This window comes from Mercenaria mercenaria, unplaced genomic scaffold (assembly GCF_021730395.1).
Source record: "Mercenaria mercenaria strain notata unplaced genomic scaffold, MADL_Memer_1 contig_3760, whole genome shotgun sequence".
NCBI classification, from domain to species: domain Eukaryota; kingdom Metazoa; phylum Mollusca; class Bivalvia; order Venerida; family Veneridae; genus Mercenaria; species Mercenaria mercenaria.
The window spans coordinates 1-60,941 of record NW_026461931.1 but is presented as its reverse complement, the minus strand read 5'-3'; the positions used below and the strand labels follow the sequence as shown (position 1 = coordinate 60,941).

Sequence of the window (60,941 nt, the reverse complement as noted above, 5' to 3'; positions counted from 1 at the left end):
CATTCGGTTTAACAAACTTTCAAGATGTGCGTATCCAGGTGACATTATTTTAGTTGCTAGCCCAATGAAAATGATGGGTACAGATAATGTTTTTACGCTCTTTGGACAGTAAAGATGAACTAATCTAATGGAACTTAGCATTGTGCCCTCACTGCCTAGCTGCAGGGCAAACCAGGAATATCTTCATCCACTTTTAATCAAGAATCTGATAGCGCCATTAGCGGCTATTTTGATATGAGCGGAGGTTCCACAGCCTGAGGCAAAACCTGGTGACCACCAACTCTCAGTCTCTTGCAAATTATGAAACGTCTACGTTCCCACAAGGGGTTTGACGTCAACGGAAGATAAAGAAGAACTTATCATGGTGCAGTGCAACCTAGCAGAATCAGCCTGTCATGTGAATGGATGAAAAAAAAAGTAAGTTTCCCATTTATACTAGATATGTGAGCTCTATTGTGATGAAAACTTAAAACTTATTTGAAAAACTCTCGTGTCCACTTCATGGAAAAAACCACTACTGGTCGCAGTGTTGTCGTATGAGAAGGCATGGTCGTGACCCTACAGTCAGGTGCTCAAACTCACGACCCCTGGATTGAAGTTATGAGGTCTTAAACTTGTGGGTGGTTTTTATAAAGAAAATGGTCTTAGACTCTTTATATTGTTATTTAGTAACCTTCCATATTTTCAAACTTATTAATAGGATATCTTTTCTGCCATCAGTACATGTATGTACTATGCATGTACCCATTTCTTTTCTATTGATCTTTACACACAAATGATATTATGCACGCTTTGTCAACATGAAAAAAATATATTGTAGAATAAAAACCAGATTATATTCAAATGTTTACAGTGTATACAGCGATGATTCATTTTCTTTTTGACGTTTGAATACTGAATAGTAAGAAAACACAAACAGTCTCATTAAATTTTTAATTATGTTTTATATTTTTCACTCTAAATTTTTAATTTTGTTACTATTTCTTGACCCTCATTTAAACATGTATGGACAACAAAATGATTAATTAATCACACAAACATATTTTTCAGAGACACTGGAGCCTGAAGGGGTGCTTCAAATGGTCCTGTTACCAGAATATTTGGTCACAGTTAAAGCAACTGAATAAGAATAGTATATAAACTTTGAAGTCTAAGTGCATGCTTGACATATTTTTTGGGCAAGTGGAAAAAGCTGACAATTATGAGCTACATTTACAATACAGAGTGTTCTAAATTCTACATAGGTCAGGAACAAAGTCTGCAAAGATTTAATTGTTACAATAGTGCAGAATGAGATACTGATAATTAACTGGATTAGCATTCATGTCAGCAGTCAATCAAAACTTCGGTGTCAGAAATGCTTGATATCTATGGAAATCAGATGTATCGTATCTGGCTTAATACGAAATAAAGAATTAAATTATTTTGATTTTGGGCAAAGACTAAAAAATCTTTTGTTTCCGGTAACATGCTAAAAAATTAGGGTAGGTAGGACGGAAAAAAAATTATTTATTAAGGGAAACTTTTCGGAAATCATTTTTGTGTCAAAAAATGAATACAAATAAGGGGGTTATGCCTTTAGAGCGTCAATAAGTTGATTTCTAACATTACTGGCCATGTTTAAAGCATAATAAATTCAGCTTAGCAACTTTTTATTAAAAAGTTGAAAAAACATTTCTCCAAGGCTGTAAAAACTTAAAGGTCGGGCTAAAAATTTAAGATAGGTTGGGATGTTGGAAACAAACAATTTTTTACACCCATTGAGCCCATTATACCAAAGGTCAAGGTCACAAAGTTGTTATACTTGGAATTATTTTCATGTTAAATTTTTTCGAAAGCTTCGTTTATAGACATATCTTTGGTACTTTAAAAGATGACTTGAAATTAAAAGCTGTAATTTATAATCATCATCATCTGCATGTGTGGTAACAATCCCTGTAACTCTTGATTTGTATTTTTGACCAAATTATGCCCCTTTCATACTTAAATTTTTATCTGTACCTCTCTGATTATTTGATATTTTTTAAAACAGACTCATGCTATTGTGCAATATTCATCCACAGTTCTAGTTGGTCTTGTCAGTAACTTTACTATATTCAAGTAACTTGCCACAGTCACCATAACAAATTAATTTGTTGCATGTAAGATTCAGACCTCTAACTCAAGGTTAAGGTCACCTTTAGAGATGAAACATTTTTATGCATTGGTGTATATCTAAATAACTTTGCCTATATAATAACCATTACAAGACATTGTGTCATGTACAAAGGTCACAGACACTTAAGTTACCATTTTTTGTGTACATGAAATTTCTTCTCTTTTATATGATAAAATACAATACATGTGCTTTATGTCAGTTTTCCCACTAATTTAAAAATGAAATTATGTTTATAATTATTAAATAAGGTGATTGTAATGATACATGTAGGTATAAAAAGCTATTGGTAATTGTAGAAATCCAGAATGCAAAACCCAAACACAGGATATAACTTTATGGTATATATAGGTAAATAGAGAATTACTTTAGTTGCAATACCTTTATAATAGGTTGATATGTAGTGCAGTTCTGCATTGAAAAATAGTAGAATTAACTTTTTTTCTGGTGTGTTATTTAAAAACAAAGTTTTGTAGTAGCATGTAAATGTCATGCATTTCATTTATTAGCTCACCTGAGCCAAAGGGTCAGAGTGAGCTATTGTGATTGCTCACTGTCCGGTGTCAGTCCACACTTTCCATTAAACAACATCTCCTAAACCACCATGCTAATATTGATGAAACTTCACAGGGATGATCTTCTTCAAAAAATTGTTCAAAGAATTGAACTCCGTATAGAACTCCGGTTGCCATGGCAACTGAAAGGAAAAAAAACTTTAAAAATCTTCTTGTCTAACCCACAAGGCCTAAGGCTTTGATATTTGGTATGTAGCATCATCTTGTGGGCCTCTACCAAGATTGTTCAAATTACCCCCGTAAGGTCAAATATGGCCCCGCCCCGGGGGTCACATGGTTTATATAGACTTATATAGGGAAAACTTTGAAAATCATCTTGTCCAAAACTATAAGACCTAGGGCTTTGATATTTAGTATGTAGCATCATCTTATTCTAGTGGTTGTTCAAATTATCACCCTAGGATATAATATGGCCCCGCCTTAGGGGTGGGGGTGGGGGTCACATTATTTCTGTAGACTTATATAGTGAAAAAACAAAAAACTTCTCGTCAAAAACAAAAGGGCCTAGGCCTTTGATATTTGGTATGTAGCATCATATAGTTGGCCTTTAAAAAGATTGTTTAAATAATTCCCCTAGGATGAAATATGGCCCCGCCCAGGGGGTCACATGGTTTTGTATAGACTTGTATAGGAAAAAAACTTTTTGTCTGAAACCACAACACCTAGGCTTTAGATATTTTTAGTATGAAGGATTGCCTTGTGGTCCTCTACCAAGATTGTTCAAATTATTCCCCTGGGGTGAAGAAAGACCCTGCCACGGCATTCCCTAGCTTTACATAGACATATATAGAATTTTTTTTTTTAAATCTTCTTGTCTGAAAGTTAAAGGCCTATGCCTTTGATATTTTGTTTGTATCATTACCTAGTTGATCTCTAACAAGATTGTTTGAAATATGCCCCATGGGTGAAAAGAGGCCCCGCCCCAGGGGTCTATTGATTTATGAGTTATATAGGAAACTTCACAGGGATGTTCCTTGGATGGTCTTCTTTAAAATCTGTTCAAAGAATTGAATTCCAAGCAGAACTCTGGTTGCCATGGCAACCGAAAGGAAAAACTTTAAAAACCTTCTTCTCAAAAACTAGAAGCCCTAGAGCTTAGATATTTGGTGTGAAGCATTGCCTAGAGGACCTCTACCAAGTTTATTCAAATTATGACCCCGCCCCAGGGGTCACTTGATTTTACATAGGAAAATCTTAAAAAATCTTCTTCTCAAAAACCATAAGGTCTAGAGCTTAGATATTTGACATGTAGCATTGCCTAGTAGACCTCTACTAAAGTTGTTCAAATCATGACCCTGGGGTTAAAATTGACCCCGCCCCAGGGGTCACTTGATTTTACATAAATTTTTTTATAATTTTTTTTCTAAAAATAAACCAGAAGGCCTAGAGCTTAGATATTTCACGTGTAGCATTGCCTAGTGGACCTCTACAAAATTTATTCAAATCATGATCCCCGGGGTCAAAATTGACCCCGCCCCAGGGGTCACTTGATTTTACATAGGAAAATCTTCAAAAATTTTCTAAAAATAAACCAGAAGGCCTAGATCTTAGATATTTGACAAGTAGCATTGCCTAGTAGACTTCTACAAAATTTGTTCAAATCATGACATTTGGGATCAAATTGACCTCACCCATGGGGTTACATGATTGTACATAGTAAAATCTTCAAAATTTTCTAAAAAATAAACCAGAAGGCCTAGAACTTAGATATTTGACTTGTAGCATTGCCTAGTGAACCTCTACAAAATTTGTTCAAATCATGACCTCCAGGATCAAAATTGTCCCCGCCCCAGGGGTCATTTGATTTTATATAGGAAAATCTTTAAAAAAAATTCTAAAAATAAACCAGAAGGCCTAGAGCATAGATATTTCACTTGTATCATTGTCTAGTGGACCTCAATAAACTTTGTTCAAATCTTGATCTCCGGGGTCAAAATTGACCCCATCTCATGGGTTACTTGATTGTACATAGGAAAATCTTCAATTTTTTTCTAAAAATAAACCAGAAGGTCTAGATCTTAGATATTTGACGTGTGGCATTGCCTAGTAGACTTCTACAAAATTTGTTCAAATCATGACCCCAGGATCAAATTGACTCCGTCCCATGGGGTTACTTGATTGTACATAGAAAAAATCTTCAAAATTTTCTAAAAATAAACCAGAAGGGCTAGAGCTTAGATATTTGACATATAGCATTGCCTAGTGGACCTCTACAAAAGTTGTTCAAATCTTGACCCCTTAGGGTCAAATTGACCCAGCCCCAGGGGTTACTTGATTGTACATAGGGAAATCTTCATAAATTTGCTAAAAATAAACCAGAAGGCTTAGATACTTGATATGTAACATTGCCTAGTAGACTTCTACAAACTTTGTTCAAATCATGACCCCCGGGGTAAAGTTGGTCCTGCCCCAGGGGTTACTTGATTGTACATCGGAAAATCTTCCAAAAATATTCTAAAAATCATCAGTTTGACATTTGAAACATGTAGCTCATATTACTCAGGTGAGCGATCCAGGGTCATCATGACCCTCTTGTTAAAGATACAGACTTAAAATTTGGATGACATGTATAATTTTGCACACTTATCTTAAAACTGACTTTCAGTGAACATGAATATAACCTACTGACCTACTTTTTTTGTTTTTGATGCTTTAGCAAAGAAATTTGTTCAAGGAAGCAACTTAACTTAGGTGAGCGCGATATAGGGCCATCATGGTCCTCTTGTTTATTAATTACCTCCCTTTAATATGATAAACTATTTTATTATATTTGTATTTATTTTTCCATGCCAGTTTAAGAATAAAATCACATTAAATCTTACTTAATGTAATTATAATAAATAAATTGTACCTAAATGTAATTGTTAAGCATACTCATTATTGAATGTAAACAAATCACAATGGTTTCGTTTGTAAAGAAAAATAAAAATAAAGATGGAAATATCAATATTCCTTTGTATTTGTTTTTCTTTTTAAAGATGATTTTGTTCCAGCCTGCTCTAGCAGTCTTTTTCGAGAAAGAGATGCCACTTTTCAACCAACAACAGAGATGGACCATAAAATGTTTTTACGAAAAAGGCTTGCATATGACCAGCATAAAAAAGTACTACATGAGTAGCATATGAAAGAGATAACATATGAAAAGCATATAAAAGTAGAATCATATGAGTTGCATATGAAAGGAGCTAACATATGAAAAGCATATAAAAGGAGAAGCATATGAATAGCATATGAAAGGAGGTAACATATGAATTTGATATCGGTATCATGCCCATATCATATGCTAGGCCTTTCAATTTGCATATGAAATTCATATGCTAATCATTCCATATGAAACTGATATAATTTTCATATGAGAATCATAAACCGATATCATATGCTTATCATATGCGGCTCTTTTTTATGATTAGCATATGAAAGGTCTAATATGAAAATCATATGATTATCATATCGGTTTGTGGCGACATTGCCTGTGTATATGTGAAAATCTTTGTCATAGTAAATGTAAAATGAGCTGTATTGTCTGGTTTCAGAGTCCAGCCACGGTACAGGTCTCTGTAGATTCGCACACAGAAGGCGGTGAGCCTGAAAACAATGCATCCGCTTCCATAATTGAGAAAGACCTGAGGAGCCCTTTGGTAATGAGATGGTTAAGGAACTCTTCAGCGGTGAAAGCAACAAGAAACCCTCCAGCCTTAAAAGCACCAATAAGCCAGGTAACTAATTTTTGAAATGATTTGACATGGTAGTATTAAAGGTGCCAAATAAAGACAATTCTAACACAACCAGCAAATAACCTAGTTATAACTAGAGGCCTGTATTGGTTCTTCTCAGGAAAGACGCGACTTCGCGTGTATCGGTGCTATACACCGGGCACGTTAAAGAACCAGACTGTCTATTCGCAAAGAGACAGGCCTATGTCTAAAATGATTTCTCTGTATATGTAATAGGGGCTTTATCTCACTCTGTCCCTCTGGTCTGATTGTCTTTACTGGTAGAGGATGAATTTCGCGCCCTGTGTGGCTGCGTTTGCTATATGTAAAGCGCCTTTGAACGTGTTTATCATGAAAAGGGCGCTATATAAATCTGGAATAATAATAATAATAATAATAATAATGATAATATATAAAAGCAAGAAAAAATTCTTAGTATTTACTATAAAAATTGACATTACAAAGGGATGACTTATCACTAATTTTTTAACCATACATTTACTTCACTATGTCTATTAACTTGGTAAATGCAGGTGTACAGGTAAATACAAGATAAGATTAATATGTGTGTCATTTATTGATCTATAGTACTATATCTACGTCATAATGGTCTCTTACCGGTCCGCGCTCCAACCATTGTTTATCGCAGAATATAGAGTTTGATTTCCTTCTTTGTTTAACTGCAAGTCAACCCGAGTCATGTTAGAATAACTATTAAACAGATGTTTATGAATTTTAAACTGCTGGTAGTGTATTCCCTCAGCCAACGTTTATACTGGTAAAGCCACCAACACAGTATTTACTATGTTACTTATGTTTTGGTGGTGTGTAACGCCAACAGCGGGATTACAATGCTAATGAAGCTTCTATGGCTACATTGTGACTTTTGTGTATTTATAAACATACTCTTCGTGATAAATCACTGACAGTGTTTATTCAAATTAAAAGCATAGAGGTGGTGTGTTTCGTTAAAGTTACATGTAGAAATACAGCAATGATAAAACTCATTGATAGTATAGACGTATCACATAGACATAATCTATCTCTATATCACTGGCGGCGTGTACCGCACTTAAGATGCTACACACAGGGTTTACGATGTTGCTTATGTTTGTGCGGATTGTGCCGCCAACATCGTGTTTACGATGTTGCTGACGATCGGTTGGGTCGAGTCGCCAACGCAGTATTTACGAAGCAGGATAATGCTTATTTCAGTTGAGCCCCCCCACACCGTGTTTACAATGATGCATGCTTCTGGCTTGAGCTTCCGGCACCGTGTTTACGATACTGCTAATTCTTCTGAGCGGACAATTACGTTTTTACAATGTAATTATGTTTGCTTATGTTCAGCCGCTGCTGAAGCTTATTTGGGTTGAGCTTCTAACATAGTATTTATGATGCTTTTGAAGCCTGTATGGGTGGAGCTGCAGAGACTGTATTTAGGGTGTTGTTGATTCAACAGCCGGCAGTGTGTTTACAATGATGTTGAAAGTTGTGTGGTTTGAGCTGCCGGCACCGTGTTTAAAATGTTATTAATGTCTGTATGTGTTGAGCCGTCGACGCCGTATGCTGCTGATACTTGTGTGTCATGCACAAAATACACTGTATTTACAATTTGAAGCCGGTACCGTATAAACCATGCTGGTGGTAATTGTATCGGTAAAGCCTCCGGCACAGTAATTACTATGCTACTCTCAAGTGTAGGACTCGAACCATTAACGCTCTATTACAAATGGTCAACATCTATAAACATAACATGCAGATAATACTGAGGGGGAAATACTTACCCAGAAACAATTAAACCCAAAGTGACAAGACAGTGTCCTTTGAAATCATGTTCCGAAGCGCAAAGCTTAAGAAGTGTTCTAAAATCACTGATCAACATCAGTTAGATCGAGGAAGACTTATTAATTAGCTGTTAGCTTCTCAGGTATAATAATACAAAATGTCATAGTGTTGCATAAAAATCAGAATAAAATATGTTTTTTAATTAAAGATTCGTGAAACAATATAAAGTTCTCTAAACTAAGTTATTTTATATTTAAAATTGCTAAAAAAGTTGGTTGTATCTTTTTTTTTTTTTTAAATCGGCAAAGTATCATATTTACGTGTTTTTTTTAACGTGAAATCAAAAAGTTATGAAATTATTCATTTTAACAGCATACTCCACTTTTAAGTCACAAAAATACATTTAAAAGTGTTTTCAGCGGATGATGAATTATAACTCATGGAGCTCTGCGAACGCATTAGCTATTGCGTGCACATGGTTTTCTTATTTCTTGCATACGCATTACTGATTACGTCTACGCGTATATATATATAAGTAAGTACGTGTGTACGTATTAGCTATTACGTACTCACTCAATCTTATACGTTCGAACGCAATAGTATACGCCATATCTGTGCCACACCTAAGTTTTGAATTTATTCTTGAAGATTCGTAAAAAAACCATCAGCAACTAAACTCTAAAACGAAAGTATAAAACATTTAAAATCCAAACCAGGGTGAAATTTCAACCTATCGAAGTCGTTTTTAACGATAAATTTAGACCTTATAAAGCTTTTGTTTTTAAATTCAGAAATAAAAAATCATAAAAGAACGCAGGAAGTTCTATAGCTTAATATATACGTGTTTATATATCAAGGGGTAAAACCGTAATGGAAAAGCGGGATCAAATACACTATTACACAGTGATAAAATTAATTTCGATTTTCCGCCGAAAAAAAGTAACAAAGTAACTGTTATTCTTTGATATCAACATGATTAGTGCAGAGATATTTTAAGGTAATCAACTCTATTGCGCAAAAGACTTAAAACGGCTAATAACACCAAAATAGTTATTTCCCTTTTGTCTTACACGGTCTATTACATGACTTCCCGGTACAACTAAAATCCCAAGTATTTGCACAAATTATTTTGTCCGCAAAGAAGAAGAATTCTATAAGATTATGTGTCTTTCATTCTTATCCTTTCCTACTTACCTTGTTCAAACTATGACGTATGTATTGAATTAGTATATGTATTACTGGGAATAAAATAGGTTTAGACTAAGCTGACAAACGACCAAAAGTATATTGAAATAAGATAATAAATTCTACACATACAATCTCAACTTCTCTAGTTAACCTCATATTTTAAACCAATTTTGACACACTTTAATATGAAAAAGTGACATGTCTTGACGTTCTCATATCAAAGGTAATTAAGGTTTAACAGACTCAATCAAGCCAAATCTAGTATTTCTATGTTCCCCGATGGTAGGGATGCGGGTGGGTGAGGTGGGGGCGGCGGTAACTTTGCCTCCTTGTCCGACTGTCCATCAGTCCATCTCTCAGTAGAAAAATACAATGTGCAGATATATATATACAGATCATGAGGTCCTCGTTACTAAAGGAACCATGACGTGTAATATCAATTATATGGTTTTGCCGGAATTACATGGTATGTGATGCATAAAGTTGTGAAATATAATAATCCAAAATTTTGTATCAGTATAAGAAACAATCTTTAGAATTCGGGGGTAAAGTCTAAGTCAAATAAAAAAGAGTCGTTTTAATACATGTATATGTTTTACTTTAAATATTTCATAATCCGTGCATGAACTAATAAAATGGTAGATTATACATCATAAATGATGCGAAACAATCAGGAGATAGCATATATAACTGTTCTGTTAAATTTACAGCTACCGAAATCAAAATACATAAAGCACTAGGTTGAATCTCAGGTCAATTTCAACAACATTCGCGACTCTGTAAGTATGTAGTTCTATGTTTCAGATGAGTTTATTCTTTAAAGTCATTTGTTTGGCTTAACGTAAAGCAATGAAATACATCACATACTAACAGGGTTTTTCATTAGGCCTATTGTAAAATATTTTGTTTCCGCTTCCGCTACCAATTCATATAGATAACCCCTACCCAAAATAGCTTATCACAAATACGTAAAAAGCAATATTGTTTGTTATGATGTATGGTTCTTGTCGACGAAATCTTAATCACTTCAATTGAATCTGATGATAGTTTTCCAGAGTTGTTTATGATAAAAAGTGGTGTTATTATTAATATGCAGGAGCACAGTTACACACTAAACATGTTGAATGTTTGTTAATTGAAAATGTATGAAATAAAAAAGATAGAACTGTATAAACATATTTCTCTACCTACTTGCCCATCAAGCCTCTAATGACCTCGGTAATAAAAGGAGAAACAAAGATAATTGTAAGGTTACTCTTACAGTAGGTCGATGCTGGACGTATTCGGGTTTCATGCTTGCGCACCTCGCATTATCAAGACCATAAAGAAACTGTTAGATAATGTATCAGTCAGATATTGAAACCATCAACGTAAATTATAGCCAAACTATTCAAAAGCAGTATGAACTGGTACATGTATCAAATCAACGTATCGAAACTATCTATGGTAATCTATACACTATCATATTGTGATGTAGTGTCTGGAATACTGATAAAAATGTAAAATAATCTGATCTGGTCGTCGTTCTCTTTTCCCTACTCTTTCAATAAGTCATTGACACATAATTACTATTCTGTCACTAGAGAACTGTTGCATGCATTCAAAATTGTCTCAAAATATAAGAGAATTCAATTTAACTTATAGTGTGTATCTGTTTCATTATATATCTATAAGCCATGTATTGTTTAGATCTTTTGGAAATATTTCAACTGTAACAAATGATCAAAAGCACTCAAAGTCTATAACATTGTTAACATTTCATGTTAGGGGTTATTAAACGGTTCACGCGAAATTGATATTGAATTTCTTTTGTCACGATTTAAAACAAAAGTTGAACTGGATGATTAAATTTATAATAGCTGATGGCTATCACATTACGTATTTTTCACAGTGTGCGTGCAACTGGATACATAGTTGTTGAATAGTATAACGTCATATCCGCCCAGCTTTGGTAGCCTGGTGACTGTGACATTAAAATGTGAAATATTTATTCGTTCTACGGACAAATATTTTATAGTTTGGATTTTGAACATGAACATTCATACCTTGTACAGGATTAAATATGTTAACGATATAGCATAAATTTTCCCTAGATAGTGATTTCTAAATACAGACAAACTTGTTGCCGATAGAAACGACAGAAAGGTACGTTAACACATTAGGCCTACATATTATGCAAATCATCCATGCTAAATGATACGTACGATATGTTTGCTTTCTCACTGTCTAACATGTCCGAAATGAGCTATTCGATTATCACAGAGCTCTAGTTTATTTTTCACCTTAAATTAAAGCAAACGTGTACACTATAATTTCAAACTTAAACTTTGAAGTTTACTCTTCTCTAGATCAAGGGTATTTTATTACCTTCTGTAGTCAGTCATTATCTTTTGTAAAAAAAATGCCTTTTTAACCAAAGTGAAAAAAATCAGGTACTTGAAAATGCAGCTTTCTAAAAGATCAGTTAGAATTCTCGATGTCATTTATCAGACTTACCTTGTAAATAAATGATATTATTGCAAAATTAATACTGCTATTTCTTTTTGTTGCACTTTGGGGACTTATGATAAAGTTATATATATATATTTATCTGAACAGTACAATCCCTGTAAATGAGCACTACGTAAGCGCTCAGGCCCTTCTCGCACACCATACCTATAGTTAGGACTTCTTTAATGTGTAAAGGCATGTGTAGAAAAATGACAAATTTTGCCAACCCCTGGTAAATTGTAAAGTGTTTTTTTAGAAAAGTAATAAACGGAAATAGAAAAATAAGCTTATTTACACGGATAGTTCAGCTTTATTATGTATGTTATAGTTTTTCGCAGTTATGCTTGATGACATAGAATACTGTCACCGAAAATTGTGACGCGAACATACTGATTCCTTTTCCAACTTTACTTTTTTAATTAAAGTAAGAGTTCAGCACTTCATGGTTTTAATGTATTGTCACATTGGAATAAAGTTTGTTTTACAGTAACTTCGAAATTCCTCAGAAATGTCATGTACCCCACCCATCTAATTCATAATTTCAAAAATGCATAGGCCTTAACTTTTAGCCTGCCGGCGGCAGGTAATTCTGCCTTTGCGACCAGTGCAGATCAAGATCAGCAGGCTGATCATGATCTGCACTGTTCGCTATTCATTCAGCATATTTTTCAGTGAACACCCCTTTTAAATATAAATGGTATTGCCCAAATTGAATAATGGACCAGTCCATTATAGAAATTTAGCAGGGTAAATGTCAAATCGTTGTATACACAGCACGTATTTTAATACTTTAGTTTTATTAAATTACCAATCATCATTGTTTATTTTAAAATAGCTATCAGATTAGCTACATATCATATTTAAGGTAATTAACCATATCACAAGCTATTTGATCCCGAAACTATTTTGTATGGATTATTGACCTTTATCATGTGAATGCAGTGATGGTTACTATATATAGCCAGTGAATAGCGTAACGTCATATCCGCTTAGTGATACGCTATTCATTCTACTTGCAAAATATTGCATAGATGATCTGACTAAAAAATATCTGTGAATGTATTAAAAGAGTCAAGTATTCCAGCGTTGATACCTAAAAAAGGATTTACGGACATTATTTTCCGTAGAAACTTTATTATTAAATTACAATGGCAAATGTGCTGGCGATGGACACAATAGAAAGGTTTGTCATCAAATTAGCCTATTTTTGTTTCATGCCGTAGCTTTAAAGCTCATCTGAACATTTAATTTGTCTTTTCTGATGATATGTAAATATGACTTTAACCGTCATCAGGTGTGGGTTTATTATCGTAACACAAAAAGCCTCAAATCCATTGCAAGGGGCTCTGTGAGCGGAATATGGGGGATGTCGCGGACTTGGAATCACTCGCCCCTTGAAAGAAGTGGCTGGGGGTATGGAGTTGAAATTGTGTACATATGTAAAACAATATTTTAGCGTCCATACACATCTGAAACAACAAAAGTACTAAAAATTATGCGTAAACAATTTAAACAGAGTTGTCATCAATAACATTCATAAGCGCTTTTAATGTTCATTTGACCTTAGATCGACGAGACCGACTACTTTAAAGATGAGCCTTTGTAGAACAAAAATAAATAAGAAGGATCTCAATATATAAAAGTCGAGTGAATGTTCAAGACGCAGAAGGCACGAATAGAATCGCACCGTATGTGTCATCTGGTCAAGTGTGTATTTTCGGTTTTAGCGTCTTTTTCAACCTTTTTTCAGTCAAATAAACGACGATATCTATTTGCAGCAGTGAGGTCAATGTCCAGTTATAAAAGTGCTGTCTTACCAAAATATCATGCTGTAGACACGTGGCATGATACCCCACCCAGTTTATATTATACTGATACCGCGCTGACCTGTCCTAGCGCCGAGCACCGAGCGAGGAAGCTACTAGTACCGTAATTCGTGTCCTTTAGTAGCATCCAAGAAAACATTGTGATGATGTAACATTTCTTAATTATGAATTATGAACTATAGGAAGAAAATAGTGAACAAAAACACAATTGCTAAATAGTACATCTTGATTGTTCATTAAAATTAGGATTTTCAAGAAAAATAGGCATGGCCATTTTGATATGTATGCCAAAATAAATATGTTTGAATGCGATGGGTTTTTTTCTTGAGCTTAGTCTATTCGCTACAAATGTACAAATGTGTTCTTTTCTAAAACAAATATAAAGCTTATTATTTGATACATGTACATGATTCTAAACATATAAAAGAATCATAAAGTGAAAATGATCCATGTTTCCAATATAAATACATTTCAACGAAAGGGTAAATTGAGTTGCATTATGCATGTTTCATTATGGGAAACCTTTGTACCGAATCATAAGAAAATCCGGTTAAGAGGTTAAAAGATATGGAGCGGTCATGGAATACCACTTTTATAACATTTGATCTCATCGTACAATCGTGAAGTTTAACAGACGTGACTGAAAGTTGCGTTCAGCACATGGTCTCATTATGGCAAACATTTGTCGCTAGTTGTTTTACAATCCTTCAAGAGAGATCAAAGGATACCGAGCGGATAAGATTTTGAAACGGACGGACATACAGATTGACAAATAGACAGACAGCCGGAACAAAAAAAAAGACATGGCTCCCCAAAACATTGTCAGATACATTCATTGCCTATATAGAACAAAAAACAGAGCATCACATTATAGGATTTATGGATGTATGTACGCACTAGTGTATTGCTTTAAAAGAAGGCAATTTTGATGTACATACGGACAGATGTACAGGCAGATACATGTTGAATATGACATGCATCACCTGGCCCTAGGAGTAAATATTAATCCTAAATAAACATGCATCAAGAATGGAACAAAAACTAAGCTTCAATAAAATAGCTATTTTTCAAATGGCCACCATTTTGAATGTTCTAAAAATAGAAATCCACAGAGCAGTGACTAGGCCTTTACAGACAAATGTCTTATATTGTCCCAAACTACCACTGAACAAAATATATTTCTTTTGTCCTTTCGAAATAGGTCCTCTTTGTTACTTGTTACACATAAACGGTGTGTAAGTTGAACACCTTAGCAATGCATTATTTAGATCTTTTGGAAGCACGCCAGAAATATTCCTACCTCAAACCTGATATCTTTTAAAATGACAATATTTATTACATTGGCAACAGACCAACGACATGTTTAAAGCGACTCACTCGCACTTTGATAATTATGAATTATGAAACTACTCTGTCGTTAATACATTATTGTTGACTCTAAAGCTAAGGACAATATTTAGTTGTTTTTGCACTGTGACTCCGTATATTATTGTAACGTTAGCAACAATGAAAATCCATTATTGCGACGAATGGGTACAATACCACGAATAGGAGCAATTAATCATTAGGTAGCCTGTGTAATTTCTCAATGACAGACATACAATTTATTCAAAACTTATTGTACCCCCCGAACAACAAAGTTTTAAGTGGGTATACAGGTTTCAGGTTTTCTGTCTGTCTGTCTGTCCGTCTGTCTGTCTGTCCGTAGACACAATCTTTTGCGATCCATCTCTCCTCATCCCCTTGACACAATTTAATGAAACTTCACACAAGTGATCAGTAACAACAGTAGTTGTGCATAAGGCATGTTAGGTTCTTTCAGAAAAAAAATTGCAGAGTTACGGGACTTTGTTTTTTGTTACTATACTATATACATAGACACAATCTTGTGCAAACCATCTCTCCTCATCCCCTTGACACAATTTAATGAAACTTCACACAAGTGATCAGTAACAACAGTAATTGTTCATGGGGCATATAAGGTTCTTTTAGAAAAAAAATGCAGAGTTACGGGACTTTAATTTTTGGTACTATACTATATATATAAAGTCTGCATATGCAATCTTGAGCGCGCCTAATCTCCTGAACCCATGCACACAATTTAATGAAACTTCACACAAGTGATCAGTAGTAACAGTTGTTGTGCATGGTGCATGTTAGCTTCTTTCAGAAAAAAAATGCAGAGTTACGGGACATTGATTTTTGTTACTATATGCTATATACATAGAGTCTGCATATGCAATCTTGTGCGTACCTAATCTTCTGAACCCGTGCACACAATTTAATGAAACTTAACACAAGTGATAAGTAGTAACTCAAATTGTGCAAGGTTCATGTTACGTTCTTTTAGATAAATATTCTGCAGAGTTATGAGACTTTGTTTTTTGTTACTATACTGTATACATACAGTCCACATAATTGCAATGTACTGTGTCAGTGCATGCGGGGGTGGGTACATTCATCACATTAGTGATAACTCTAGTTTTTCTTACAAAATGGGAACGAGTAGCTTTAAAGGCAATTATTTGTTTAAGTATTGATCCAAAACTCGTTTGAAGCAATTATAATAAGTTTGGTTGGATAGTGACTATCATATTACACGCTATTCACGGTGTGCAGCTATGTATAAGTATTGAATAGGATAACGTCATATCCGCCTCACAGTAGTTATGAAAAGGTTATATACATTCGTGTTGGAGATATGGTTAAAATTCCAAGTGATAATAACTCGCACAGGATTTCAAACGAAGTATTGTGGACATAAGATCAATATGTCGTGACAGTGATTGGCAAATACTTTGCTTTAAACCAAAGAAAGGTATGATAATACACTTCATATTATTTTTTCTTTCATTTACCATGTCATTTTGTATTGTAGGTAGCGGATGAATGTTATTGTCTCTGATGGTTTGCTCTGATATTGATAAAAATCGAAGACCTCGAATCCCATATGGATCCGGACAAGGATTCTTTCATGTATCTTTTCTATAGTTGTAGGTTTTACTCTACTAAAATGGCCGATTGATGTTAGTCTTAAAGATATATTTGTGTTCGGTACAACAAAATTGCATCATTACTACATAAAAATCTGTAAAACGAGCGAGCGTAGCAAGCGAGGTTTAAAAATCTATTCATTGGTCTATAAACACCATGCAGACTTATTCCGAGATTTATAACTGACTTATATTTTGAATAGTCCAGATTGGTTTCTGGTTTGTAAAACGTCCGCTGTATACGAGTCTAGGACAAAATCCCCCCTGGACAAAATCCCCCCTGCTATTTTTAATCTGCCTGGACAAAATCCCCCTTGTGAAATTACCAAGGTGGACAAAATCCCCCCTGTGAAAATAACAAGTAGGACAAAATCCCCCCTATGATAATTTTTTGAGGTGGACAAAATCCCCCTTGTATCTTGGTATTGTTTCAGTGAAGAAACTACCCTCAGAATTGGGATTGGTGAAAACTGCAGATCGGAACCAGGATTGAGATCAAGTCCCAATGATTAAAAACGAAAACATTTTTATCTTTTTATTTCAGAATGGAAACATATATACACAAACAAATAATGATGTTGTTTTATGTGCTGTATAGTCTCAAATAATTCTTATAGAATAGCTATATACATGTATATTTGTTTATAATGTATATGGATGAGACTGGAATAAATAAATATTTACAGTCAAAAACAATTACCGCACATGTTTAAAGCACTTTCTTATATTATTACAATATCAAAAGGAAATGCATTCTATTGTGTAACAACTTAATTACATAAATAGCAAGCACTGTAATAAACACATAATTAAAAACATTGAAAACATGGATCAGATAATTATCACCTTTAATGACTGTCAGTTTGGCAATCTACTTTTATTCATCTTATATGGAATGTCTTTTATGTATCACTTAAGCAATTCTAATGCAATTGTGGTCTTTGAAGATTTCTTTTTGGTATAAAAATAACCATCAATACTTATAGTTTCACTGAACCTTTGTTACTTTTTATTACTTCCATGGTTATGAGTTTAGTTATGATGAGGAATATAGTTATCCCATTGTATATACCTTACCAAAATAATATTTGAGTGAATCCTGATATACATGTACCAAACTTTGAAAAACATCAAGTGGTAAATGGATAATGAATTATACTTCTTAAAGGCAAACCAGTAGTACATCAATTGTTTTAGTATAATGACTTTAAAAGTTGTCAAATTAAATATTCTGTAGTTTAAGACAAACTTTTCCAACACAGATATGCAAATGAAATATTTCAACGTGAACCATCCATTACTAGAAATTATTATCTAAGTACAATAAATTTAGAAGTAGTAATAACATACAAAGCTAAATGGTAAAATTAACTAATAATGAAGAACTTGCAATGATAAAAATTAGTGTAAATAAATCCGTGAAAGAAACAACATCTTTGAATTTGGAACACCTCAAAATATTTCAAATCTTGAACCCCAGTTGTCTTGAGGGTCAAGGGCGTTTTACAGCTGAACTATTAATACAATATTTTGGTTAAAGGGGGGTTATGTCCACTTCAAAAAATTATCATAGGGGGGATTTTGTCCTTCTTGATAATTTCACAGGGGGGATTTTGTCCACCTTGATAATTTCACAGGGGGGATTTTGTCCGGGTAGTTTAAAAATAGCAGGGGGGATTTTGTCCAGGGGGGATTTTGTCCGTTTCCCGTTGTATACATATATATATATATTAAGGAATGAATAAAGGAAGGAACACTATGACGTACTAATCTTTTTCGGGTACTGTGTAATATAACAAAATGCCCAACTTGCTACGTTCCTTTTTCTATATATGTCTGTCGACAATAAGTACAACATTTTTGGAAAACCCGTAATCATTATAGTAAACATTGAAATGATTAATAGTCTCTTTTTGGGATCAGTAATTTATGTCAAACAAATCATTTTATAGTATCAGTTCGTCAGGATTTGCCACGGGTGGTGTTATACCCGTATCACAGCGTTTTGATATCTTTGAAGAAACTGCAAATTTCTTCATCATGTTCTTAGTTTGCTACTAAATATACATTACTGTATGCAGTAAGCTCCGCTTATAGCAAACTCCTGAAGATAAGCGAAATGTGTTCGTAATAAGCATTATTTGTGTAGCAAACTGATTTGCATAAAATTGGTGGATTTAACGAGCATTGAAGTTCACTAGTAGGCCTTATATATACTCTTTATTTCCCTCACGTGTACAAGGATTTTAACATATTTACACAATATACAAATGTAGTAATCTAATCAAAACACACAAACAATAACACATATACAAGAAAAGCATTGGTTAAGTACAAATGACAAATATATAACAAAATATATAAGTAAGGCACACAAAAATCTGCAAAGTATCGGCTGAAACTAAACAGTTCTGTTGTCAGAATGGGAATAGTCAGAGATATATTATCAACTGAACTAATGCCAGGTTTGTTTCAGTACATCGTTTACAAAGAAATATGTAGTACAAAATTAGTTTGTACAATTTAGGCTAATCTGATCCTTAGTAATTAGGTAATCTTTATGGTATATTTAAAGCTTGTGCGCAGGTATAAAGGTGATCAGTACCATAATTGATCAGAAATCGTTTAACTCTAGTAGGTGAGTGATATTAAACATTTTGCAACATTGCGAATAGCTATTCGCAGAAAGTGATTATGTTCTCTTTTATGAGTAATTGAATTCAATTTTCTACCGATTAGTTTCTGCAGCTTTGTCTCATTTGAACAGTTTATAAGTTCAAATATCACATCTTGGCCAAACTTTGTTTCAATGCACCTATAGAATACGTGCCGTTTGGATTCAGTTCTAGAGCTGTCAAACAGTATGTGGTAAAGAGAGTCAGTGAATAACATTCCACAAAAGTGACATAAGATCATATATTCCCTTTCGGTTATTTTCATTATCCAGAGCTTGCTTACTATATGTGCATAAGCTAAACTATTACTATCGGTTGCGCATGACCATATTAAAGCGTGTTCAATATTAGTATGTAAAAATCTAAATCTGTTAAAATCATTATCATTTTCAATGCGGGAACGCCAGGATTCCGTTTCGTAATATTGAATACAAGTTCTGCATATACTATTCCAATTATTTTTCTCTGGAAAATTACCTGTTTGGATATAGTCAATGAGAAAATGGGATATTCTATATTTGACAAGGAGATTTACAACATCAGGAATAAATCCTTTTTGTTTCTCGTCTGTCCTACATATGTACACTTTAACTAACAATTTATTTGGTATATTGCAAAGACTACCCAGAAAACATAACTTTCCTTTATCTACTTCGGAATGGAGGGATTTCCAGCCAAGCATGCTAAGGCACATGTCAATTCGAGTTCGGATTTCAAAGTTTTGAATCTTTTTAGCAGCAAACCTAAGGAACCTTTCCAGTAAAATGTAATCTTGAGTTCTTAGATTATTCCATAGTTCAGCCCCGAATAACCGTTGAATCTCGGTAGGCATATTTTAGATACTGGCGATGCTGATATTTTCTTGAAATTGTTATTTAGATGTGAAATAAACTTTAAATCGAACTAGTCTTATAATTTCGCTGTCCAAAAATCCAATAGTGTAGAGCCGAGTTTACTTAGCGTGAAATATACCAGTTAGCAGGTTTATCGATATTTTAGTGTAAAGGGAAACAACTACAACGGCGCATAAGGTAAAAAATCAATACCGACAAGAGTTGCGGTTCTCGTATATTTTACGCTCAAAGTTGGGGATGAGTCTCGGTAGGCATATTTTAGATACTGGCGATGCTGATTTCAGGGGGTTTATGTAATCCGGATCAAGATTGATCGATAAGAGGGAGAATAATGAAGACTTTGCTTTTTGGCATGCATTGTCAACTTTGTCGTGGTCATTTAATTTACTGTTCAAATGTACACCTACATGTTTTACTTTTTGGGTTTGCTTGATTGTATTTCCTCCAAGATTTACGATAACTGGGTTTAAAGTACGTGACTGTCTACCAAATTCGATAACGAAGCTTTTGCTGGCATTCATTATATATCTAAATCTACATGTATAGCGGTAAGTTATGTGTAACATTTTCTGCAGATTACCTGGACTGGTCGCCGAGAGCGCTATATCATCGGCAAGGGTCGTGTTACCTGTTTGATGGCCAAGGACAGTTGTACCAAGATCACTTTGTTCTAAAATGTTTAAGAGCTCGTCTATAAATAGGTTATTCATCCAAGTGGAGATAACTCCGCCTTGGCGAATTCCTTGTTTTACCGGGAAAAATCAGGATTGAGTACTATTTACAAAAATACAGCTTGCCGTATCAGAATGGATGTCGACGAGTATTGACCACATTTTGCCTCGAATGCCTTTAGAAATGATGTAACTTATAGAAAATAGCGTCTAACCAAACTGTGTCGAACGCCTGCCTTGTGTCAAGCATTGCAACATAAACTCTACTGTTAACCGATATTGTGATAAATTGTTTCTTGTAAGTTAAAAGAAGCTGTTATGGCCCCAATATGTTTCTGGTAGACATTTTGTTGTTTATTTGGAAAAGAAATGTTGGTACTCGAAGTCCAATCATTTAACTTGTCATGTTAAATCGTCTCAAACAATTTGTAGATTACAGGGAGTAATGTTATAGGCCTGTAATTGCTTTGGTCGGATCGTGATTTACCATTATCTTTATAAATTGGGATTATCGTGCCTTTTTTAGACATTTTTGGTAGAACACCGTCTGCTATTATCTTATTAAAAAGCTCGGTGATTATAATAACTAAGTCCTGACCGCCATATTTAAGGTGTTCATTTACAAATGTATCAAAGGACGCTGCCTTATTTTTCTTAAGTGAGCTGATACATTTACCAACATAATCAGTGGTAATATTTGGTTCTATATCCGGTATACTTGCATGGTACATGCCAGAAGTTTTCAATTCAAAAATTATTTGTTCGACTGTAGATTTAAATTCCGCGTCAAAATTTTGGCTGTCTAAAGGTGAATACAGATTCTGAAAATATCTTAAAAAATCATTAGTAATGCCTTCAGGATCGCGCGTCAGGCCGTTTTCAGTCTGAAGTTGTGTACATGTTAAACGGGATTTTCGTTTTCTTGATTTAACAAGTCCCCAAAATAGTCGATTATCGCATTCGGCCGCTTCATTTAATTGTGAAACAAAATTATTTTCTACTTGCTCAATAGCGCGTTTCTGGGTTTGGGCAAATTTCCGTTTAAATAATTTATATGTGGCATAGGATTCGTGAATCATGCCTCTCGGACGGCCGTCTGCTAACCATTTCCTGCGCGCAAGTCTTTGTGCATCATGGGATTCTTTTACTTCCGGCGGCCAGTAAGGTTTTGCATGACTATTATATTTCGATTTGGGCAGGGTGTTGTTTGCAGCGAGACATATTGCTCTGATAATATCGTTATACATGGAATTTACATCTTCCTTACAAACATCTTGTAACAGAGAGCTTAAGTTTAATTGATATTGCTTAATGTTATCTTCGGTAATTCTATGCCAGGCAAAGTTGGCGACTGAGTTGGTAATATGTGTCTGTGTAACAGATGTCTTTATTGTTGCCATTACTGGCAGATGATCAGAAACAAGATAATTATCATTATACAATAATTCAACAAAGGTAACTAGATCTATATCATAGTTATACATGATGATATGATCCAGAGTTTTTTCCATAGTAACGATAGTATAATTGGGTCCCTTGCACGAAGTTATTTTGTAATAATCCTGAACATGTGAAATATTAAAATCACACGCCGCCTATGCTAACGGTTTAAAAAGGCAATTTCTATCGGAAATAAAATCCAATATAAATCAGATAATTACACCAATTTAAAATCAGATATGACACCGGTATAAAGATATACAATAACAAGTATTTGAAAACCAATTCACCGTGAGATAATTATGTTATTTCTTTAGGATTGGTGATTATATATTTGTCAATGGCATTACAGGTAGCTACATTACGTGATTGTATTATATTTCAGAAGATTTTAAACAACATTCTTTAAGATTTTTAAATCAAGATTTCAGTATTATACTTTGTTTTGAATGTCACTGAGACATAACATCAATCATGCTATGCGTTTGATTTTTTTTTTTCGTATTAACGCTTAAAATGTTAGTTATCCACTTCTGATTTACGTGGTGAAGTTGTCAGTTACTTGTGGAGATAAAGCTATTACTAGAATAGAGTCCAGGAAACTGACTGTTTTGCATAAATGAAAAATTGTTAGATAAACGTCATAAAACCGAGCAAACCAAACTACAAAACATTGTACAGTGAAATAAATGTGATAATGTATAAAAACATACAGATATTAATATTAATTTGATATGAACTAACGATATTCGGCAAAATCACGGAGATCGTTTTTTTTTTTTGAGAAAACAACGAACGTACCTTGCAGAAGTCCCCACCAATCTCCATTACTTACGAGCTTGTTGTCTGTAAAAGTGTTGAAACAGTAGACTCAACTTTTTCCAGACAAGCCTGGAAACGTTATAAAAATATATCCTGAATAGTAAAATGGGCTTTTCCCTAAAATACATACATGTCTTTGTTTATATATCTTTGACAAACATCAGATCATTAGGTTTTGCCGCAGCCAAGTATATAAGTCACCTTCCAGAAGGGGACTCTGTTTTGCGCGGCAATACTTCATCCGATTGTTTTCAAGTGGCAACACATTGATAGTGTATGTTTTAACTTCTATTGGCATTGCAGTTGTTCTATATGTTTTATTTTCTCGATATCTATCTTACAGGCTCATTTTTTTCAATATAAGGAACATACAGAAAAATCTCAATTTGTCATACTCTTAGAATTGTCCTGTTCAAATACTATTCTGAAATGGTTTAAAGATTGGTTTGAATAATTGTTAATCATAATGTGTTTCAAGGCTTTTCAACATATATTTTACAACTTGAAAAATCGCTAAGATCATTATTTAAGGCCATGTGAAAAACCGAATTTAAACCTATATAATTTAGAATATGAGATCATAATATGTGCATAGATAGGTGTTTAGTATTTCATGTTCATCAATATGTTGTACATTTCTGTCTAATTTCTTCTGTTATAGGACTTCTTAGTAATGAAATCAGGCACAGCATTTTGACGTATTCCCGAGACATGGCTGCTTTAGTGCAAACAACCGATACCGAGAGTTTTCAAAACTGGTTGCGAGGTGCCCTGGCAGTGTTCTTTGCCAAGCAAGGTCTACAAAGCTTTGTTGTTGATGAACTGACACAGTTTCAACGGGACCTTTTGACATCAATATTTAAAAACAAGAATTTACCTATTGGTACAACCTGTACAAATTGTACAACTGAAAATGTTCTTTACTGTCCCACACAAAATTTCTGCACAAAGGGACAGAAGTGCAACATGCACGATCCATCAATACCAGACAAGACACCAAAGCCTTGTCCAAATAATATTTGTCATGATGTCAAGGATGCGATCCGCCGTGAACATAGATACAACGGACCGTCCTGGAAGAACACAAACGCCAAAGGATGGTGTACCAATGTCATTGAAATTGCCAAATGTTACATGCCTCCAGATGGTTACACTAATGTAACCACAATTACAGATACAGACTTTAATGGTATATTGACAGTCATCCTGAACAACAAACGCTTCGAAAGTAAAATGACTGCTCCGCTTAACAGCCGGGTTAATGTTTGTACAGAGGTGAGTTTGAAATTCATATGATAAAATATATGCGACCTGTTAGTATAGCAAATCCATACATGCAGACAATGAATTTCATAGAATTATATGTAAATATTTACCTGAAACTTGGCTGTAAATGCTATATTCTGCTACCTGTTAGTCACTGATGCTGCTCTCAACGTTTTTCAGAATTTCACATTCTTCTTAGCTCTGAGTCACAATTCTCATACATTTAGTCCTTCATCCATTGTTATGAATCTCAAAACACTTCATTGGATATATAGGCTAATAGCCACATTTACTTAAAATTAGATCCTTTTTCTTTTACTTCAATATATTATATGAAATTCGTAAGCATCCAGCACGTCAAGTATTCTAAAACACTTTCACTTTATTAAACGATTTATACGCACAAAATTTTAACGTGAACAAGCAATTTACATATAACTCCAATATCATATTTTTATATTCCATTTAAAATATAATTATTAAGCGATAGAAATTTCCAACTTTAAATTCCAAAATAATCAATTAAAACTATTGGCCTTTGGCCTAGCTCGCGACAAAAACAAACGTCACACGACACCTATTTTTCCACGATTTTTGCGTGATCTGTCTATACACACTGACCGAGTTATCGCTGACACATGTACACATAGTCTCGCCTGTCAAATTCAGATGACACTTCTTAAAATAGGAATTCGTGTCAATATCAGACATTTTTCTTCCTAAACTTGTCTATAATAATATTTACAGTAACTGTGAGCTATTTAAGGAAAATAAAAACTATTCAAAACTTGAACATAAATAAACCCCACCCAAAACTTTAACGATTGGATTCTTCCCTCTATGTTACCAACGTATGACTTTAATCAATATGTACTCCTTCCATTCTTCTTTTTCTCCTTCTTCTTTTTCTTCCTTCTCCCTCTCCTCTTTTTCTCCCATCTTTGGTCTTGTTCCGACTGAAGCAACCTCACTCGATCGCATATATCACCCAAGTATTACTTAATCATGAGTATTGACATAGCTACCTATCGAGTGAGAGTGGGTTTATTTGGCCCCTATCAACTTCGCTCCTCTGGATGTAAACCGCTTTCATCTTTTGATCTCGTTGTATGGTTGTCTATGCTTCTGACACTAGCTGGGGATATACATGAAAATCCAGGCCCAACTCCTGACAATAACCCACAATCTGATATATTTTTTTCTTTCCAATCCCATCTTTCAATAGTACATTATAAGTTCAGAGATCTCAAACAAATCTGATATCCTCTAACAGAATTAAATCCCTTTGAATCCTTGCTTTCACTGAAACATGGCTTGCTGCTTCGACTTCCTCTAATGATCTATTCTTTGAGAACTTCCAAACGCCGTTCAGAAAAGATCGACCAACAGATAGACATGGTGGAATCTTAGTGTACGTTAAAGACACCCTTACTGCTATACGTCGAAATGACTTAGAACCACTAGGTATTGAGTGTATCTGGCTAGAGATTCGAATTAAACACAAGCCTCTTCTAGTCGGTGTTTTCTATCGCCCACCTAACTCTAGCTTGACTGTTCTTCCAAAAATTCACGATTCTATCGGTCTGGCCTTCGATACTGGAATCAAGGACATTGTAATCACTGGTGACTTCAATCTAGATTACAACAAACAACAGACAAAGCAAAAAATTGACAACATTGCAATTCAATATGGTCTCACACAAGTTATCAGGGACCCCACAAATTTCACCGAACACTCCCAAACTCTCATTGATCTTGTTCTTCTATCGTCTTCAGGCCTTGTGTCCGCAAGTGGCGTTGGTGAACCCTTTCTCGATCAAAACATTCGTTATCACTGTCCTATTTACTGTTGTCTTCGATATGACAAAGGAGTTTCTCATTCTTACACCCGGAGGGTTTGGAAATATTCTGCTGGTGATTTTGACACACTTCGTAGAAAAGTTTCTGTCATTAATAATCACACGCAAAAGAAACAAACCAGTACATCCACCAATCATTTTCAACAATACACACATAGCAAACGTTACTGTTCACAAACACCTGGGTGTTACTTTCTCAGACAACGGTACCTGGACAAACCACACTCACGAAATCAAAAACAAAGTCTGGCAACGTATACACATACTCAGATCCCTTAAATTCACTCTAGATAGAAAATCCCTTGAAACTTTATACATTTCTTTCATCCGACCTGTTCTTGAGTACGCTGACATTGTATGGGATAATATCCCTCAAGGCGAACAAGACGACCTTGAACGCATACAACTGGAAGCTGCTCGAATCATATCTGGTGCTACTCAACTTGTTTCCTTCGCAAATCTCTATCGAGAAACTGGACTCGAACCTCTAAAGGATCGTAGAAGAAAACATAAGCTTATTCTTTTCTACAAAATGGTAAATTCACTTACGCCCTCATATCTCACAGACATGATTCCAACTACTGTAGGACACATCACCCCGTATGGTCTACGTAACTCTGAAGACATAAGAAACATCTCCTGTAACAGTCAACTCTTCGCAAACTCCTTCTTACCATCTACAATTACCTCTTGGAATTCCCTATCTGACAATATAAAAAACTCACTATCAATATCAGCCTTCAAACATGCTATTAATAAACACAATCCAAATGTTCCAAACTTCTACTATTCTGGAAATAGAGAAGCCTCAATACAACATGCAAGATTACGCATGCACTGTAGCTCTCTTAAACAACACCTTTTGTCTAAAAACATCATTGATAGCCCTTTGTGTGATTGTGGAGTCATTGAGGATACAAACCACTTTCTTCTGTCCTGTCCTCTATATACAAATCAAAGAACTGCCCTTTTAAACAAACTAGCAAATATAACACCAATCACTACAAATAATCTACTTTTTGGAAATGACACTCTTGACAACAACACAAACACGATTATATTTCAACATGTACATGACTACATCACTCAAACCCAACGTTTCAAACACTGAACCCACACTTGCTTCTACCTGGAACTTGACCCTCCTTTCTCTTTCTCTACATCTTTCATCTTCCACTCTTTTCTATTTAACTTAACATTACATATGCGATACCTGATATCATTGCAACTATTATCATTGTACGTATGCTGCTCATGCTTGCTAAGCTATTCATTCCAAGTTTTCATTTATTTCTTATTATCAACCTTCACTTTACATATTTATATTTTGTTTCACGTAGGTTTAAACCCATATAACTGAAATGTTTGAACACCGTAAGTGCAGCATTATACGACCTTCAGAAGCGAGGCATTAGTATAAGCTCCAAGCTTTCTCCTCAATTCTGTGAGCAATCATTAACACCTTTTGAAATTTGTTATGTTATATTGTATAGCTATAACTTTGTAGTGTGTATATTGTATGAATTGCATGTAATTCATTTGAAAAATAAATATTGTTTAAACCAAATCCCTACAGTTATGCTCATTCAGGTATAACACATTACATGTTAAGTCAATTCGATACACTTTCACTGTTTTAAGAAGTTTGATTCAGTCAAGTGTTAATATCAAGACATAAAATTCTAATTTTGACAGTCTTTTGTATTATTTCTTAGCGCATACTTTCACAATTCATTTTGCGACACGAATTTTACAAACACTATCTAAGTTAACTGTTGTACAATTATTTTTTACAGCCGCATGATGCGCTGATAGATTCATTGTCTTCTGTTTACTTTCAGGCACGAGAAGTTAGTCGTGACACACGACATTCAGCTAATTTAACTATTTCGGACACAAATCTAGCCAGATACATTGACATACTGATACGCCTACTGTCTGACCCAACATGCCTTGCTGCTGACCAAAATGCGAAGACAGCAGTAGATAAATTGAACCAGGTACTGATAACAAATTTTGTTCTCAGCTTTAATATTAGTATTGCGATTCAGTTGATATTTAATTTATAACTGTCAGACTTATACTCAGTGGATCTTTGTGAGGCTTATTGGACTTAATATTACTACAATGAATAAGGTTGATTCATTTTATATGTTACAGTATAAAATATCTTTTTCAGTTGAAATCAAACACACTTACCATTACCACAGCAGATATAATAACAGTTTTGGACAGTAAATTAAAAGATATAATACAGGAACAACGAGATAGTGTGCGAGATATTAGTGAAGAGAAGAGAAAGGCAAAGGAAGATATTGAAGACAAGAAGACAAAGGCAAAGGAAGACATTGAAGACAAGAGGACACAGGCAAATGAAGGCATTGAAGACAAGAAGAAACAGTTCCTGGGCGATGTTAAAGCTTCGCTGAGCCATATGCGTACAGTAACAACCTCAAGTTTAGATAAAATCATAGAATCAAAACAGTCCGCTCTAACTGAAATACAAGCTAAAGCCGAGAACGAGAGAATAGTATTAACAGCACTAAGCAGAACAGAAAAACAACAGATTAAAGACGCTGCTGAAAAAGAAAAAGGTAAATTGACAATAGTTAACAGGTCAGCATTATTTTGTCGTAACGTTTATTTTAGAAGGGAAGGTCGCAACCATATATTCTAGACATTTATATATTTTTTTCCCCAGCTGTTCGATTTCATTCACATATTCTTATAGGGAGTTTAAATATTGCTGTAGCTGTGGCCAGATATCCAATAATTGTGCATGATACAAATGTATTTATAACATGCTAGAAAATGTATGTCAAATGTGACTTGAGAAACAAAGTTAATGATATGAAAAGGTATGCTAAAGAACACTTTAACACACCTGACATTCCTTTGAATGATCTAATTTCTGCAAAACCTCGTCATATTTGAAACTTGTTAAGATTCTTTTTAAAGAATATTCTCTTAAATATATTCTAGTACCACCTCTAACCAATGAAATAATGCTCATTCGTTTTTCGACTATGATGAAGCAAATACTCTGAATGACGGTTTGCCCGTTTCCAACGCCGACGAATCAAACACAACATTACCGGATTTCATAGCCAAAACTGATACTACATTAGATAACGTTACAATATCAGAACAGATTATAATTGATGTACTGTTAAACTTAAAAGTACGGCGTCTGGTCCACCATACTAAAACAAAGATATATAAATATTTGTATGCCGTTAAGTATTCCTAGTATAAGATCAATTCGGGAAAATATTTATCTGGTTTCATGGAAGAAAGCACGCGTTATTCCACTTTTTAAAAAAGAATAATTGAGTATTTGTGTCTAACTATAGATGTAAGTCACTAGCATGTTATTGGACATGACGTTTTTAAATATCATTAATAACATTTATTGTGAAAATTGTACTTGTACAAACAGTCGTATTTACCTGCACATTCTACGACATACCAACTTATCGATATTTACAATAAAGTAATTAAGATTAAGGATGTAAAGCATTCGACATATTTGGTATTCTGTAATATTTCTAAAGCTATCGATAGAGTCTAGCATAGGGGTCTCTTGTTTAAACTTTGTTAGTACGACGTTTCTACAAATGCTTGGTGATTGATATTTTATTGTTTCTTGTTTACGTGAATAATATAGCAGACTTGCTTTTTAGTAACACTAGATTATACGATAGTTTTTTAGCTGTTTCGTCTTCTGATATAAAATATTTGGAAACTGATGTAAATACAATTACCGGTTGGTCAAAATATTGGCTTTTTTCAACCCTCTGTCAATCATGTTAAGTAAAATCTACTATAAATTTCCGGATTCCGTTTAAAACAACAAACATCTTGGTTTGCCTTCAGTCACGGGCCCTGGTACACTCATATCTTCAATATTATCCTTCAGTCATGATAGACCCTAATACACTCATATGTCCAATATTGTAAAATCCGCGTTTAAAGTGTCAGAATCCTCAATTCAAAATTAAATGAAAATCACTTAATCAGAATGATATATTAGTAAATATTATTTATCCTGTTGTTTTTTTCTTTTAAAATGATTCAGCGAATTACGCAGAAAAAAAAAGCAATCATGAATGATGAACACTTTGTTACATTGTATACATTTTAGATGAATTCAACAGGGTTGTACACAATGCGAAACAGGAACTTACTGCCATAAGCTCCCAAGAAGAAAAACATCTTAAAGAAGAAATTAGAAAAGAAACAGGTAAAAGTATGAAAATTGTCTGTATAAGCCATACAAGGTCATACCAGGCCATACAAAACCTGTTGCACAATAGGTGGAAATTTCGTATTCTCGGGGAATCTCGCTAATTACCGAATTTAACAAAAAGAGGCCAAGACTGCAGGCTTGGAATCAAGTGAATATGATAACAGAGCGGAGGAATTATGTTTGACTTATGATTAAATCATTTCTAAAGGAAAAAACATTGTTCGTAATCTAATTTCACGCCATATAAAAGGGAGTCTTCAATGTTGATTTTAACTGTATTAAGGATATTTAGAGAAATGTTAGTAAATCAAAATTTCGTCCGTGATGTGTTTGTGTGTGTTCGGATTTAACGCCTTTTTAATTTTTCAGTCATATAAACGACGGTGTCTACTTGTGGCAATGAGCACAATGCCCAACTTTATAGTGCTGCCTAACTGGTATATCACGCCGTAGACACGTGACATGATACCCCACACAGTCACATTATACTGACAGGCCTAGCACTATCGCCAAGCATGGACCTTTCTAGAACCATTGTTTTACGTCTTTGGTACGAAACACGACCAGGGATCGAACCCACGACCTCCCTCATTCGAAGCGAGCGCTCTTCCAATACTTCCGTGATGCACAGAACATGTGGATTCTGCGGGCCCTTTGTGTTTTTATGTGTCTATTTCAATTATTTAATTAGATTTTTCAAATTCTGTAGTTGCTAGTGTTAACGTTTTATTTAGAAAGTAATAAGAATCTACCAGAAAAGTAATATAGTCAATATATCTGTTTAAAATTAGTGTCTATTCAATGCTTGTTATTAGTTAAAAGTAACTATTGTTTTATTCAATTTCTTAATTTGTACCTACAAAATGTTTTGAGAGCATGAAAATTAGCAATTAAATGCTTCAGCATATCCGGTATTATGATAGGGTTAGTAATGTTATGATTCTTTGGAGGCATATAACTGCCATATTAAGTCAAATTTAGTCTTTCAGAAAGAACGAAAATAAAAATAAAACATGAATTTTCAAATTTCCGTCTTATATCATGTCTACACTCACGTACTCGCACGCATTCACGCATGCATGGAGATACTTTTGGTACTGTTTCAATAAAATGGACTGTACGCACGCGTATATACACAAACGCACACTCACACAATTGTATAATGACGTATAAAGAGGTAAGTCTTGATTTAATACAATGTATTATTTTATTACGAGTAACGTATAATGTAATTTCTTTTAAAATCCTCGTTTCTCACTTGGAGTAGTTTAAACTTATTTTAAAGAAAAGTCTCACCCGCTAAGGTTTCTGCATTCGATTTTTGATCAAAAATAATTATGACGAGCTAGTCCTTAATTAAAATGCACATGTTTTACATGCAACTGTAATGAAGCTTCGTGATTGCACATCGTGTTTTCATAAGATGGTTTCGGTCGAATATGGGCACATGCATTTTGTTCTGCTGCAATGTGAATTCTAGATTTTTGGCTATAGTTAGCAGTCTGCCGTTAAAATACGTGCATTTTGTATTCTCATGCCCATCTTTTTCTGCGTAATGTGGTTACTAATGTTGTACTTTTAAATTAATTATCTGCGACAAACATTTCACGCGAATTGTCTGCGCTGGCTCATTTTTCGGCGACGCCGTCTAAATTCGTTTTCGTTACCTATGCCACGTGACTTCAGTTAGCAAATCAAACTACTTGATAACGCATTATAGATAATTTATCAAAATGGAAGATTTATGCAACACTCTGCCTGATTGGACGAGAGTGTCAATTTCTTTCACTCTGTTAATTGTGCTACGCTGAGTGAAATTTAGACAAAGCGTTTATCCTAAACGACGCTGTTCACAGTTTTAAAGCTAACTTTGGCTCAGTATATTTAGCAAGAATATTGATATATCTCAAAATGATAAGTAATTTTAATAAATATGATAAAAACCTGTTCAAATACCAACATATATCAAATTAAAGAAAGAGCTGAATACGGTCTGTGTATCACATGAATAAGGGTGTGACAAGAGTCTTTTATGTAGAGAAGTGCTTTTTAAAAGATTTTCCTTGTTACAATTGTCGTCTGTATATGAAAAAGTTTCTTGCTTTTGTGACTTATTCAATTTGCATATTAAAATGAGTACTTGTTTGCTTTGATATATTTGTTATAAATTATTTAACTGATTTATTATATATGAATATCTTTCTTTAGTATGGATGCAACTATTGAACTCAGTTGAAATCTGTTTTATTATATATATGCTATATAATGACTGAATCTCATTACACTGAAATGAAGGTACGCTGCATACAGTTTATCTATATGATATGACTACGGTCAAACTTTGCTTATGAAACAGAAATATTGAAATAATTACAATTGTATGTTTTGCTTGACCTTCACTTTTTTATAGGTGTGACGTCGTTGTCCAAAGATTCATGAATAGCGAATATGCATTTGTTAAAGCGGGATCAGTTGGCCTATTTTAGAAATAAATAAAAATAATAAATAAAAAATCCTTTAATTGATTTTTTCTCATGTATTCTAATCAACCTTGATTTGTAGCATCTTTATTAGGCCCGCAGCCAACTTTGTTCAGCTGGGACATTTAACCCCTTTTAGGGGCTGCTAGAGCTAAAACTAGAAATGCCTTTATACAGCGTCTCATGAACAGCTTGGTGGATCTTTGTCATACTTGGTCTGGAGCATCATTCTAAGGTCCTCTTCCAAATTAATTTATATAGGAACTTGGGCCCTATTAGGAACCACTATAGCTAAAAGTAGATATGCCTTTCTTCGCATTAACCACTAAAATGTAATGGATTTTTATCAAACTCGATGTGTAACAATATCGTAAGGTCTCTTGCTATTTTGTTACAAATGGGGGTAGGGACCAATTTAGCTAAAATTATATAAACACGTTTAATGACCTATTCTCATGAACCGCTTCATGAATCTTCATCAAACTACTGTTGTAATTATTCGTCTAAGAATAAATTAAACAAAATTGCAACCCTACGAAACCTTTGCGAAAAATTAAAAGAGAACCATTTAAATTGTTAAAGTGCGGTGTTTAGTTTTGCAAAATGTTAGATGAAAGATGAATGTTAGATGAAAAATTCATAAACTTCTTTCCTTATTACAATTCGCCGACCATCATTTTTAAAGATATTTCTTGTTTATACATAACATAACATAACATATTCTTTATTCGACATAAAATTGCAAACATACAATTTATAGTCTATACAAATAGCACAATTTTGTAAAGCATAACACATGCCTGTAGTTTCCAAACATTTAACTGAGAAGTTCAGTAGATTAACACCTATTACATGTACACTTCTATATCATAACTCCCGACAACAAAAGGGTATATCATAATTTACTCTTATCAACACAACTAAGAGCAGGGTAAGGACAAGTAACTTTTGATTGTAATATATGACAACTTGCAGAGGTTATTTCCCTTGCATTGTTTAACTAATTTGTGGATATAACGGGTATTAGACCTTTCTAACGTAAACGTAATTAGGAAACGGAATACTGAATCCGTAAAATTTTAGGCTCATTTGTGGTCTAGGGGAGACAATTTCATCCAATAGTAATGCAATAGTATCTCCCACCATTATTTGCAAATAACTTTTACGGATTCAGTAATCCGTTTCCGATTTACGTTTACGTTAGAAATGTCTATTATTGGACCTTGCATTGAGAAAGTGACGCTAAGTAGTATCAACGGCTCATTGTTCGAAATTAATCACTACATAAATAAAATAAGCCATGAATTGCCGTTACATATATACATCGGTATCGAAATCACATTATTTCTTGTTTCATCCTCTAAATTCAATGACGTAATGAAACGAAATTTTTAATACGAGAACATCCGCAAATAGATTTACGCTGAAGCATTAATCAGAGATTTAGCTACGATATATAAAAGCTACTTCCTTGACAGATATGTCCAAAAGTCAAGGTGTGGACGATGTTGTAAATATTTTCGGATATGATTTATGTCTATGGACCAAACTTCAGTTGGCCTTTCCGAAAACCAAAAATAAAAGACCAGTTCGTTGATCTATGTAAATCTACTACCTGCGGAAATTACTCAACTATAGTATTAATAACGTTCTCGGATCATGACGGATATCATATACATAGAATACCATTGTATTTATGTAAGGTATTCGTATTTACAAACACAATGTATGCAATCATTTGGCTCAGAGGTCGCCACAGAACACAATCCCGGTAGATACACTGAAAGCATCTATCGTTTAGTCGAAGTAAAATGAGTAAAAATATAATCTAAGTTCGTTCGTGGAAAGCATGATATAAGTAAGCTGCCAGGTTATTTAATAGCTTTACATTTGTACTTGACATAAGTGATTCAAACTTCTGTATTGTAGGCCATCTACAAAAATATGGTTTGAAAAATTTCCTTCGCAGTTCATAGTATTTCGGACATACTAGTAAAAAGTGATACTCTGTCTCTATCAAATTTAAAGGACAATTTCGACATTTTCTATTTTCTCTGGGGATATTTTCATGTCGACCCCTTTCTATTTCTAAATTATGAGCTGATGTTCTAAATTTAGTTAAAGCGATTCTATGTTTGTTATTGTTTATTACGTTAAGATATTTTTCTAGTTCAAATGTGTGTTTGTGAATGCTATAAGATGGAAGTCTATTGGAATTATTTATGTTTGCGTACCAGCTTTGTTTATAAATATCTAGTATTCTAAGTTTAATTATTTGTAAATTAATATCAAGTCTATCTTGCTGTAACCAAATATTTGACAGACCTATTTCATTTAACAAAGTTTTTATGTGAAAAGCCCAGTTTTTTCCATTATGTGACATGTTATTATCTGCATCTTCTTGAAGCATGTTATATGTTTTTTTAAGTATGCAGTTATTGTTTAATTTTAGTATTTTAAACCAATATCTGATCATTATTATTTTACGGTGTATTGCCATTGGATATCGTCCTAGTTCTCCATATTATGCATCTAAGTTAGTTGATTTTCTCACGCAAAGTATCTTTCTAAGAAATTTACAGTGTACTAATTCAATACTTCTACCTTCACACTGGATAACCGACGTAATAGCTAATACGTACACACGTACTTACTTATATATATATACGCGTAGACGTAATCAGTAATGCGTATGCAAGAAATAAGAAAACCATGTGCACGCAATAGCTAATGCGTTCGCAGAGCTCCATGAGTTATAATTCATCATCCGCTGAAAACACTTTTAAATGTATTTTTGTGACTTAAAAGTGGAGTATGCTGTTAAAATGAATAATTTCATAACTTTTTGATTTCACGTTAAAAAAAACACGTAAATATGATACTTTGCCGATTTAAAAAAAAAAAAAGATACAACCAACTTTTTTAGCAATTTTAAATATAAAATAACTTAGTTTAGAGAACTTTATATTGTTTCACGAATCTTTAATTAAAAAACATATTTTATTCTGATTTTTATGCAACACTATGACATTTTGTATTATTATCCCTGAGAAGCTAACAGCTAATTAATAATCTTCCTCGATCTACTGATGTTGATCAGTGATTTTAGAACACTTCTTAAGCTTTGCGCTTCGGAACATGATTTCAAAGGACACTGTCTTGTCACTTTGGTTTAATTGTTTCTGGGTAGTATTTCCCCCTCGTATTATCTGCATGTTATGTTATAGATGTTGACCATTTGTAATAGAGCGTTAATGGTTCGAGTCCTACACTTGAGAGTAGCATAGTAATTACTGTGCCGGGGGCTTACCGATACAATTACCACCACAGGTTTAAAAACGGTACCCGGCTTCAAATTGTAAATACAGTGTATTTTGTGCATGAAAACACAGTATCAGCAGCATAGGGCGTCGACGGCTCAACACATACAGACATTAATAACATTTTAAACACGGTGCCGGCAGCTCAAACCACACAACTTTCAACATCATTGTAAACACACTGCCGGCTGTTGAATCAACAACACCCTAAATACAGTCTCTGCAGCTCCACCATACAGGCTTCAAAACATCATAAATACTATGTTAGAAGCTCAAACCCAAATAAGCTTCAGCAGCGGCTGAACATAAGAAAACATAATTACATTGTAAAAACGTAATTGTCCGCTCAAAGAATTAGCAGTATCGTAAACACGGGGGCCGAAGCTCAACCCAGAAGCATGCATCATTGTAAACACGGTGTGGGGGGGCTAAACTGAAATAAGCATTATCCTGCTTCGTAAATACTGCGTTGGCGACTCGACCCAACCGATCGTCAGCAACATCGTAAACACGATTTTTGGCGGCCAATCCGCACAAACATAAGCAACATCGTAAACCCTGTGTGAGCATCTTAAGTGCGGTACACGCCGCCAGTGATATAGAGATAAAATTATGTCTATGTGATACGTCTATACTATCAATGAGTTTTATCATTGCTGTATTTCTACATGTAACTTTAACGAAACACACCACCTCTATGCTTTAATTTGAATAAACACTGTCATGATTTATCACGAAGAGTATGTTTAAAAATACACAAAAGTCACAATGTAGCCATAAACTTCATTAGCATTGTAATCCCGCTGTTGGCGTACACACCACCAAAACATAAGTAAACATAGAAAATCTGGTTGGGGGTTTTAAACCAGTATAAACGTTGGCTGAGGGAATACCCTACCACAGTTTAAAATTCATAAACATCTGTTTAATAGTTATTCTAAACATGACTCGGGTTGACTTGCAGTTAAACAAAGAAGGAAATCAAACTCTATTTTCTGCATAAACAAGGTTGGAGCGCGGACCGGTAAGAGACCATTATGACGTAGATATAGTACTATAGATCAATAAATGACACACAAATTAATCTTATCTTGTATTTACCTGTACACCTGCATTTACCAAGTTAATAGACATATGAAGTAAATGTATGGTTAAAAAATAGTGATAAGTCATCCCTTTGTAATGTCAATTTTTATAGTAAATACAAAGAATTTTTTCTTGCTTTTTATATATTATCCATTTTTAAATTATTATTTTTATTATTATTCCAGATTTATATAGCGCCCTTTTCATGATAAACACGTTCAAAGGCGCTTAAAACATATAGCAAACGCAGCCACCAGGGCGCGAAATTCATCCTCTACCAGTAAAGACAATCAGACCAGAGGGACAGAGTGAGAAAAAAGCCCCTTTTAAACCATATACAGAGAAATCATTTTAGACATAGGCCTGTCTCTTTGCAAAATAGACATCTGGTTCTTTAACGTGCCCGGTGTATAGCACCGATACACGCGAAGTCGCGTCTTTCTGAGAAGAACCAATACAGGCCTCTAGTTATAACTAGGTTATTTGCTGGTTGTGTTAGAATTGTCTTTATTTGGCACCTTTAATACTACCATGTCAAATCATTTCAAAAATTAGTTACCTGGCTTATTGGTGCTTTTAAGGCTGGAGGGTTTCTTGTTGCTTTCACCGCTGAAGAGTTCCTTAACCATCTCATTACCAAAGGGCTCCTCAGGTCTTCTCAATTATGGAAGCGGATGCATTTTTTTCCCGGCTCACCGCCTTCTGTGTGCGAATCTCCCAGAGACCTGTACCGTGGCTGGACTCTGAACCAACAAACAGCTCATTTTACTTTTACTATGACAAAGATTTTCACATATACACAGCAAATGTCCCCACAAACCGATATGATAATCATATGATTTTCATATTAGACCTTTCATATGCTAATCATAAAAAAGAGCCGCATATGATAAGCATAGATATCGGTTTATGATTCTCATAAAAAAATTATATCAGTTCATATGGAATGATTAGCATATGAATTTCATATGCAAATTGAAAGGCCTGCATATGATATGGGCCATGAATCCGATATCAAATTCATATGTTACCTCCTTTCATATGCTATTCATATGCTTCTCCTTTTATATGCTTTTCATTATGTTAGCTCCTTTCATATGCAACTCATATGATTCTACTTTATATGCTTTTCATATGTTATCTCTTTCATTTTCTACTCATGTAGAAATTTTTTATGCTGGTCATATGCAACCTTTTTCGTAAAACATTTATGGTCCATCTCTGTTGTTGGTTGAAAAGTGGCATCTCTTTCTCGAAAAGGACTGCTAAGCAGGCTGGAACAAATCATCTTTAAAAAGAAAAACAAATACAAAGGAATATTGATATTTCCATCTTTATTTTTATTTTTCTTTACAAACAAAACCATTGTGATTTGTTTACATTCAATAAGAGTATGCTTAACAATTACATTTGGGTACAATTTATTATTAAAATTTACATTAATTTAAGATTTAATGTGATTTTATTCTTAAACTGGCATGGAAAAATAAATACAAATATAATAAAATAGTTTATCAATTAAAGGAGGTAATTAATAAACAAGAGGACCATGAGGCCCATATCGCGCTCACCTAAGTTAAGTTGCTTCCTTGAAACAAATTTCTTTGCTAAAGCATCAAAACAAAAAAAGTGGTCAGTGGGTTTATATTCATTCACTGAAAGTCAGTTTTAAGATAAGTTTTGCAAAAATTATACATGTCATCCAAATTTTAAGTCTGTATCTTTACAAGAGGGTCATGATGACCCTGGATCGCTCACCGAGTAATATGAGCAACATGTTTCAAATGTCAAACTGATGATTTTAGAATTTTTTTGGGAAGATTTTCCGATGTACAATCAAGTAACCCCTGGGGCGGGACCAACTTTACCCCGGGGGTCATGATTTGAACAAAGTTTGTAGAATCTACTAGGAAATGTTACATATCAAGTATCTAAGCCTTCTGGTTTATTTTTAGCAATTTATGAAGATTTCCCTATGTACAATCAAGTAACCCCTGGGGCTGGGCCCAATTTGCCCCTAAGGGGTCAAGTTTTGAACAACTTTTGTAGAGGTCCACTAGGCAATGCTATATGTCAAATATCTAAGCTCTAGCCTTCTGGTTTATTTTTAGAAAATTTTGAAGATTTTTTCTATGTACAATCAAGTAACCCCATGGACGGAGTCATTGACCGGGGGTCATGATTTAAACCCAAATTTGTAGAAGTCACTAGGCAATGCCACACTCAAATATCAAAGATCTAGACCTTTGGTTTATTTTTAGAAAAAAATTGAAGATTTTCCTATGTACAATCAAGTAACCCATGAGATGGGGTCAATTTTGACCCCGGAGATCAAGATTTGAACAAAGTTTATTGAGGTCCACTAGACAATGAACAAGTGAAATATCTATGCTCTAGGCCTTCTGGTTTATTTTTAGAATTTTTTTTAAAGATTTTCCTAAAATAAAATCAAATGACCCCTGGGGCGGGGACAATTTTGATCCTGGAGGTCATGATTTGAACAAATTTTGTAGAGGTTCACTAGGCAATGCTACAAGTCAAATATCTAAGTTCTAGGCCTTCTGGTTTATTTTTTAGAAAATTTTGAAGATTTTACTATGTACAACATGTAACCCCATGGGTGAGGTCAATTTGATCCCAAATGTCATGATTTGAACAAATTTTGTAGAAGTCTACTAGGCAATGCTACTTGTCAAATATCTAAGATCTGGGCCCTTCTGGTTTATTTTTAGAAAATTTTTGAAGATTTTCCTATGTAAAATCAAGTGACCCCTGGGCGGGGTCAATTTTGACCCCGGGATCATGATTTGAAAAAATTTTTGTAGGGGTTTCCACTGGGCCATGCTACACGTGAAATATCAAGCTCTAGGCCTTCGGGTTTTATTTTAGAAAAAAAATTATAAAAAAAATTTATGTAAAATCAAGTGACCCCTGGGGCGGGGTCAATTTTAAACCCCAGGTCATGATTTGAACAACTTTAGTAGAGGTCTACTGGGCAATGCTACATGTCAAATATCTAAGCTCTAGACCTTATGGTTTTTGAGAAGAAGATTTTTAAGATTTCCTATGTAAACAAGTGACCCTGGGGGGGTCAAAATTTTGAATAAACTTGGTAGAGGTCCTCTAGGCAATGCTTCACACCAAATATCTAAGCTCTAGGGCTTCTAGTTTTTGAGAAGAAGGTTTTAAATTTTTTCCTTTCGGTTGCCATGGCAACCAGAGTTCTGCTTGGAATTCAATTCTTTGAACAGATTTTAAAGAAGACCATCCAAGGAACATCCCTGTGAAGTTTCCTATATAACTCAAAATCAATAGACCCCTGGGGCGGGGCCTCTTTTCACCCATGGGGCATATTTCAAACAATCTTGTTAGAGATCAACTAGGTAATGATACAACAAAATATCAAAGGCATAGGCCTTTAACTTTCAGACAAGAAATTTAAAAAAAAAAATTCATATATGTCAAATGTAAAGCTAGGGAATCCCGTGGCAGGGTCTTTCTTCACCCCAGGGGAATAATTTAAAACAATCTTGGTAGAGGACCACAAGGCAATCCTTCATACTAAAAAATATCTAAAGCCTGGGTGTTGTGGTTTCAGACAAAAAGTTTTTTTCCTATACAAGTCTATACAAAACCATGTGACCCCCTGGGCGGGGCCATATTTCACCCTGGGGGAATTATTTAAACAATCTTTTTAAAGGCCAACTATATGATGCTACATCCCAAAAATATCAAAGCCTAGGCCCTTTTGTTTTTGACGAGAATTTTTTTTTGTTTTTTCACTATATAAGTCTACAGAAATAATGTGACCCCACCCCAACCCCTAAGGCGGGGCCATATTATACCTAGGGTGATAATTGAACAACCACTAGAATAAGATGATGCTACATACTAAATATCAAAGCCTAGGTCTTATATTTTTGGGAAACAAGATGATTTTCAAAGTTTTCCCTATAAAAGTCTATATAAACCATGTGACCCCGGGCGGGGCCATATTTGACCTTACGGGTAATTTGAACAATCTTGGTAAGGCCCACAAGATGATGCTACATACCAAATATCAAAGCCTTAGGCCTTGTGGTTAGACAAGAATTTTTTTAAAAGTTTTTTTTCCTTTCAGTTGCCATGGCAACCGGAGTTCTAAAACGGAGTTCAATTCTTTGAACAATTTTTTGAAGAAGATCATCCTGTGAAGTTTCATCAATATTAGCATGGTGGTTTAGGAGATGTTGTTTAATGGAAAGTGTGGACTGACACCGGACAGTGAGCAATCACAATAGCTCACCTGACCCTTTGGCTCAGGTGAGCAAATAATGAAATGCATGACATTTACATGCTACTACAAAACTTTGTTTTTAAATAACACACCAGAAAAAAAGTAATTCTACTATTTTTTAAATGCAGAACTGCACTACATATCAACCTATTATAAAGGTATTGCAACTAAAGTAATTCTCTATTTACCTATAATACCATAAAGTTATATCCTGTGTTGGGTTTTTGCATTCTGGATTTCTACAATTACCAATAGCTTTTTATACCTAAAAGTATCATTACAATCACCTTATTTAATAATTATAAACATAATTTCATTTTTAAATTAGTGGGAAAACTGACATAAAGCACATTATTGTATTTTATCATATAAAAGAGAAAAAATTTTATGTACACAAAAAATGGTAACTTAAGTGTCTGTGACCTTTGTACATGACACAATGTCTTGTAATGGTTTTTTAAATATAGGCAAAGTTATTTAGATATACACCAATCCCATAAAAATGTTTCATCTCAAAAGGGTGACCTTAACCTTGAGTTAGGGGTCTGAATCTTACATGCAACAAATTAAATTTTGTTATGGTGACTGTGGAAAGTTACTTGAATATAGTAAAGTTACGCCCAGACCAACTAGAACTGTGGATGAATATTGCACAATAGCATGAGTCTGTTTTAAAAAATATCAAATAATCAGAGAGGAAACAGATAAAAATTTAAGTATGAAAGGGGCATAATTTGGTCAAAAATACAAATCAAGAGTTACAGGGATTTTTACACACATGCAGTGATGATGATTATAAATTACAGCTTTTAATTTCAAGTCATTTTTTAAAGTACCAAAGATATGTCTATAAACGAAGCTTCGAAAAAATTTAACTGAAAATAATTCCAAGTATAACAACTTTGTGACCTTGACCTTTGGTATAATGGGCTCAATGGGTGTAAAAAATTGTTTGTTTCCAACATCCCAAACCTATCTTAAATTTTTAGCCCGACCTTTAAGTTTTTACAGCCTGGAGAAATGTTTTTTTCAACTTTTAATAAAAAGTTGCTAAGCTGAATTTATTATGCATTAAACATGGCCAGTAATGTTAAAAATCAACTTAATGACGCTCTAAAGGCATAACCCCCTTATTTGTATTCATTTTTTGACACAAAATGATTTCCGAAAGTTTCCCTTAATAAAAAATTTTTTTTTCCGTCCTACCTACCCAAATTTTTTTAGCATGTTACCGGAAACAAAAATTTTTTAGTCTTTGCCCAAAATCAAAATAATTTAATTCTTTATTTCGTATTAAGCCAGATACGAACATCTGATTTCCATAGATATCAAGCATTTCTGACACCGAAGTTTTGATTGACTGCTGACATGAATGCTAATCCAGTTAATTATCAGTATCTCATTATACTATCAGAGTCTACATCAATAAATACAATTCCCATGTCTCTGTTTGAATGTTGACAAATGATGCCCCTTTCAACACTTAGTTAAAAGTATATAAACATTTTACTGTTATTCATAATTCAGCACTGAGAAAAGTCTGTTGACATGTCTATGGACAGCTCTTCTTAGATCTATATGTCAAGTGACATTGAATACACATTGTCAAGTATTTTTAATTTTTTAAAAGTATTTTTGCTATCTGTGGGTATTTCTGTGACCAGTACATATTCCTGCATTTGAAAAAATGCAGTTATTTTTATCTACCTAATTTCACTTTTCTCAAGGTTTGAAACCCTATATATGTGCATTGGGAAAGTGATAATTGGCTGAGCTGTATAGATGACAGATAGTTTTAGTTCAAATATTGGTCATCCAGGGTTCAAAAACTAGGTCAATGGGTCAAGTATTAAAACCCTTTTCATGTATATCTAGTTCATAGATGTGAAAAAGTCTTTCTACTGTGGTTCACTGTCACCTTTGCTGCATTTTCTATTTGGGTTAACACTGGTGAGAGATCTTGGACCATCTTGGTCCCCAGGTTAAAGCATATTCTTTGATATATGGTAGTAGGTCACATGACTAGAAACTTTATGATGTAAGGACACATGTATTTTCTAGCCCTGTTTTAAAGAACTGAAATTATGATTGGAGTGTTACAAATCTAATAATATTATCTTATTGGCATGAAGTAAGACCAGACTAATTAACTACAGTACTTTGGAATATAGTTCTCTGAAAAAAATTTAGTGTGTCAACTTTAACGTTGTATGAGCATTCATTCAAAAGATTATGTAAGTAAAAACATTAAATATGTAATGGTCAACTTTTCTGTTAACACTCGAAATTGTATGTTTCCTACAGTTATTATGTAATGGCAAACTAACATCATGAGCCTTATACTAAAGTTAAACGAGTGTTTTCTTTCTTTAACAAAATGTTTATAAATATTTTTCTAACATGATCCCAAAATCTAATTACAAGGTACATTGTTTAAATCTTGTAACAAAACATTTTTGTAGAGCTTCCTTTCGGAAATAAAGTGTTGTTCCACCATTTGACTTCTTGTATTACAACCTATACTTCTACCAACTGGTAAAAGCAAATCTGTACATCTTGGATGCTGCTTTCATGTAAATGTTCAAACCTGTATTTGTGGGCCCTGTATTGAACCTGTAGTTGTCGGCTCTGTGAGTAGAAGAAAGAGTGCTGTACATTAATACGTTGGAGTAATAAGTGAGGGATTGGACTTGTAGAGTATGTTTTAACATGAAGGATCGAACCTTACACGCTTGAACAAATAAACTGTATCAGTTAATACCAGTTACCATAAGTCTGTATTGTATATGTCATAGATTCTGCACACGATCAAGTGTGATTTATATGGTCTGCCTAGGAAGATAAAAAGTTTTAGCTGGATTATTCAAAGAATAGGGAGAACCATCCTCACCTACGTTAAGATTTTCGTACCAGTCCCAGGGTTCATACAGTCTTGAAAGAGTTCTTGAATTAAGGTTTCAAACTTGAAAGTACTTAAATTCAGTCTGGCCTTGAAAAAAAAAGCAGAAATGGTCCTTGGATTTGTCAAAAATGCCTTGTAATTCTGAATATGGCCTTGAAAATCCATAACTGTCCAAATTTACGGTACATTTTCTCTCAAAAATGAGACAAAAAAAAACTAAAAATTTTCTTGCAGTTTTCCAGTAAGTCAACAGATTTGTGTATTTTGTAAGAAATGGTACATGTTTTATACTAAAGCCTCTTCACTGCTTATATCTTTAATCATTATTCATATTTTTTCAATACTAATGTTAGTAAACATGTAAGGGCAATGATTTCTGCAAGTTAAATGGCAAAAATGTACCCATATGATTAATGTAAAAGTACCTTGAAAATAAAAGTCGAACCTTGAAAAGTCCTTAAATTTTGGTCGGAGAAATTTGTATGAAGCATGAGTCCATTTTATTCCTAAACCATTAGAAATATTACTTTGAAACTTGGAATATTATTTACCATGATGACCTACATCCATGAATAAGAGAGAAAAACTTTTTATGCCCCCGAAGGGAGGCATATAGTTTTTGAGCCGTCTGTCTGTCGGTCTGTCAGTCTGTCGGTCTATCCGCATTTTTCGTGTCCGGTCCATATCTTTGTCATCGATGGATGGATTTTCAAATAACTTGGCATGAATGTGTACCACAGTAAGACGACGTGTCGCGCGCAAGACCCAGGTCCGTAGCTCAAAGGTCAAGGTCACACTTAGACATTAAAGGTTATCGCATTGATGGGCGTGTCAGGTCATATCTTTGTCATCGATGGATGGATTTTCAAATAACTTGGCATGAATGTGTCCCACAGTAAGACGACGTGTCGCGCGTAAGACCCAGGTCCGTACCTCAAAGGTCAAGGTCACACTTAGACATTAAGGGACAGTGCATTGATGGGCGTGTCCGGTCCAAATCTTTGTCATCGATGGATGGATTTTCAAATAACTTGACATGAATGTGTACCACAGTAAGACGACGTGTCGCGCGCAAGACCCAGGTCCGTGTCTCAAAGGTCAAGGTCACACTTAGACATTAAGGGATAGTGCATTGATGGGCGTGTCCGGTCCATATCTTTGTCATCGATGGATGGATTTTCAAATAACTTGGCATGAATGTGTACCACAGTAAGACGACGTGTCATGCGCAAGACCCAGGTCCGTAGCTCAAAGGTCAAGGTCACACTTAGATGTTAAAGGTCTTTTTTCATGATAGTGCATTGATGGGCGTGTCGCGGTTCATATATATCTTAATCCGCCGCAAAAATCCGCAAAATAAGAGTTCATTTTGCAATTCGAATAGCAAATCTAATGTTTGATTCTAAAGCCTGAAAAGTCCAAAATAATGCCATCATTTTTTGAAACAGCATCGCAGTTCAATATAATTTTGTTTTAAAGGGTAAGGAAAGCCTAAAAACAATTAAATTCTGTTTGAAAGCCATCTTCAAGCCTTTCATAACGCTGAAGGAATTTTTAAAATCGGATCACAATTAAAAAAGATATGGCAGTTTGAAATTTAGGAAAATGATTGATCATGGAGGCAGCCATTTCAGTGTGTTTATGACGCCATTTACACACTGCTTAATTATTTATTTAGCAAATAATCTTTTAAAAAAAATAATTTTCGTATGCTTCTCGATTGTAAAGGGTATAACATGATCATTTCTTTCAGTATAGCTGCAAAAAGAAGAGAAATAATTTTACAGAAATAAGTAAATACAGTTCAAATGTGTATAAAAAAATTTAGTAAATCCGCCATTTTGTTTTTGAAATGGCTGCCAATTTAACAAAATAATTAAATGCTCATAACTTTCTCCATTTTACTCCGATTTTGAAAATTATTTCACTTCTTAAATGATTAAAGAAATTCCAGCTGATAAAATTAACACAAGAACAACGTTGCCTTTCCTTTTAACCACAGAAATAAAAATTCATTTGCAAAATGGTTGCAGTCTGCAAATCAGATTTGCAAAAATGATCAAAATGTCAACTTTTAAAGCCCGAAAAGTCTGAAACGAATCGCAGTTCATATTTAACTTGAATAGCATAATAGTTTGAGTTTCAGTTTATCGGCATGCCTTTGGCCATATACAAATATAAAAAGCTTATGGCAAAGACAATCATACCCAAGAAAGTGAACATATAGACAAAAGACAGAGAACAAAATAGAATAATTGCATTCGATCAGATGTCAAGTAGATTTTTAAGAGTATTTTTTTTCGTACACATAATGCTTCTTTAGTAAATTTTGCAAAGTTATAGATTCATTTATTACTGCTGATGACATTAATGCATTAAACTTTTGCACAGCAGCCCTTGAGTATTTGGATCTTTTACAACTGCAAAAAGAAACATTTTGCAATTCGAATTGCAAACTGCAGTCCATCCTTGAGCTTCTGTTTTAGGTTCACTTGAAACTGCTTGCTCAAATTGATATCTAACGTTTATGCATTTTGACTGCGATCCAACAACGTGAAGACGTAGACTAGCGTGTGGAGAAAGTTGACGTGTACTTTGGTATTTTCTATATATTTCCAGAATTCTTTCAGACACTCTACTACTACAACGCCAACATGCCAAAGAGCAAAAACCTACTGAGGAATCCATGTGCGAAAGGTATGTTTAAGTTCTCTTGTCTGAATTTTAAATGTCTTATTTTATACCGAATTAAGCAGCAAGGACATATGGTCCGAGAGCTCACGGACTTTTATTGCAACAATTGAGGCCAAAAGAAGTTTATACATTTTTGGAAACAATATTTCATATCCTCCATGAAAACCCATTTCTTAAGTGTCAAAGCCGGGTCTATCTATAATGTGTTTACTTATGTTTGTGATAGGGGAGGTAAAACTCACTTGCTAAAATTTAGGGGGTAGGGTAAAGTTTACGACTACCAGTTTTTTCACTGTTTAATTACCGTAACTATCTTATTGTCGTAAATGTATATATGTCAACCAATGTCAGCAAAAAGAAATTAATCCAAAAAGGGAAAGAAGGGTAAACTTGATATTTAAGGTCAAAGGTTTAATTTATGTACAAATCACAAAAATTGGCATATTTGAATTTATTTTTATTCTTAAAAATTAGTTTGTTATCATAAGTCACTCAGTTTTACTTATGTAATGTGTATATATCAGCCCCAAAATCAGAAATGCAAGTCTTATTCAAAACGTCAAAGTCAGCCCTGATAACGAAGGTCAAAGTTCATTTTCATGCAAAAATGTGAAAAATGTTCCCTTTAAATTTTTAATCTGTTTGATATGTATTCACATTATTAGTCACCGAAGTAATTTGTTTTTAAAGTCGTATGCCAGGCAAAGTCAGCAGTGCAGATGTAACCTCAAAAGCCAAAGGGGAAGCTTTTATCAAAGGTCAAAGGTCAAATTTGTGTGAAAAATTGCATAAATAGCTTTCCCGTTTGAAATATAAATGCTATTTCTAATCGTTATTAGTAATTGCTCGTGATTTATTTTAAAAGTATATATATCCCACAATGTCAGTAATAAAGATATCGTCTGTAATTAGAAAAGTTCAAACGTGATATTAAGGGTCAAAGGTCATTTTCATGTAAAAGAATGAAAAATTGCTCTTTTAACTTTTCTTCTTGTTTAAATATTTTGTCATATTAGTCAACGATATCAGTTCATTTTAAGTTAAATGTTAGGCGATGTCTAGTATGCACATATAATTTCAAAACATCCTAGGTCAACCATAATATCAAAGGTCAAAGGTCAAAAAAAGTGAGTAAAATGTTTCAAAAATATCACCTATTTGTAATAATTTTTATTGTTTAAAAGTATTTGTTTTGTCATTTTAGTAACTGATCGTTGTTCATTTTACTGTATATAAATCAGACGATGTCATGGAAGAGAAAATAAGTCAAGGTCAAACCTGGTATTGGAGGTCAGGGGTCACTTTTGTATAAAAAACCTTTACCATACTTACTCATTACTTTGATCAAAAATAGCTTGTTGTTATAATTCACTGTTAGCAATTTACTTTAATGTATACATGTCAAGCAAGGTCAGCAATGTAGATCTTATCCTTATAAGTCAAAGGCAAACCTATTATCAAAGGTCAAAGGTCAAATTTGTGTAAGAATTCGCAAAATAACAAGAATTTTGCAATGATTCTTGGTTGCGGGTTTATCCCGCTACCAAAGTTAGTGTATTTCTGACAATCATAGCATCTTTATTTTTATTCCGAATCACATCCAAAAGATGTTCTGTACTACACAAAATGTCCCATTCATGAACAGTACGGATGAATTTTCAATGAACAAGAAGTTCTTATTAACCTGTATCCACTCACACGGACCATATAGATTATATAAATCTATCAAAGATAAGGTATTCCAGCCCATGGTTACAAACACAAGCTGGGTCAGGCAGAGTTCATCTTAGATATAGGCAATTAAAATTGTTTTTGTTTTCATCATGTAATTCATTTGACTGGCATTTAAACAGAAAATAAATCTTACCAAAACCCGCAACCACAGACATTCAAGGTTTTGATTCTTATTGTGTAGGTTATTTCTGTCACTACTAGTAAAACTGATCAGTATTCTTTTAAAGTATATACAACTGACAATATCACTGTTGAAATAATAATGAAAAATAAGTCAAGGTCAAACCTGACATTAAAGGTCAAAGGTCATTTTCATGTAGAAATTCAAAATACAGCACTTTTAATTTCTTCTTCGTTACAAATTAAACTTGTCATTTTGTTCATTGAAAATAAAATTTTGTCTTATGTTTATTTGTAAATCAATGTAAAACAATGCAGATCTAATTTCAAAAACGGTGATTGGTAAAGCTTATATCAAAGGTAAAGGTGAAATTTGCGTGAAAGATCGCAAAAATAGCATTTTTGCAATACTTTTCATTGTTTAAAAGGGATTTTGTCATTATTAAATCTTATGTTATTCCTTGAAGTTTCATACATGTATATATATGGGTCCAATGTCAACAAAGGAGATATCATAAGACATGAGTCTAGATCAGCCCTGATTTAAAGTTTAAATTCATTTTCGGTAATAAATTCAAAAGATAGCACTGTTATTTTATTTCTTTGTTCAAACATATCTTGTTATAACTTGATGTTAATTCATTTTAATGTTTGCCTTTACTTACTTACTTCCTACCTGCCTTCCATCTTTTATGGCCGTTTTATATTTTATGATTAGATGCGGCAATGAACGCACCGTATTCTGCAGGTCGCTGATATCTTTCCACGGCTTTGGGCTCAAATGGGATGTCTGTTGGCCAAACTTGCTGGGTTTCTTCTTCCATATAGGAACAGCTCTGCAGATGTGAAACGGTGTTTGTTCCTCTGATCCGCACTGACATTAAGCTTTCTCTGCAACTCCAGCTTCTTCATATGTTTTCTCAGGCCCCGTCTTCAGTGCGCAGACAGAAGACAGTTAATTGGCTGTTTAGCTTGTGTAACAGTCCTGATTTGGCAGGTAACCTCCATTTATGTTCTTCCCGTCTGACGCAAAGCGGGTTTTTCCACAGAGTCTGAGCTTCTCTGTATGAAGTTGGAGGTTGGGGCTGTATTTGCCCGGTTGCTGTCTTTACAAGTTTGTGCGCAGCTTCATTTCCAGCTATGCCCACATTGCAGGAATCTATCGAAATGCTACATTTTGTCTCAGGCAGGAGATTTATGTTTTTCAACAGCTGTCTGATTAAGTTTTCTGATAGACCTCTGAGAGAGCCTGAACAGCTGACTGGGGGCTGTTAGGAATATTTTATCCCTTTTCTCCTCGCTCATACTGTTCGAGTGTCGCCGATGTGAGGGTTGCATCTGGATCTGTAGTTGGAGCATCTCTTGCCGACTGTATGAGAGAGTATGAAGGAGGAGCTGTCTGAAATTGTGTAGCACCACCCCAAGCTTTCTGAACTGCCTTTTCCACTGATCCATTGGTATATTCTTGGGTCCAAGAGTGTGCTGGATCGGTTATTGATCATTTCTAGCGTAAGAGATTGTTGGTAAACCTGGTGTTGCTTTCCCTTTCTTCTGCTCCTGGGACCTCCAATCTGATCTTTTGGGGCACATTGTCTGGGAATCCATTTTATTGGGCTCGAGCGGCTCTGCCTCTGTGTTTCCCGTGTGCTGCTTTCCCTTTTTGCAGTTTTTTGACGATTTGGTTAAGACTGTCTTTTCAGTCTATTCCTTGGTTCTGCTCTCGAATTTGAGTGGAGTGGGTGGGATGGTAGTCTCTTTGCTTTCTCTGCATGGACAAAAGCTTTGTACTCTCGTCTTGTCTCTAATGGTTCAGGGTGGCTGTCTTTTCGATTTTTTTTATTTGAGTTTTTTTCATTGCCCTGGGATTATACTTAGACCTGAATTTAACCTTGTCCAGTTTATCTTTACTGGTTTTGGGAAACAGGTACCAATGAGGTTGATAGCGTACTCTGCTATGTACCGTACGTAGCATGTGTAGATTTGCCGAGGATCTTTGCATTTACTCCCCAACTTATTCCAGCCAGTTTTTTTTTATAATGGCGAGTTTTTTGAAGGCCCTCTCCTTTGACCTTTAAAGTCAGATTTTTACCTTGACTAATTTTCATTATTAATTCAAGAATGATATCATCTGTTATAATACTTTAAAATGATAATAATTTAGTTAATAGTTTTAAATACCCTCAAAACATAATGAAAAATCCATTGCAAAAAAACTGAGTTTTTTGGCTAATTTTCACGCAAATTTGACCTTTGACCTTTGATAATAGGTTTGGCTTTGTCTTATTGGGATAAGACCTACATTCCTGACCTTGCTTGACATGTATACATTAAAATAAAATTGCTAACCCGAAAATTCTAACAAGAGCTATTATTTTTTAACAAAGTAATGAGTAAGTATGCTACAATTTGATACACAAAAATGACCCCTGACCTTTTAAAACCAGGTTCGACCTTGACTTATTTTCTCTTCCGTGACATCGTCTGATTTATATACAGTAAAATGAAAAACGATCAGTTACTAAAATGACAAAACAAATACTTTTAAACAATAAAAATTATTATAAACAGGTGATATTATTGCAACTTTTATTCACTTTTTTGACCTTTGACCTTTGAAATTATGGTTGACCTTGAATGTTTTGAAATAATATGTGCATACCGACATGCCTACTTTTTTTACATTAAAATGAACTGATATTTTTTATTAATATCGACAAAATATCATTAACAAAAGAAAAGTAAAGAGCTATTTTTTCATTCTTTTACTTGAAAAAGACCTTTGACCCTTAATATCACATTTGAACTTGTCTGATTTTAGACGATATCTTTATTACTGACATTGTCGGACATATATACATTAAAAAAAATTACGAGCAATTACCCTTAATGATCAGAAATAGCTGTTATATTTCAAACAGAAACTAAATTCAGCAGTTTTTTCACAAAATTTTACCTTTGACCTTTGATAAAAGCTTTAAACCCTTGACAGTTTGGGTAACCTTTGCACCTGCTGACTTTGCCTGACATACAGACATTAAAACAAATTAACTTCAGTGACTAACAATGTGAATACATATTAAAAACGTTAGAAAAAGTAAATTTAACATTTTCATATTTTTGCATGAAATGAACTTTGACCTTCAATTATCAGGGTTGACCTGACATTTTGCAATAGGATTTGCAATTCTGACTTTGACTGATACATACACATTACATATATAAAGCTGAGTGACTTATGATAACAAACTAATTTTTAATAATAAAAATAAATTTCAAATATGCCAATTTTTTTGATTTGTAAATAAATTTGCCCCTTTAACCTGAATATCAAGTTTTTCCCTTCATTCCTTTTTGATGAATTTTTTTTGCTGACATTGGTTGACATTTTTAACATACTGCAATAATATAGCTACTGTAATTAAACAGTGAAAAAACTGGTAGACGTAAACTTTAAACCCCACCCCTAAATTTTTTACAAGTGAGTTTTACCTCCCCCTTTTACAAACATAAGTAAACAAAATAAGATAGGCACGGCTTTGACACTTAAGAAATGGGTTTTCAGGAGGTATGAAATATTGTTTCCAAAATGTATAAAACTTCTTTGGCCTCAATTGTTGCAATAAAAGTCCGTGAGCTCTCGGACCAATATATGTTGCCTTAAGAGCAGATATTCCATGCTGCATGGAACTGTGTGGAATGTTGATTTTTGCAGATACCGTAGATCAAAGTTTCTCTGCATTCGTCTTCATATTATTTCGTTTAAAAGTATGCACAACATGTCGTTGCTTAGGGGTGTGTACGATTCGTAGCTATAACTTTTTTCTTGAAAGAGAGTGTCAATATATGTTAACAATGTGACCATTTTACATTGAATCAGTTCTGGAGAAGAAACCAAGCTGGATTAGTGGGTTATGGTATGGCAGTAAATGTTTATTTGTGTAGAAATACATTCAGTCTAAATAATACACACAAGTTCTTGAGCTAGTGGCCTAAATAAGTAATTTGTACATGATCTATGTATCGGAAAAAGGATTCATATAACCCGCGAAGCAGGATATATGAATTGTCTTACCACCTTATTGACAACACGGTCCAAAACAACTTTACTTATGGAGATGACACAGATGCTGATAAAACAAATCGAACATGCATTCTTTTACATTTCAGTCTGGATATATATCCCTGCTAGTTTAATTTCAAAACAATGTATATACTGTTATCAAAGTAATGGATTCTAGGTATAAATGAGATAGTAGTCTGTGCCGAATTGTAATCCAGTGGAATCTTTAATTATAAGCTCTATTTTAAAAGTTATGTTTTTTTATGAAAGCTTACTGGTCAGTTGTTAGGAATTTCATTGGTTACATTTTTGGCGGCCATCTTGAATTTCAAAATGGCTGCTGGAAACCTGAACAAAATGGATATTTGTCAATAGTTGCGGGATGCTCCTTACAATAAACAACATGTATAAGTTGTTAATATAATCAGAACAAGTTTGTGCCCGTACTATAATGATTGAATATAATTATATATAAAATACATATTAGGTTTTGTCTATGCCCAATGCAATTTAAATGATATCCCAAAATACTATAGAACGCATACACATGTACTGATTTTAAGTTTGGTACATACCTTCCATAATTAAACAATATATTCGGCGTTTTGCCAAAAACCTTTATAAGTAGGAAATTCAATTGTATTTAAATTGCAATGTCTCGTGTAGTTTGTGGCTTATACCTTATTAAATAGCCAAACCATCCTTTAATTTCAAAGGATAAAAAATTAAGTTTTATGTTTCAGGTATGCAGTTTCTCTATCCTAAACGCATCCCAGAGATTATATTTTAAAATGAATACACTATACTCATTTGAAATTTAAACATATTTTTATTTCAGCTGGTTTTACATTTAAAACATGCATTTTATCAGTCCGGTCGTACTTTTTTCATCCAAGGTATAACTAAATTATTAAATGACATGCGCACTACATTGTTAGCTACATGTAAACAAAAATACAGCAACATCATTTTTGAGAAATTTTGCCTGTAATGTCGAGTCAAATATATTCGCATCAGATCAGAAGAAAGTGTGTCTAATTAAAGAGCCAATATTTTTAATGTTTACAATAGCAGGTATAATAGTTATGATCCCCTTCGAAGAAGGAGGTCATATTCTTTTGCATATGTCGGTCGGTCGGTCGGTCGGTAGACCAATCGGTTTCCGGATAATAACTCAAATACGCTGGGGCCTCGGATCATGAGAGTTAATAGGGGTTAGACATGACCAGTAATGACCCCTAATAAATAAGGTCAGTAGTTCAAAGGTCAAGGGCACAGTGAACTGGAACAGTTAAACGATTTCCGGATGATAACTCTAGAACGCTTGAGCTTAGGATCATGACATTGATAGAAAGATCAATCTTGACCAGTAGATGATCCCTATTGATTTTGAGGTCAGTAGGTCAAAGATCAAGGTCACAGTGACCCGGAACAGTGAAACCGTTCCCGGACGGTAACTTGAGAACGCTTCGGCCTAGTATCACAAAAGTTATTAGGCCGGTTGGTCATGACCAGCAATTGAATCCGATTGATTTTGAGGTCAGTAGGTTAAATCAAGGTCACAGTGTACCGGAACAGTTAAATCGTTTCCGGACGATAACTTAAGAACGCTTGGACCTAGGATTACAAAACTTGATAGGAAGGTTGATCATGACTAACAAATGTCCTTATAATTTTGAGGTCAAAAGTTAAAGGTCAAGGTCACAGTAACTCGGAACAGTTAAACCGTTTCCGGACGATAACTTGAGATGGTTTGGGCGTAGGATCACGAAACTTAATAGTGATGTTGACCATAACCAGTAAATGACCTCTGTTGATTTTAAGGCCAGTAGGTCAAAGGTCAAGGTCACAATGATCCGGAACAGATAAACCGTTTCCAGATAACTTGAAACGCTTAGGCCTATGATCATGAAAGTTGATAGAGAGGTTGGTCATGCCAGCAGATGACCTCTAATGACTTTAAGGTCAATATCTCAAAGGTCAAGCTCACAATGATCCGGATTAGTTCAACCGTTCCGGACGATAACTTGAGAACGCTTATGCCTATGGTCACGAAACGTAATAGGATGGTTGGTCATGACCAGCAGATGGCCCGTGTTGATTCTGAGGTCAGTAGGTCAAAGATCAAGGTCACATTGACCTAGAACAGTAGGACCTTTTGGCCAAATAACTAGAGAATGCTTTGGTCTAAGATCACATTTGATACGGCGTTCACCTATGACTGGTAAATGACCCATAATTATTGATTTGAGGTTAGTACGACAAATGTCCAGTGCACACTGACCAAATAATTTCTGTCCCTTATGCAGTTACAGAATGCATCAAGGGGAAAGGGGGTGGCATTCCGTATTCTACGAGCTCTTGTTTTGCAGAGGGTTTAGATCACTGGACGGTTGTGCATAACGGTGGAGATGGTTTCGACTGTGAGGAGGAACCGATCGGATGCGTCAAGATTTATGACTGCCCCAGGGTAAAAGGTTAGTACATTCGTAATATTGGTACATTCTTTCGCTCTTGACAAAATACAGGAGCTGCTGTTTTCATTTTTCTTAAACGGTCGCGTTGTATCTGATGAAAAAAGAAAATGATTGGGTTTAAGACACTGAAACAAGAACGGAACTGCTCTTTGTATGTTTAAAAATAGAAGTGTATTTGAGAGTAAATTTCTTCTCATGTTAGGTGGACTATGTTTGTTAACATTGGAGTTTTAAGATTGCAAAATATTTTGTGACTTACTGATCTTTGTGGATGACGATTTGAAAAATACACTTAGCTCTACCCTATACATTTCGCTTTTTTTGTAACATAGTTTTCATTTTTTCAAATTAAAATAAAAAGAATGCAAGAAATTGTAAATCAAGTTTTGTATTACTTTCAGATATAGAACATTTCTTTGTTCGTTTCATACTTAAAAGTAAGTCTATGACAAGTAGCCTATGACACAATTACCATATAAATTGCTGGAAAGTCGCCATATGACCTATCATGTGTCGGTGCGACGTTAAATCCAACCCCAAAAAACCATATAAATTGCTTACGGATCCAGATGAATTTTGTATTTTTTTTTAAATGACAGTAGCCTTTTGACAAGGCCTCAGCAGTGTGTATTTGTATGCCGGTATGAAATGTATATAAAATCTTGAACATTACTTATATCTGAACAATTAATGCACTTACGGGACAACACAATGTCAAATAAGTTTGTATTATTTTATTTTTTGCTTTCCTTCTTTCGAACTTCAGAAAAGATTCAGCTAAGTACACGAAATAAACATTTTTTTATGCTTTTTCACATTGTTTGGTTTGCCTTGCGGTTGTTATGAATTTATCAGATTCCTTTAGAAAGCAGATCAATTAACGACTCTTAGTCTCGACTGAGAATACATTTTTGATTAAGAAAAAAAGCTGATGGACGTGGCATGCTGCCCCCCCCCCCCCCCCACCACACAACTTGATTCAAAAGGGCAAACACTGTCTCAGTAATGCATGGTTTACCCCCTGGCACCGGACCAGAGGGAAAAAGCCACTGTACATGCTATACCCTAGATCAGCCTAGGTATACTGTAAGAATCGTGGTCGTGACTGGTGCACGATGGAAGATAAATTGCCACTTGTTCAGTATTCATAGTACTCATTTACCGAAATATATATGTCGCAAACTGACATACGGGCCTCATTGTATCGGTAGTTTAAATGCAGGTATTGCATCATCTTTTTGTATATTTTTGAGTTATTGAGGTAAATGTCAGATTTTATGCATGAAATATCTCTCGTGTTTTTCTATATTTCATAACTTAAATTTCCATGTAAATTTTATTAAATTCGGTTCAGTAATAAGAAAGTTGATATTTTATAAACTTCAGTAATTGATGTTTTTATCCCCAAAACCACTATAACGGACCTTAAATTGTCAATTTCAATCCGCGCCAAAGTAGTCAGATTTCCCGGCTATATCGTGATTCCCGTGGAAATACAAATAGTCAGAGTACACGCATAAGCCGTGAGTCCCATGAAATTTAGTATTTGGTGGGATATGACCTTACAAATAGACTGGACTAGATATGCCTAGCGCCCACCACTCTCGACATTCGACGATTTAAGTCAGATTGATTTTTCTCGGTAGAAATTTATGCTCGATCGAGGTAAGAAGTTTATTTGTTAGATTTTTGTATAATTTTTAGCTCACCTGTCACAAAGTGACAAGGTGAGCTTTTGTGATCGCGCGGTGTCCGTCGTCCGTCGTCCGTGCGTGCGTGCGTGCGTGTGTGCGTCCGTGCGTCCGTAAACTTTTGCTTGTGACCACTCTAGAGGTCACATTTTTCATGGGATCTTTATGAAAGTTGGTCAGAATGTTCATCTTGATGATATCTAGGTCAAGTTCGAAACTGGGTTACGTGCCGTCAAAAACTAGGTCAGTAGGTCTAAAAATAGAAAAACCTTGTGACCTCTCTAGTGGCCATATATTTCACAAGATCTTCATGAAAATTGGTCAGAATGTTCACCTTGATACTATCTAGGTCAAGTTCGAAACTGGGTCATGTGCCGTCAAAAACTAGGTCAGTAGGTCTAAAAATAGAAAAACTTTGTGACCTCTCTAGATGCCATATATTTCATAAGATCTTCATGAAAATTGGTCGGAAGGTTCACCTTGATGATATCTAGGTTAAGTTTGAAACTGGGTCACATGCCTTCAAAAACTAGGTCAGTAGGTCAAATAATAGAAAAACTTTGTGACCTCTCTAAAGGCCATATATTTCACGGGATCTGTATGAAAATTGGTCTGAATGTTCATCTTGATGATATCTAGGTCAAGTTTGAAACTGGGTTGCGTGCGGTCAAAAACTAGGTCAGTAGATCTAAAAATAGAAAAACCTTGTGACCTCTCTAGAGGCCATATATTTCATGAGATCTTCATGAAAATTGGTCAAAATGTTCACCTTGATGATATCTAGGTCAAGTTCGGAAGTGGATCACATGCTTTAAAAACTAGGTCAGTAGGTCAAATAATAGAAAAACCTTGTGACCTCTCTAGAGGCCATATTTTTCATGGGATCTGTATGAAAGTTGGTCTGAATGTTCATCTTGATGATATCTAGGTCAAATTTGAAAGTGGTTTACGTGCCGTCAAAAACTAGGTCAGTAGGTCAAATAATAGAAAAACCTTGTGACCTCTCTAAAGGCCATATTTTTTATGGGATCTGTATGAAAATTGGTCTGAATGTTCATCTTAATGATATCTAGGTCAAGTTTGAAACAGTGTCATGTGCGGTCAGTAGGTCTAAAAATAGAAAAACCTTGTGACTTCTCTAGATGCCATACTTGTGAATGGATCTCCATAAAAATTGGTCAGAATGTTTATCTTGATGATATCTAGGTCAAGTTTGAAACTGGGTCACGTGCCATAAAAAACTAGGTCAGTAGGTCAAATAATAAAAAAACCTTGTGACCTCTCTAGAGGCCACATTTTTCATGGGATCTGTATGAAAGTTGGTCTGAATGTTCATCTTGATGATATCTAGGTCAAGTTTGAAACTGGGTCAACTGCGGTCAAAAACTAGGTCAGGAGGTCTAAAATTATTAAAATCTTTTGACCTCTCTAGAGGCCATATTTTTCAATAGATCTTCATGAAAATTGATCTGAATGTTCATCTTGATGATATCTAGGTCAGTTACGAAACTGGGTCACATACGGTCAAAAACTAGGCCAGTAGGTATAAAAATAAAAAAACCTTGTGACCTCTCTAGAGGCCATATTTTTCATGAGATTTTCATGAAAATTAGTGAGAATGTTCATCTTGATGATATCTAGGTAAAGTTCAAAACAGGGTCACGTACCTTCGAAAACTAGGTCAGTAGGTCAAATAATAGAAAAACCTTGTGACCTCTCTAGAGACCATATTTTTCAATGGATCTTCATGAAAATTGGTCAGAATTTTTATCTTGATAATATCTAGGTCAAGTTCAAAACTGGGTCACATGAGCTCAAAACTAGGTCACTATGTCAAATAATAGAAAAAACGACTTCATACTCAAAACTGGGTCATGTGGGAAGAGGTGAGCGATTCAGGACCATCATGGTCCTCTTGTTGAATTACGATTTTTGTTTAGTAAATGTTTGGTCATTCTACAGAATTCTGTAACGTTTACTTTTCGGCAAGATTTAAGCTAGTTCCGGTATGTTAGGAGAATTTATTAATTTTTTCAGACTTTTGTAAATTATTTCGAAAGAGGAATCTAAAATGTTTCGTTTCTAGGAGTAAGATTTGTACTGAAATTTGTGTAACATGATAATTGTAAAGTACTTTTTGTCATAAACATATGTCAAACATTTCGTTGTTAATTATGGAACGCCGATATTGCATTGCACTGTAATGTTAAATCTATGTGGCAAGTCTAGTACCATATATTTAATATGTTATTGTAATTTGAAATAATTGTGTGTCGGTCTAAAGCATATTTAAACAGTGTCCATTTTGTTGAATGGAAATTGATATTGTATTGATACCAACTATTGTATTACGTTTAATTCGCATTGTATTGTGCTAATTTGTAGTTGTAAATAATAGCTGCAGTTTATCATTTCCTTATCTATAATTCTTCATCATAAACTTTTCATATCTTTTCCATACTTTAACTTTAGACTTTTAAGTAATTAATTTAAGTGATAATGGAAGAAACAAGTGACGTATTTTAATCACGTGACGTATGAGCTTAGTAGCACTCATATTTTGTGTAAGTAGCACGTATTATTTATGGGAGCCTACGGAGATATGGTGTACCCAAAGGAGCTGTTTTATGCCCTGACTTATTTGTTTTGCTATGGTGCTTACCATATGTTATATATTTTAGCTTCTTCCGCCAGACGACTTTTACCTGGTGATGATGTCACAACCCGGAAGTACAATACCCGAGGTTCACTTGTCTTCACTCGCCTGGATGTGATTGTCCCAGCGCAGAGCTTTCGTCCCATGGTTGTGCCGTAAACCGCAAAGACGATGATTTTTGTGATTCACTGAAGTCAGCTCAGGGATCCAATCACCTACAATCATAGGGAGCCAAAACGGAATCAACGTATTCACGGTTTAAAGGAACTTGATTTGAAGATATGTTGTTTAGTTTTTGTCTACTTAAAGTTTACGGAAACATCTGTGTCAACGAACAGTCAGTGTTAGAACTTTATACTTGATAAAAGAGTTACTGAGCTCAGATTTTTTCTTTCTTTCTGATAATAAGATTTTTTTTCACTTTTCATTTATTCATTGTAAATAATCATTTTCCGTAAATAAATTTATAAATATTGTTGTGGTTGTTGATTTGTTCTAATAGTTATTGTCCCCGGTACGTCCATCCTGTCACAATATATACATACAATAGCAAACCATCATTAATTCAAGACATCTAATACTGCAGTACATTAAGATACATTTGGTAACTTTGCAAAATTTGATAATACAAAAGGGTTGGCCCCCAAAATTAATCATTAGAAATCGGTCCGTCCCTGGCTGTCAAGTTAATATTAGATTAAACTAAATGGCGGATTTTTGTTTGGACTAGAATAGAAAAAAATGCTTATAATTTTCAGATATAATTTTACATATATAGCAGAGTAGTTAGATGAAAAGCTATTTAAATAGAAGAAAGGGAACAAACGGAAAACAAAAACAAAAAAAACAAACAAACATACACAGTCAAGCGTAAAATGAAT

At 34.4% G+C, this 60,941-nt stretch overlaps 1 protein-coding gene across 3 annotated transcripts; it reads left to right on the top strand.

The window, feature by feature from the left end:
- The first annotated feature begins 11,370 nt into the window (after positions 1–11,370).
- LOC128553377 (uncharacterized) lies at positions 11,371–55,733 on the top strand. Of its 3 annotated transcripts, none has more exons than XM_053534517.1 (7): positions 11,371–11,564; positions 23,852–24,465; positions 28,157–28,315; positions 28,495–28,909; positions 30,460–30,558; positions 47,248–47,325; positions 55,609–55,733. In XM_053534517.1, the coding sequence occupies exons 2-7, from the start codon at positions 23,902–23,904 to the stop codon at positions 55,716–55,718; spliced, it is 1,425 nt and encodes a 474-aa protein (XP_053390492.1). In that variant the 5' UTR covers positions 11,371–11,564; positions 23,852–23,901; the 3' UTR covers positions 55,719–55,733. The 3 variants fall into 3 exon arrangements, with proteins under 3 accessions (XP_053390492.1, XP_053390493.1, XP_053390491.1); XM_053534518.1 differs by lacking the exon at positions 11,371–11,564 and adding an exon at positions 12,935–13,092; XM_053534516.1 differs by lacking the exon at positions 11,371–11,564 and adding an exon at positions 16,177–16,553.
- Positions 55,734–60,941: the final 5,208 nt, after the last annotated feature.

What these genes read in the sequence shown, in the direction of transcription:
- LOC128553377 (XM_053534517.1), top strand. Translation starts at nt 23,902, where the DNA reads ATGGCTGCTTTAGTGCAAACAACCGATACCGAGAGTTTTCAAAACTGG. An exon ending in GGGTTAATGTTTGTACAGAG is followed by an intron (nt 24,466 to 28,156) that starts GTGAGTTTGAAA and finishes GTTTACTTTCAG; the next exon opens with GCACGAGAAGTTAGTCGTGA. An exon ending in CAGTAGATAAATTGAACCAG is followed by an intron (nt 28,316 to 28,494) that starts GTACTGATAACA and finishes TATCTTTTTCAG; the next exon opens with TTGAAATCAAACACACTTAC.